Source organism: Euprymna scolopes, chromosome 13, assembly GCF_053919585.1.
Source record: "Euprymna scolopes isolate OS-2025 chromosome 13, ASM5391958v1, whole genome shotgun sequence".
Taxonomy (NCBI): domain Eukaryota; kingdom Metazoa; phylum Mollusca; class Cephalopoda; order Sepiida; family Sepiolidae; genus Euprymna; species Euprymna scolopes.
In genome coordinates, this window is record NC_136494.1 from 47072188 (window position 1) to 47144276 (window position 72089).

At 40.8% G+C, this 72089-nt stretch overlaps 4 protein-coding genes across 4 annotated transcripts in view; all 4 read left to right on the forward strand.

Moving 5' to 3' along the window:
* Positions 1-24751: 24751 nt before the first annotated feature.
* On the forward strand, positions 24752-26047 carry LOC145292245 (uncharacterized). The gene has a single exon (XM_080138567.1). The coding sequence runs from the start codon at positions 24752-24754 to the stop codon at positions 26045-26047; it is 1296 nt and encodes a 431-aa protein (XP_079994693.1).
* Positions 26048-26267: 220 nt separating this feature from the next.
* On the forward strand, positions 26268-28148 carry LOC145292246 (uncharacterized). Its single transcript, XM_080138568.1, has one exon. The coding sequence runs from the start codon at positions 26268-26270 to the stop codon at positions 28146-28148; it is 1881 nt and encodes a 626-aa protein (XP_079994694.1).
* Positions 28149-28997: 849 nt separating this feature from the next.
* LOC145292247 (uncharacterized) lies at positions 28998-29915 on the forward strand. Its single transcript, XM_080138569.1, has one exon. The coding sequence runs from the start codon at positions 28998-29000 to the stop codon at positions 29913-29915; it is 918 nt and encodes a 305-aa protein (XP_079994695.1).
* Positions 29916-54082: 24167 nt separating this feature from the next.
* LOC145292008 (uncharacterized) overlaps positions 54083-72089 on the forward strand; it is a 313669-nt gene continuing 295662 nt past the window's right edge. The window contains exon 1 of the mRNA XM_080137997.1: positions 54083-55126. The gene's annotated coding sequence lies outside the window, so the exon portion shown is untranslated. The remainder of the gene's footprint in view (positions 55127-72089) is intronic.

Here is a 72089-nt window from a genome sequence, read left to right on the forward strand (position 1 = left end):
GTCCGTATTCTCGGCGTTTGGTTTGGACCGGGACTTCAGCTGGAAAAGAATTGGTCGGAAGTACAGTCTAAGGTCAAATCGTCAGTCAAGACTTGGATTGGAAGGAAATTGTCCTTGAAGGGTCGGGCGGAGGCGTGTGCTACATACGTCTTTCCGCTCATCCTTTACCGTTTGTCTGTACTTCCTCTCCCTGCAGAACGCCTAACCCGCTTACAAGGGCGCCTCGATTCACTTTTGTGGAACGAGGGTAAGCACTATGTCTGCAGAGAGGTCTGTGTTCAAAGTCCGAGCGAGGGAGGCCTGGGTCAGCCCAGTCTCTTGTGTCATAGAAACGCCGAGAGATTGGCTTTCCTGGGTCGTTCGCTTGAAGGAGACGCTCCTTGGGTCCCTGTGGCTGAGAACTCTTTTCCCAATCTCAAACCCAACCCTTCGGTAGAAGGTCGTCGTAGACCGAAGGGGGAGTCCAAGTTCTTCTCCGAATGCCGGACCGCTCTTAGAGCTTTGCCGGGGACCAGTGTCCTCGATCAGCCAAGGAAGGAACTGTATCGGGATTTAGTGGAGGGGACCGCGAAGGATCCACTTTGTAGGCGGATGGGATGGTCGATGAAGGTTGTCCGTTCTCAATGGTGTTGGGCGCCGGGACGGGAGATTCTGAATAACTCTGAATTCTCCCTGACTTGGCGACTGGTCCGAAATGCGCTGCCCCTCTTCGACGAACTTTTCCGGTATAAAGAACATACCAGGCGCTTCTGTCCGTGCTGTGACGAACGCGAGCCCGAAACAATCGAGCACGCGTTTTTTAGTATTAGCCGGATACAGCCCCTTTTAAAGTACGTCGAGGGGGTAACAGCTCGCATCGATGCCGAGTGTCCGCTCGATCTCGACGTAGGAACTTTTGTGTACAACATGGAGCCGCCGTTCCCCAGGGAGGAAAGTTTGGTTTTCCTGGCGATCCTGGCAGTAGCGCGCATGGTCATTTGGATCACGCGCCTCAAGTTGGTCCGCGAAGGGACATCTGTTCCGGATCGGGATCTGATTGTTTACTTTAAACATCTGCTTAAAGTAAAGATCAGATGCGATTGGAAGAGGTTGCCTAGAGTGGAGTTTGACAAGAGGTGGGTGCACAGCACTAGTTTGTGCATCCGTCGAGGAGCCAAGTTTCAATACGTGTTCCCTCCTTAGGCATGGCATGGGCGGTGCTGGGTCCTACGGAACCCATCCCGCCTAGGTTAGCATAAGTTCAGTAAAGTAACTCTTGACTGGTGGTACAAATGAGATCCTGTCCCTGATTTTATTTTTTGGTATTAGAGAACCTCTGAGTCTGCCCAACCCCTCTGCTCCTCATGTTTATTTTCTGATGCCCCCGGTCACCCCCCCCCTACTCAGAGGTCACCTTCCTACCCCCTCCATCCGTTGCTTTAATTTCTCCCACCTCTATTAAGGTCATTTCCCCAAACCCATTAGGGATGCCCTGCTTGTTTTCGGTTCCCCGGAAAACAGTGGGAAATCTAACCACATAGAATAGTACAGGGGGGTCTTACTAACAACACATTAGTAGTTTTTTCCCTTATTTTTTGAAATGAACATTTTTAGTAGTTTATTCCCACTCCACGAACATTTTATTCCAAATTAATTCAAGAACTCTTTCTAATGAAATCGAACTTTATTTTCTCACACATGCACATACACAAAAAAAAAAAAAAAAAAAAAAAAAAAAATGCACACACAACACACAGATAAGTTTTTACAAAATTGTACATAAGTTATTTTTTACACTGAACGCTGGGGTATTAGTTAGATTAGGATCCACAGAGTGATTGAGGTATTTTGGTAAATGTTGCCAGTCAAGAGTAAGACTTCAAAGTCTCATCTGTTAGATAGTCAAAAAGACCCTGTACCCTCCCCCTCCCAATTTCTTATAGGGCCTTGTGCCTAATTTTGTTGTTTGATTCTTTTGTTTGTATAATTTTACATTGTATTTTCAAATTTTGACAACAATAAAATAAATAAATAAGATCAAAGTGTAGTATCTGTTCTTAGAATTAAAGCGGTTTCATCCTTCTCCCCCCACCCCCACTAAGAAAATAAGGAGAGAAACAAACGTCAATCGAAAATAAGGAGGGCTTTCTAAATAATAATGTTTTTAGTTCAGCTGTGATTTTTGGAATATGACATCTAAATATAAATTATGCATCTTTTTTTAATAGGAGATAATGCTCGGGAAAAAATTAAGCTGTATAAGACGGTTACTTGGTCTTTTGGCTAAGATCAAAGTGTAGTATCTGTTCTTAGAATTAAAGCGGTTTCTTCCTTCTCCCCCCACCCCCACTAAGAAAATAAGGAGAGAAAAAAACGTCAATCGAAAATAAGGATGGCCTTCTGTGATTTTTGGAATATGACATCTAAATATAAATTATGCATCTTTTTCTAATAGGAGATAATGCTCGGCAGAATTATGTAAGCTGTATAAGACGGTTACTTGGTCTTTTGGCTGAGATCAAAGTGTTATATCTGTTCTCCAGCTACGAAACTTTCGCTCTTGGAAGGGATCCACCACCGGGCTCTCGGGCTAGGTTAAGGTGTTCACTTACTAACCTTCGTTGGCAAGGATCAGACCCCCTCTTTTGGGGAGTCAGGACCTCAAGGACCGACTCCACATTTGTGGGAGCTCGGACCCGAAAACTGATCCCTTCTGGGAGTCTGGAATTTCGGGACCAGCACCACTAGTTGGTAGTTGCGACCTGCTTTTGTTGGTTTTTCCTTTTTGTTATTTCTTTGTTTCGGTATCACCTCTCGAGACTGGGATGGTCTACTCTCTCCACACTTAATTGTCTGAGCAGCACTCTGACCTGCCAGGCCAAAACTTTTGTCTATCTTCGCTGCTCTCCCAGTGGATCGAGCAGACAGGGTTCACTTTCTCGCTTCTGTTGGGTAGCTAGTGGGTAGGGTGACGGCGGGGTAGGGCGGGTGTTTCGTTTTTGCTCCCCTCTGTGGGCAGAAATGTCTATCCTCTCTCTCTCTTAATTGCGACGCGGCACTCTGACCCGCTAGCACCCACTGCGTCTTTCTTATCTGCTCTCCCCCCTCGCGGGGGGATTCGAGCTGCTAACCCGACTTCCCCGTGAGGGGAGGTCAGAACTCTATTCCTTCTGAGCCCGCTCCTCCCCCTCCACCCCCTCCATTCCCCTGGGTTTTCTTTTCTCCCCACTACGCTTTGGTCCGCGCCTGTGGCCATTAGCAACACTACCACGATGCCAGGCAAGAGGTCCATACCGGCCCAAATGCGCAACATCGCCCCCCTTGAGGACTCCCCCAAGAAGGGAGCCAAGAGTCCATCCCAGAAGAAAGTAGAAGACAAGGTAGGGTCACAGCCCGCGGCGACCTTGTGCAAGATCGACGGGGTAGGGCCGCAGCCCGCGGCACCCCCTGTTAAAGAAGCACCGGCATTGACTCCCCACGAGGGCAACGCCACTCGAAAAGGTGTGGCCAGTGCAGCAGAGAGAGTCGAGTCTACGGAATCAGAGCCAGAGACTCCTAGAGACTCGAAATTCAGCTGAGGAACACCGGGACAAGTCTCCCCTGCTCCCCTCAAGGGCGACTCCTCCGTGGAAAGTTCCAGTAAGGAGAACAGCCCCTCGAAGAATAACGAGGAGCAATTTGAGGATGCAATCGCCTCCATCAAAGCTCTTTTCGCGGATGGAGAAAACGACCCTCCCCTTAATAAGATCCAAGAGGGCAGGGAAAAGAATGAAATGGTGAAGTTAGAGAGCAGCAAGGCACCCGAGGCCCAAAAAAGGGAAACATCACCCCTAGCCACAACTTCACCAACTGCCAGAGGAGGTACATCCCCAGGTGGGGAGGCACCACCAACTCCAAAGGAAATCCCCATTCAGCAGCTGCCCAAGAAAAAGAGGGCAAAAGCCCAAGCTGGAGAAAACCTGTCCACGAAGGGAACGGCGGACTGGCCAGCACTGTGCCCAGGCAACAAATCTATGGAGGAGTGGCCAGCCCTAAGCTCATCCAAGAACCCCCACACAGGCCAAAGCTCCACGCCCGTGGAGGGGGAAAGACCCAAATCAGCAGACGATTCGGACAGCAGTCCCCAAGACCAAGAGAAAAGGGCGTGGGCCCCACAGCAGAAGAAACTCACACCGCAGGACTACAGGGACCTATTTGAATCCACATTCAAGGAATACACGGAAGGGAACACAATTAAACCCGGGAGCAGTGGAGGAGCTTCAACATCGCATCATCTCCTTCGTCATGGCGGACACCAGGAGTAAAAGCCTTACCGGGGTCGGCCAGGAAACAAAGATGCAGCTCCTCCAGGATTTGAAGGTCCCTGCAAGCTATATAGTCCGCAGGAGCTATGCAAAATGGGAACTGCTCCTGTCTGACAAGGAAGAAGCGGTGAAGCTGTCCAGGGCCAACATCACCTGGAAGCACTTGGCCCTCAAACCGGAATACCAGGGGAAAAGGCGAACGACAGTGTCGGTACTAGGAGTTCCCTGCTACCTGGATTCAAAGCAACTGGGCGCGGTGCTGAGTCAATACGGAGACGTCGAGGACATATGGCCAGTTAAAGGTCCACGCAACCTCATGACAGGCAACTACAAACTTTCTATGAGTGTGGACCTTGCTAGCTTTGATAAAATCCCCGCGATTCTCAAGTACGGAGAATGGACACTCTCCGTCATAGTGGAGGGCAGGCGGCCGCACTGTTGGCACTGCCTTAAGCAGGGTCACATGGCCAAGGACTGTCCAAAGAGACCAGCAGCAGGACCACCAGCGCAACAGCCATCCCAACAACCAGCAACAGCAGCCGTGCCAGCAAACCAGGAGGACGAGACCGGTTGGAGCAAGGTGGTCAGGAAGAATAGACCAGCTAAGCCGGTGGTCAATAATAACAACATCAACAACACCAAGCAGAACCAAACCCACAAGGAACACACTAACAAACCTACCACATCTGCTAACAACATCAACAAACACAACACAGACACAGGCATCACAAGGAAAAACATTGCAGGCACAAACAACACGAACAAGAAGATTACAGACACAAACACTCAAGAAAACAAAAACACCTCAAGCACCGACACCAACATTGCAAACACAGACAACAAAACAACAGTCACCAACAGTAAACACACAGCAAACAAAAACACCACCGGCAAGAAATCAGACCAACGCAATAAGGTTTCCAAGGTAGAGGAGATGGAAGTACAAGCCTCCTCCGCCAAAAGGAAGCTCCCATTATCTCCGACTGAGTCGGAGGAGGAAGTAGTGTTGTCGGAACGAGAGGCGGGGGACAACAGTTTGGAGAAGCAGTCGAGGAGGAAGGGAAGGAGAAGCAGCAAAAGAAAAAGGGAAGCAATGCAGGCAGAGGAGATTACCACCGTTCAGTCGGCTCCTCAGGACATGCCTAAAGCGGGCCCCTCCCCCAATGACAACAACACCACGCCAACCCCCCCTCCCTCCTCAAGTCTCAGCAACACTCCACCAGCACCAATCAAGTCTCTACCGGTCAGAACAGAGAGGACAAAAAAACTCCCTTTTCTGCCGGGGGACAGGATTTGCGAAGTGGATTCGCACTTGCCAATACCGGACCTTAAAGGACAACAAAAGGTCCGGTATAACAAACTCAGGAGCTTGGTCCACGTCGGCGGTGACAGCATAGCCGACCCAACCAAGTTTAAAGACACTCCCTTGTTGACCACATTTGTTCGGGTTAACAAGGATGCCAGAACAGAAGCCCTCTAGGCAATGATCCATGCAGCGAAGGATGCTATCCCGGGCCAGCAGTTGGTGGATGAGGAGCATCCTTCGCTAAGGAACTTATCTTTTAAGTGTGAGGGTAGAATCCCTCTGTATATACACCCCTCCTTCTACAGGGCACTCAAGCTAACCTTCCCTCTGGACGTGGGAGGCATGGCCAAGGATGGAGTAGCCTTAGCTGATCTACTTACCGGGAGCCGCAGCCAGGCCTACCATGTCCTTACTGCCGAGGATTTCAGACCCGTCTGTGACAGTGCTTAAGGTAAGTGATCATGTCTTTAAACTTGGCTACATTAAATGTGAGAGGCATCAGGTGTCGAAGCAAAGCCGCGCGCATTGTGAGAGACCTGGTGTCCCTTAAGGTAGATATTGCCGCTATCCAGGAGACCCACTTTGTTTGTGACGAGGATTGCCAGGTGCTGGTAAACGATTACGATGTTTACTCAGCATATGGTAATACTTATAGTCGTGGAATCTCCTTGCTAGTGAGTCGCACCCTGTCAGCGTCGGTGAATGTTGTTCACGCAGGCGAGGACGGGCAGCTGGTTGTTGTTGATGTTGCCGTTAATAGCGGTGTCTTTCGGATTGTTGCTGTTTATGCTCCCAATGCTGCTGTAGAGAGGGCAACCTTTTTTCGACGGTTGGAGGGCTTCTTAGTGGATCCGGAACGGTTAGTTTTAATGGGTGATTGGAATGCAATCCTTGATCCCAGTATAGATAAGGTCGGGGGGGCTAGTGGGTCGGTGTGGTGTGACAGCAGTCTGTTCGACCTGATGGCTTCGTGCCATCTCGTCGACAGATTCCGTCTGGATCATCCGGGGCGGGAGATGTGGACGTGGCATTCTGTAGTGCCTTCCCATCCAAGTACTTACTTGGATCGGATGTTAATTAGAAGAGGCGATGTAGACTTTCTATCGTGCCCCACGTTCCCCTTGTTAGGACACTCGGACCATAAACTCGTTATGGCCTGTTTGAACTTAAGTGCTAGACCTAAACTAGCCGGATACTGGAAATTCAACAGCACCTTGTTGGAGCTGGAGGACTACCGGTTGAAGGTTACCGAATTAATTCAGCGGGCTTTAGTGGGGGCGGTTACAGGGAGTAAGTGGTGGGTTAGTCTTAAGGCCAAAATTAGACGCTTCTCTGTCAAGTACAGTACACCGCCTCGCGTTAGATAAGGGTAAGGCAAAGAAGCGTTTAGAGGATAAGATGACCCGGGCGGTGGAGGGGGGGGACTCCCTAGAGATAGCACTAGCTAAACAGGACCTCAGCTGCTTGGCTAGCGATCGGTATGAAGGTCAAGTAGTTAGGGCTAGGTTAATGAAAGTTTTCTAACGAGGCTGTGAATGTTGACGCTGTTGAGTGTAAGGCTGCTCTAAGGCGCAGTTCGGACGGGTACATTCGAAAAGTACATAACCTGGAAGGACACGCCCTAGTATCAACTTGGGAGATTTGCGAGGGGTTTCGGGAGCATCTATCGGAGCGCTTCACCCAACTACCTGGACTCAGGGTCGATGAGCTTGGCAGCTATTTGGTTGACTCGCCCCGCCTCACGGCGGCTCGGGCGGCTAGCTGTGATGGTCTTGTTATGGAACATGAGGTCATTACTGCGTTGAAGCAGGTCGGCTACAACAAATCCCCGGGGCTTGATGGTCTGCCCTATGAGTTCTACTTGAGAATGTCGCCCATGTTGGTCCCTATTCTGAAGGATATGTTCAACCATTGGTTTGCCCAGGGATCCATCCCTGGACATGTGACCAAGGGAGTGATCACATTGCTGAGGAAAGGTAAACGGCATGATGGGGTGGAAACTTTTGACGATTTTAGACCCTTGACTCTGCTAAACACAGAGTTAAAGATTTTGGCAAAGATTCTAGTGAATCGCTTGCAGGTTGTAATCACCAAATTGATCGAACCAGACCAGAGCTATGCTATGAAGGGGAGATCAATTCAGGACAATCTTCATTTGATTCGCTTGATCATAGACGACACCGAAGCCGCGCTGATCAGTTTAGATCAGTCCAAGGCGTTCGATAGGGTCGACCATCGATTCCTGGGATCTGTGCTAGAGGCTGCCGGATTTAATCCGGACTTCCGAAAGTGGATCTTTGTTCTGTATGACAGGCCGACGGTAGCGGTGCAGATCAACGGTAAACTGTCGGAGTCATTCGCCGTCTCCCGGTCGGTGCGTCAGGGTTGTTCGCTGTCGCCTCTTTTGTATGTCCTGGCGTTGGAACCCCTCCTTCGCAAGTTAAGCGACGAGGCGGCTACACCAGTCCTGCGCGGAATTGCTTTACCTGGAGGCACACGAGCCAGGGTTTCCGCGTTCGCCGATGACGTCACCGTGTTCGTGTCTTGCCTCACGGACGTTCAAGCGGTGGTCGAGGCGCTCGCTCGATACGAAAAAGTCACGGGGGCCATCTTCAACCGCAGCAAGTCTGTCGGCCTGCGGTTGGGGGCCTGGACCGGGGTAAACTCGCTTCCAGGTATCTTCAGCTGGACCGATGGACCGGTCCGTATTCTCGTGTCTGGTTTGGACCGGGACTTCAGCTGGAAAAGAATTGGTCAGAAGTACAGATCAAGATCAAATCGTCGGTGAAGACTTGGATTAGAAGGAAATTGTCCTTGAAGGGTCGGGCAGAGGCGTGTGCTACATACGTCTTTCCGCTCATCCTTTACCGATTGTCTGTACTTCCTCTCCCTGCAGAACGCCTAACAAAAGCGCCTCGACTCACTTCTGTGGGACGAGGGTAAGCACTATGTCTGCAGAGAGGTCTGTGTCCAGAGTCCGAGCGAGGGAGGCCTGGGTCAGCCCAGTCTCCTGTGTCACAGAAACGCAGAGAGATTGGCTTTCCTGGGTCGTTTGCTAGAGGAGAACGCTCCTTGGGTCCCTGCGGTTGAGAACTCGTTTCCCAATCTCAAACCCGACCCCTCCATAGAGGGTCGTCGTAGACCGAGAGGGGAGTCCAAGTTTTTCTCCGAATACCGGACCGCTCTTAGAGCTTTGCCGGGGACTAGTGTCCTCGATCAGCCTAGAAAGAAGCTTTATCAGGAACTAGTGGTGGGCACCGCGAAGGATCCCCTTTGTAGGCGATTAGGTTGGTCGATGGAGGTTATCCGCTCTCACTGGAGTTGGGGGCCGGGAAGGGATTTTCTGACTAACTCAGAATTTTCACTGACCTGGCGACTGGTTCGGAAGGCACTGCCCCTCTCCGACGAATTCTGCCTGTACAATGAAGAAACAAGGGCCTTGTGTCTGCGCTGTGGCGAAAGCAGGTTCGAAACAGTCGAGCATGCTTTTTTCCGCTGCAGCCGGATCCAGGCCTTACTGGAGTACGTCGGAGGGGTAGCGGCTTGCATCGATGGCGAGCAGCCGCTCGATCTCGACATTGGTTGTTTTGTTTACAACATGAAGCCGCCGTTCCGCAGGGAGGAAAGTATGGTTTTCCTGGTGATTTGGATCACGCGCCTCAAGTTGGTCCGCGAAGGGACATCTGTTTCTGATCGGGATCTGATCGTTTACTTTAAACATTTGCTTAAAGTAAAGATCAGATGCGATTGGAGGAGGTTGCCTCGAGCAGAGTTTAATAAGAGGTGGGAACACAACACTAGTTTGTGCATCCATCGAGGAGCCAAGTTTGAATACGTGTTCCCTCCTTGAGCATGGCACGGGCAGTGCTGGGTCCTTCGGAACCCATCCCGCCTAGGTTTTAGATTAATCAATTTAAGAAGACTCTTGACTGGTGGTACAAATGAGATTCTGTTCTCGGTTTTATTTTTCGGGTGCTAGAGAACCTCTGAGTCTGCCCTCCCCCCACCACACCATTTGTTTTTTGAACACCCCCGGTCATTCCCTTACTCAGAGGTCACCTCCCAACCCCCTCCTCCCATTGCTTTATTTTTCCCCTACTCGCACTAAGGCTTCTCCCCAACCCCCAATAGGGATCTCCCTGCTTGTTTTCGGCTCCCCGGAAAACTGTGGTGAGGTCTAGTCAAACAGAGTAGCACAGGGGGGCAATACTAACAACCCAATAGTCTTTAGATTTTATTTTTGAAAGAACTTTTTTGCATTAGATTTTTCTCCACTCCACGAACTATTTTACATACTGATTCAAGAACATTTTATTTTACCAATGAAATCTAACCTTTACCATCACACAAATACACATATACGCACTATTTAAAAAAAAAAAAAAAAAAAAAAATGCATACACAGACATACAGACAAGTTTTTTACCAATTGTATATATGTTTTTTATTCTTAACGCTGGGGATATATTAGTTAGATTAGAATCCACAGAGTGAATGAGGTATTGTGGTAAATGTTGCCAGTCAAGAGTGAGACTTCAAAGTCCATTTTTATTAATTGTTAAATAGTCACAAAGACCCTGAACCCTCCCCTCCCCAATTTCTTATAGGGCCTTGTGCCTAATTTTGTTGTTTGTTATTTTTGTTTTTGTAATTTTTTATTATAATTTCATTTTTGACAACAAAAAATAGATAAATAAGATCAAAGTGTAGTATCTGTTCTTCGAATTCAAGTGGTCTCATCTTTCGCCCCAACCCCCACTAAGAAAACTCGAAAATAAGGAGGAGTACATATATCAACCAATTTTTTCCAATCCCAGGCGTCGCCGAGTGATCTTCCAATCCCAGGCCATGCCGGGTAATCAGTTAGTATATATGTCGTGCTAGTGCTATGTCATACTATTACGGGCGACGCTGGGTATTTTTCTCGTACATATGCACCAATTCTGTCCAATACGCATCTTTTTTTTTTTTACTTGGTCTTTTGGCTAAAGTGTAGTATCTGTTCCGGCAGATACTGCAAGCAAAGACCATATGTGGGGGCAACCCCACATATAAGACCTTGGTCAATGTAGGGGCAACCCTTCATACCAATTGTCACCATTCAGCCCCCCTACTCTCCGGGGAGTTGGTCCCCATTTCCCCTTCACTCCTCACTTTAAAAATCGGCCTTGTGCCTAATTTGCTCAGTGGGGGAGCAAATAAATACCTCAAAGTGTAGTATCTGTTCTTTGAAATAAAGTGGTTTCATCTTTTGCCCCCTCCTCCCACTAACTCATAATATGCCTTTCACCTTCCTCAAAAATATATAATACGCATTTTTTTTACTTGTCATAAAAACGCTGAGAGATTGGCTTTCCTGAGTCGTTCGCTAGAGGAGAACGCTCCATGGGTCCCTGTGGTTGAGAACTCGTTTCCCAATCTCAAACCTGACCCCTTGGTAGAAGGTCGTCGTAAACCGAGGGGGGAGCCCAAGTTCTTTGCCGAATGCCGGACCGCACTTAGAGCTTTGCCGGGGACCAGTGTCCTCGAACAGCCTAGAAAGAGCCTTTATCGGGAGTTAGTGGTGGGTACCGCGAAGGATCCTCTTTGTAGGCGGTTAGGTTGGTCGATGGAGGTTATCCGCTCTCAATGGAGTTGGGCGCCGGGTCGGGATTTTTTGACTAACTCGGAATTTTCCCTGACCTGGCGACTGGTCCGAAAAGCACTGCCCCTCTTCGACGAATTCAGCAAGTACAAACAACATACAAGTGCCTGGTGCCCGCGCTGCGACGAACACAGGCTCGAAACCCTCGAGCATGCGTTTTTTAGTTGTAGCCGGATCCAGGCCCTATTGGAATACGTCGAAGGGGTAACGGCCCGCATCGATGCCGAGTGCCCGCTCGAACTCGACGAAGGATATTTCGTTTACAACATGGAGCCGCCATTCCCCAGGGAGGAAAGAATGGTTTTCCTGGCGATCCTAGCAGTGGCGCGCATGGTGATATGGATCACGCGCCTCAAGTTGGTCCGCGAAGGGATATCTGTTCCAGATCGGGATCTGATCGTTTACTTTAAACATCTGCTTAAAGTAAAGATCAGATGCGATTGGAGGAGGTTGCCTCGAGCGGAGTTTAACAAGAGGTGGGTGCACAACACTAGTCTGTGCATCCGTCGAGGAGCCAAGTTCCAATACGTGTTCCCTCCTTAAGCATGGCACGGGCGGTGCTGGGTCCTTCGGAACCCATCCCGCTTAGTTTAGCATAATTAATTAAAGAGACTTTTGACTGGTGGTATAAACGAGATCCCGCTCCTGTTATTATTTTCGGTGCTAGAGAACCTCTGAGTCCACCCGCTCCCCCGTTACCTGCTTTTGTTTTGGATGTAATCCTGGTCTTTCCCCCCAGTACTCAGAGGTCACCAATCAACCCCTCCTCCCATTGATTTCTTTTCTCCTATTAAGGCTTCACCCCAACCCCATATAGGGATCTCCTTGCTTGTTTTCGGTTCCCCGGAAAACAGTGGGGGGTCTAGACGTTAGATTAGTAGGGGGGCCATTACTAACAAACCAAGTAGGCTTTATCTTTTATGTTTAAATTGAACTCTTTTAACTAGCTTGCCCCACTCCACGTGATTTTATTAATTAATTACAAACTGTACATTTTTCAATGAATTTGAACTTTTTTGGACACTTAACAAATGCACTCACACACTATTTTGTTTTATTTTATATATAAAAAAAAAAAAAAAAAAATGCACACACAACACACAGATAAGTTCTTTACAAATTGTAAATATGTTATTTTTACACTGATCGCTGGGGTTATTAGTTAGATTAGGATCCACAGAGTGAATGAGGTATTATGGTAAATGTTGCCAGTCAAGAGTAAGACTCCAAAGTCTGCATTTTCAACAATGTTAGATAGTCACAAAGACCCTGTACCCTCCCCCTCCCAATTTCTTATAGGGCCTTGTGCCTAATTTTGTTTTTTGTAATTGTTGCATGTTTTTTGTGAAATGTATTTTTTATGAAAATAATATGTACTTTTGCCGAAAATAAAATATATAAATAAGATGAAAGTGTAGTATCTGTTCTTCAGCATACGAAACTTCTGCTCTTGCAATTGTCTGAGAAGGGATCTGCCACCGGGCTCTTGAGCCAGGTTCAAGGCATTTTTTCACATCTGCAAGGACCAGACCCCCTCCTTTGGGGAGTTAGGACCTTCAGCTTAGACTAAGTTTTAGTTTTAAGTTTTAGTTATAAGGTTTCTTCTTTTCTCCCTCTCTCTGGGAGGAATGTCTACTTCTCCCTCTTAATTAACTAGCGGCACTCTGACCCGCTAGTCTTTGTCTTCCTTCGCTGCTCTCCCGTTGGATCGAGCAGACCGGGTCTCTTTGTCGCTTCCTGTTGGGGTTGTTTGAGGGAAGGGTTTTGGGGTTCATACCTTCGTTTTTGCCTTCTCTCTGGGCAGAGATGCCTTTCCCTCTCCTTCCTTAATTGCGACGCGGCACTCAGACCCGCTAGCCAACACTTTTGTCTATCTTCTCTGCTCTCCCCCCGCAAGGGGGGATCGAGCTGACTAACCCGACTTCCCCGCAAGGGGAGGTCAAACCTCTGTCTCTCTTCGCCCCTGGCCACCCCCTCCATCCCTTTGTCCCCCATACTGTTTTATTTTTCCTCCCTCCCAGGCCTGGTCTGCGTAAGCGGCCAACGCCCCCACCACGATGCCAAGCAGGCGGGACACACCACCCCAAATGCGTGACATCGCTCCCCCTGCGAAATCCCCGGAAAAGAGAGCCAAATCCCGGCCCCGGGCTAGTGGAGAGATGGAGAACCAAGTGGATGATGGTACCGAGGTAGGGCCGCAGCCCGTGGCGACCCCCAGTGAAGTACCTGCTGCAACTAAGAAGGAGCAGACGGCTCCCCACGAGGGCAACCTGACTGTGAAAGCGGACGCAAGTTCGCCAGTGGGAGAAAAGGAAAAGGGGCACGGACCAACGACACCCCGGAGCTCAAAAGCAATGGTGGCAACACCAGAACAATGCTCCTCCGCTCCCCAAAAGAGGGATCCCCCACCAACCAAAGGGGAAAAGGAAAAGAACAACTCCTCCAAGAATACTGAAGAGGAGCTGTTTTACGCAACCATCGCCTCCTTGCAGTCATTATTCGAGGAGGACATGGTGGACCCGTCACCCTCTAGCATTCCCCAAGAGGGCAACGACCAAATAGAGGCGGCCAATGAAGCCAACAAGATCTCGACCGGCAACAACAAAACACAGACGGAAGAGAAGTCTGAAGCAGCGGCCGCTACCAAGATCACAAATGCCAAGAAGACATCCCCAAGAGCCGAACGTCCTGCATCTGAGGAGAAAGCCGTCCAACCTCAGAAAAAGAGGACGGAGAATGGCCCGGAAAGTCGGGAAAGCCAGCACGCTTCATCATCTGCGGACTGGCCAACCCTGTCTGGAAAAGGTCAGACTCCCAGCTCTACGACCAGTGCGACCTCCAAGAAAAGGAAAGCTCCAGCCAACGCCTCTCCGGTTCCAGGACCCTCGAATACACAAGAGGGAGGAGTTTTAGCATGGGGACAGAGAGAGGAGGAAAAAATGACTCCTCAGGAGTACCGTGACCTCTTTCTCACAACCTATAGAAATGTCACAAAAGGAAACACTGTCCAGCCCCTCCCCGGTCAGGTGGAAAGTCTAGAGAAGAGAGTGCTATCTTTAATCACCTCGGATACTAAGACTAGAAGCCTGACAGGGATCAACAAGGAGACGATGGTAAAAATATTAATGGAGCAGAACATCCCAGCAAACTACATCTGCCGGAAAAGTTATGCCATGTGGGATGTCCTGCTCCCCACCCCAGAAGACGCCGTCAGACTCTCAATTTTCGTCTTTCTCTGATATATATAGAATTTCTTTTACAATTAATTCCTGTTTTAGTCATGTAATATTTTACAGCTAAAGATATATATTTCATTTATAAAACAAAAGAAACTGAAAAATTCTAATGCCAAATTATTTAATCATCTCTACAAAACCAAGGGTAAATAAAGGCATGGGCTGTTCTTGCAGGATGAAAGATATTCGCCCTCTGAACGAGAACTGCATGTTGGATTCTCTGGCATATGAGTTGACTATCACAAGTCAGACAAGCGGCAAGGCCAAAACGTAGATAGGCATGGGCCAATGTACTTTCTAAACCAATCCAAGAACATCAAATTGCACCCGGTTTACCTTAACAAGAAAAGAACTATGGTATCAGTGCTAAACGTCCCCTGCTACATGGGTGCAAAACAGCTGGGAGCTATCCTCAGGCAATATGGGGATGTCGAAGAGGTCACGCCAAGCTGCGGTCAAAGAAATATCATGACCGGAGATTACAAGGTGCAGATGGTGGTGGATAAGGTGGGCTTCTTCGGCATCCCGGCCACAATCCAGTTTGGGGATTGGACGCTCTCCTTAATTGTTGAGGAAAGGAGACCCCACTGCTGGCAATGCCAACAACAGGGCCATATGGCCAAGGACTGCCCGAAACGAAAAACAGCCAGCAAAACGGCGGAGGCGTCCAAGGCCACAGCCATGACAACCGCTCCAGTGAAAACCACAACCCCCCCAGAAGCCAAACAGGGATGGGTGACGGTCGCTAAAAAAGGAAAGACAAACAAACAACCTTCCACTCAAACAGCGATCATAGCCCAAACCGAAGACAAGCCGGGGGATCAGACCATAATGGACACACAGGCACCAGCCTCCTCGAACAAAAGGAAACTACAAGAATCCGAGGAGGAGGTGGTGTCGGAAGAAGAGGAAGAAGCCTCACCAGCAAAAATAGCGCTAAGCGCTACAGAAATAAGAAGAGCGAGGAGGAGGAAGAGTCGGAAAATGAGGGCAGATCACCCAACCCCCACAGAGACTGTCTTACCATCGGAAAACCAGTCTGTGTACCCCGTCTCCTCTTCAGCCCCTCAGCCAAAGCAACAAACATCCCCCTCGCCCTCCATCCCTATCCCGCCTAAAGAAGCTCCGTACCCCGTATCTTGCGACAAGTCCATCAACGTCGCAAGGGAACAAGACACTCCCTCCCCGAAAATCTCTCCCCCTCCTCAGATTCAGGAGGACCCCTCCCCGACAGCAGCAGTGAGAGCAGAGAGAACTAAGAAGCTGCCGTTCCTGCCAGGGGACAGGATATGTGAACCGGACCTTCAGCGAAATATACCAGAACTGAAAGGGAAGCAGAAGGTCCGTTTCAACAAATTACTAAACTTTTTATATGTGGGTGGTGACAGAGTCACAGAACCAGACCGATTTAAAGACGCCCCCTTACTGACAACCTTTGTAAGGGCTAACAAGGACTCAAGAACGAAGGGTCTATGGGCGATGCTGGAGGCAGCCAAGAAGGCAATACCAGGCCAACAGCTTGTCGACATGGACCATCCGTCGCTTAAAAACTTAACTGTAAAATGCGAAGGTCGCACACCCCTGTATGTCCACCCTTCCCTATACAGGGCATTAAAAGTAACTTTTTCCCTGGACGTGGGAGGCGTTGCCAAGGATGGATTACCTTCTGCGGAACTGCTGACCGGAAGCCTTGGGCAAGCCTGCTATGTCCTCGCTGCCGAGGACTTCAGACCCATCTGTGACACTGCCTAAGGTAAGTGAACATGGCTTTAAACTTGGCTACATTTAATGTGAGGGGAATCAGGTGTCGAAGCAAGGCTTCGCGCGTTGTGAGAGACCTGGTTTCCCTTAAGGTAGATATCGCCGCTATACAGGAGACCCACTTTGTTTGTGACGAGGATTGTCAGGTGCTGGTAAACGATTACGATGTCTACTCAGCATATGGCAATACTTATAGTCGTGGAATCTCCTTGCTAGTGAAACGCACCCTGTCAGCGTCGGTGAATGTTGTTCACGCAGACGAGGACGGGCGGGCGCTTGTTGTTGATGTTGCTGTTAATTGTAGTGTTTTTCGGATTGTTGCTGTTTATGCTCCCAATGCTGCTGTAGAGAGGGCAACCTTTTTTCGACGGTTGGAGGGCTTCTTAGTGGATCCGGAACGGTTAGTTTTAATGGGTGATTGGAATGCAATCCTTGATCCCAAAATAGATAAGGTCGGGGGGGCTAGTGGGTCGGTGTGGTGTGATAGCACTCTGTCTGACCTGATGGCTTCGTGCGATCTCGTCGACAGATTTCGTCTTGATCATCCGGGGCGGGAGATGTGGACGTGGCATTCTGTAGTGCCTTCCCATCCATGTACTTACTTGGATCGGATGTTAGTTAGAAGAGGCGACATAGACTTCCTATCTTGCCCCACGTTCTACTTGTTAGGACACTCGGACCATAAACTTGTTATGGCCCGTTTGAACTTAAGTGCTAGGCCTAAACTAGCCGGATACTGGAAGTTCAACAGCACCTTGTTGGAGCTGGAGGACTACCGGTTGAAGGTCACTGAGCTAATTCAGTGGGCTTTAGTGGGGGCGGTTACAGGGAGTAAGTGGTGGGTTAGTCTTAAGGCCAAAATTAGGCGCTTCTCTGTCCAGTATAGCCAACGCCTCGCGTTAGATAAGGCTAAGGCAAAGAAGCGTTTAGAGGATAAGCTGACCCGGGCGGTGGAAGGGGGGGATCCCCTAGAGGTAGCACTAGCTAAACAAGATCTCAACCGCTTGGCTAGCGATCGGTATGAAGTTAGGGCTAGGTTAATGAAAGTTTCTAACGAGGCTGTGAATGTTGACGCCATTGAGCGTAAGACTGCTTTAAGGCGTGGTTCGGATGGGTACATTCGTAAAGTACATAACCTGGAAGGACACGCTTTAGTATCGACTCGGGAGATCTGCGAGGGGTTTCGGGAGCATCTATCGGTGCGCTTCACCCAACTACCCGGACTTGATGAGTTTGGCAGCTATTTAGCTGACTCGCCCCGCCTCACGGCGGCTCGGGCGGCTAGCTGTGATGGTCTTATTATGGAACATGAGGTCATTACTGCGTTGAAGCAGGTTGGCTACAACAAATCCCCGGGGCTTGATGGTTTACCCTAAGAGTTTTACTTGAGGCTGTCGCCCATGTTGGTCCCTATTCTGAAGGATATGTTCAACCATTGGTTTGCCCAGGGCTCCATCCCTGGACAGGTGACCAAGGGTGTGATCACATTGCTGAGGAAAGGTCAACGGCATGGTGGGAGGGAAAACTTTGATGATTTTAGGCCCTTGACTCTGCTAAACACAGAGTTAAAGATTTTGGCAAAGATTCTTGCGAATCGCTTGCAGGTTGTCATCACTGACTTGATCGAACCAGACCAGACTTATGCTGTGAAGGGGAGATCGATTCAAGACAATTTGCACTTGATACGCTCGATCATAGAGGGGACAGAAGACGACGCCGAAGCCGCACTGATCAGTTTGGATCAGTCCAAGGCATTCGATAGGGTCGACCATCGGTTCCTAGGATCTGTGCTAGAGGCCGCCGGATTTAATCCGGACTTCCGAAAGTGGATCTTTGTTCTGTATGACAGGCCGACGGTAGCGGTGCAAATCAACGGTAAGCTGTCGGAGTCATTCGCTGTCTCTCGGTCGGTGCGACAGGGTTGTCCGCTGTCGCCTCTGTTGTATGTCCTGGCGTTGGAACCCCTCCTTCGCAAGTTAAGGGACGAGGCGGCTACACCAGTCCTGCGCGGAATAGCTCTCCCTGGAGGCACACGAGCCAGGGTTTCCGCGTTCGCCGATGACGTCACCGTGTTCGTGTCTTGCCTCACGGACGTTCAAGCGGTGGTCGAGGCGCTCACTCGATACGAAGAAGTAACAGGGGCCATCTTCAACCGTAGCAAGTCTGTTGGCCTGCGGTTGGGGGCCTGGACCGGGGTAAACTCGCTTCCAGGTATTTTCAGCTGGACCGATGGACCGGTCCGCATTCTCGGTGTCTGGTTTGGACCGGGACTTCAGCTGGAAAAGAATTGGTCGGAAGTACAGTCTAAGGTCAAATCGTCAGTAAAGACTTGGATTGGAAGGAAATTGTCCTTGAAGGGTCGGGCGGAGGCGTGTGCTACTTACGTCTTTCCGCTCATCCTTTACCGTTTGTCTGTACTTCCTCTCCCTGCAGAACGACTAACCCGCTTACAAGGGCACCTCGATTCACTTTTGTGGAACGAGGGTAAGCACTATGTCTGCAGAGAGGTCTGTGTTCAAAGTCCGAGCGAGGGAGGCCTGGGTCAGCCCAGTCTCTTGTGTCATAGAAACGCCGAGAGATTGGCTTTCCTGGGTCGTTCGCTTGAAGGAGACGCTCCTTGGGTCCCTGTGGCTGAGAACTCGTTTCCCAATCTCAAACCCAACCCTTCGGTAGAAGGTCGTCGTAGACCGAAGGGGGAGTCCAAGTTCTTCTCCGAATGCCGGACCGCTCTTAGAGCTTTGCCGGGGACCAGTGTCCTCGATCAGCCAAGGAAGAAACTGTATCGGGATTTAGTGGAGGGGACCGCGAAGGATCCACTTTGTAGGCGGATGGGATGGTTGATGGAGGTTGTCCGTTCTCAATGTTGTTGGGCGCCGGGACGGGAGATTCTGAATAACTCTGAATTCTCCCTGACTTGGCGACTGGTCCGAAATGCGCTGCCCCTCTTCGACGAACTTTTCCGGTATAAAGAACATACCAGGCGCTTCTGTCCATGCTGTGACGAACACGAGCCCGAAACAATCGAGCACGCGTTTTTTAGTTGCAGCCGGATACAGCCCCTATTAAAGTACGTCGAGGGGGTAACAGCTCGCATCGATGCCGAGTGTCTGCTCGATCTCGACGTAGGAACTTTTGTGTACAACATGGAGCCGCCGTTCCCCAGGGAGGAAAGTTTGGTTTCCCTGGCGATCCTAGCAGTAGCGCGCATGACCATTTGGATCACGCGCCTCAAGTTGGTCCGCGAAGGGACATCTGTTCCTGATCGGGATCTGATCGTTTACTTTAAACATTTGCTTAAAGTAAAGATCAGATGCGATTGGAAGAGGTTGCCTAGAGTGGAATTTGACAAGAGGTGGGTGCACAGCACTAGTTTGTGCATCCGTCGAGGAGCCAAGTTTCAATACGTGTTCCCTCCTTAGGCATGGCATGGGCGGTGCTGGGTCCTACGGAACCCATCCCGCCTAGGTTAGCATTATAAGTTCAGTAAAGTAACTCTTGACTGGTGGTACAAATGAGATCCTGTTCCTGATTTTATTTTTTGGTATTAGAGAACCTTTGAGTCTGCCCAACCCCTCTGCTCCTCATCTTTATTTTCTGATGCCCCCGGTCACTCCCCTACTCAGAGGTCACCTTCCTACCCCCTCCATCCGTTGCTTTATTTTCTCCCACCTCCATTAAGGCTACTTCCCCAAACCCCATTAGGAATGCTCTGCTTGTTTTCGGTTCCCCGGAAAACAGTGGGGGATCTAGCCACATAGAATAGTACAGGGGGGTCTTACTAACAACACATTAGTAGTTTTTTCCTTATTTTTGAAATGAACATTTTCATTAGCTTTTTCCCACTCCACGAACATTTTATGCCAATTAATTCAAGAACTCTTTCTAATGAAATCGAACTTTATTTTCTCACACATGCATATACACACACAAAAAAAAAAAAAAAAAAAAAAATGCACACACAACACACAGATAAGTTTTTACAAATTGTATATAAGTTATTTTTACACTGAACGCTGGGGTTATTAGTTAGATTAGGATCCACAGAGTGATTGAGGTATTTTGGTAAATGTTGCCAGTCAAGAGTAAGACTTCAAAGTCTCATCTGTTACATAGTCAAAAAGACCCTGTACCCTCCCCCTCCCAATTTCTTATAGGGCCTTGTGCCTAATTTTGTTGAATTGGATTTGTATTGTTTGTATGTTCAATTTTTTCTTGTTCAATAAAATAAATAAATAAGATCAAAGTGTAGTATTCTTGGCCTTCGGGACAAGATCAAAGTGTAGTATCTGTTCCGGCAGATGCTGCACTTAAGATAATTTGTACCAGTCAATGGAGGGGAAACCCTCTATACTGGGACAATTATTATTTTTGGTAACCAGAGTGCCCCCTTTTTGCCTACTTTTAGGGGAGCTGGTTTTTACCTCACATTAAAAACGGCCTTGTGCCTAATTTGCTCAGTGGGGGAGCAAATAAACACCATCTGTCCCGGCAGATACTGCAAGCTATGACTAGCTATGACTAGCTATGACTAGCAAAGACCAGATGTGGGGGCAACCCCACATGCCTGACCTTTAACCAGCTCCCATTTCCCACCTCTCGGGAGCTGGTCCCCTTTTCCCCTTCCCCCTCCCTTCACTCCTCACATTAAAAATTGGCCTTGTGCCTAATTTGCTCGGTGGGGAGCAAATAAATGCCATCTGTTCTGATACCTACATCGTGCGAGGCAGTGCTGTTCTGGCGACACATTCTCGTGCCCGGAACACCTGACAAGCTTTTTGGGTCGCGTTCTGTCCGCACCCCCACTTTGTCTGTCTTTCTCTGCTCTCCACCCTCCCCCATGGGGGGGGGGGGATCCAAGCTGATAATTTACGAGCTTCCCGCGAGGGAGGGTCGGAAACACCTTCTCTCTTCCCTCCACTAACTTCCCACTCCCTCTCTCAGTTCTATCTCCCCTCTTGCCGCCTTTTGGCGCCACCTCTTTTAGGCGCCAAAGTCGGCTCCCCACTTTGGACGCTGATTCCACGTCACTTTTTTCAGTGAATTTTTTAAAAAGAGGGACCCAAAACGGACACCCCCAGCCCGGGGGCCACCAATATGGATACCCTCAGCCAGGGGCCCACCAATATGGATACCCCCAGCCAGGGGGCTACTGCTCCCCAAGAGGACGAATCCCCAACAGGAGAAAAAACAACTGCTGATGGAGGTACGGTCAAAGGTGGAGGCTGCAGTCAATTCGTGGCTTCCTAGGAAACTTTCCTTAAAGGGTAGAGCTGAGGCGTGCGCCACTTACGTCTTTCCTCTCATCCTTTACCGACTGGCCGTACTTCCCCTGCCTGCACAACACCTAAAAGCTCTTGTCGAACTCTTGTCCTCGTTCCTTTGGGACAGAGGAAGACACTGGGTGAGCAGACAGGTCTGTATTCAACGTCCGTGTGAGGGAGGCTTGGGAATGCCGGACTTGAAGTGTCATCGAGATGCTGAGAGGCTGGCCTTCCTGAGCCACTATATGCAAGATGACCAACCGTGGCACCCCGTGGTTACTGCCGCCTTCCCCGACCTCGTTCTCGACCCTTCCATCGAGAGCCGTCGTAGGCTGCGGGGAGAATCTGCCTACATGAAAGTGCCGAGCCGCGCTAAAACGACTACCAAGGTCCAGTGACCTTGTGACTGCTACCCGTAGGGAACTCCACAGGGATCTAGTGAAGGGGGCCGCCGATGACCGGCTATGTGCGTGTTTGGGGTGGCAGTAGAGTGAGATCTGCTCCGCGTGGAGCTGGGCGCCAGGTTCGAGTCATCTGAACAATTCCGAGTTCTCTCTGATCTGGCGATTGGCCCGAAATGCACTTCCACTCAACAACATACAATGCAGTTCCGGGTTTTTGCAGTCACCTGATTGTCCCCGTGGTGGGACAATGGCCGTAGAAACTACTGATCACGCTTTCTTCGATTCCCGCGAACTCCGCCAGTACTGTCAACGTATGTCAGCGAGGTGACGGCTCGCATCGATCCTGAGCATCCTCGCCTAATTACTGTATCCAATGTTGTGGACAACGTGAGGCCGCCGTGGGACCGGAAAAGACAAATGGTCTATGCTACGATCCTGGCCGTGGCGAGAATGGTGATTTGGACGTCGCGTCTGCAAGGTTGCTGGGGGGTGTTGTCTTTTTCTGATCAAGATCTGATCGCTTTCTTTAAACACCAACTATGGGTGGAGATTAGATGTGATAGAAGAAGGCTGCATCGCGCGGCATTTGACAGAAGATGGATACATGTGGCAAGTCTGTGTGTACGAAGAGGAGCCAAATTTGAATACGTGTTCCCCGCCTAGGTGTGGAACGCGCAGTTCTGCAAAGTAGAATTAAACAAGTAGCCTCTCAGCTAGCTGAGTGTGTGTTCCATCCCTCCCCGATTAGGAAGCCTCCAAGATCCCCATCCCCTCTTACCTGCAATTTTTGTTTTCACCCCTTCCTCTAAATTTTACCCATCTTGGAGAGAAAGAAATATAAACTAACCCCCATCCCTTACCCACAAAATTTTCTTTTCTCCATTCACCCCCATCTAGAGGGCATCCCCACCTAGAGACTGACCCGCAGAAGCGAGGTGTCTTTTACAAACCTAGTGGAACGGGCAGGCTATCAACTAGACGGGGTTGGGAGGGTCCTACTAATCACCTTTTGTTTTTTCTTCCCCCGCCCTCGACACAAATGAATTATTGTACCATTTTATTGTTATCTTTTTTGTTTTTACACGTCAATAAAAAATGTTTTAAAAACTGGGAGTTAAGTAGGACGTCCCCCAATATGAAAGGGTGAATGCGGTATTATGGTGAAAGAAGATACTAGCTGGGAGAAACTTTTGATTTTGTTTAGTTCTGGAGTGACAAGGATGACCAACGACCCCCACAATCCCCCCTTTTGAGTTGGCCATGTGCCTAAGTTTTTTGTTCATTGTTGATTTTGACTGTATTTTTAACATGAATAAAAGATTTAATATCTCAAAGTGTAGTATCTGTTCTTAGAATTCAAACTAATATACGAAAAATATATAATACACATGTTTTTTACTTGGTCTTTTTGGCTAAGATCAAAGTGCAGAGTTGGCCGTGTGCCTAAGTTTTTTGTTCATCGTTGATTTTTTTTTCTGTATTTTTTTTTAACATGAATAAAAGATTTAATATCTCAAAGTGTAGTATCTGTTCCTAGAATTCAAGCGGTCTCATCATTTTCGTAGAAACAAACGTTACTCGAAAATAAGGAGGGTATAGGCCTGGGATGTGATCAAATACGATCACTCTTATATGTTTGTTTATTTACATTTTAAAACATTAAAACGAATCTCGTTTCCTGTCTAGACATCTCTCTCTCTTTCTCTCTCTCTCTCTGTCTCTCTCTCTCTTTCACTCTCTCTCTCTGTTTGCGTGTCTCTCTCTCTCTCTCTCTCTCTCACTTCGTCTTCATTATCCTAAAGTGTGTTACTAAAAAGGAAAATGGCGTCTCGCTTTTTTTTTTTTTTTTAGTAAAAACATCGATCGTCAATATTTTTTGTAAGCATATTTTTTCTTTTTACTTCACATTTTTGGCTTGTTATGTTTCGTTTAACTATCGTATCTAATTATTTTTAACGTACTAAAAAAGTTTGTCCAGGGATTATTTTCAATCCGAGAGAGCCATAATAGAGGATTGGCTGGCATCGGTAAATCTGTTAAGTGAACAGATTTGCGACCGCCACTTGGAGGAAGATGGGGACGAGTCTGTCGTTTCTACTGACTATAGTGTTGAAGTTGAGTCTTTTTTTTTTTTTTTTTTACATAGGCATCACCACATTATCAAGGCCAAGAGGCCACTCAAGGATAAGGGTTAAAGAGTGTACAGTAGAAATTGGACAATATAGTAATCATTAGTGATGAAAATTTGGTAAATTTGATAACTTATATGGAACGGCTCATCAAGAACTTATTTACGTTAGACTTGAACACAACCATATTGTAGTCAGCCGGAAAGCAGGAAAACGGAAAACAATTCCACAGGCGTGCAGTTCTAAGAAAGAAGCTTTGTTCATGGAATCTACATTTAGGTTTAGGCACAGATAAAGAGTGGGGGGAATTATTGATAGTGTTTATAGCTAGACGAGTGTTTCTTGTGAAAGTTTGGCGAGGGGGGACCATAGATTGAAGCTCAGTCGAACACTTTCCATGAAAATAACGATACATCAGAGACAAACTCGCAACATCTCTTCTGTGAGATAGAGGTTGCAAGGAAGAGAAAAGGACATCTCCTACGAGGCTACGAAGTCTATTTTGAACTCTATCAAGGCAGGACAAGTCCTTTCTAGCAGCTCCTGCCCAGATGTGGCAACAGTATTCCATCCTTGGACGTACCTGGCTCTTATATAGATAGAGAATAGCATCAGCAGTGAGATATCTACCGGATCGATAGAAAGATCCCACCATTTTTCCAGCGGCCTTGGCAACAGATTTGATGTATGTGTTCCATTTAAGATCAGGAGTACCGCGGGTATCAGAATGGATCTCTTCAGTTTGGCTAGCAGGTTTGACAAGCTTTTTGTCAACCCCCCAGTGAGTGCTAGCAATATTGAAAGGGCACCTATTCACCATGCTTTGGCGCCCAAGTTAAATTGTCCAACCTTTGACGCCAGTTCCTTGGATGCGGATAAATTTGCGTTCAAGAACTTCTTATCCCAGTTTGAAAACTGTATTATGAATGTACTGTCTAAGAGCTTACGGTTCCAAATTCTAAAGAACCATCTCTCTGGTTATGCTTTCCAAATCGTGGAACCCTTAACCATTTCTGAGAACTATCAGGTTGCGTTGGACCTCCTGACTGAGGAGTTTTTGGATCGGGAGTGTATTGTAGATGCAATTTTGGAGCAGATTTTTGGCTCAAAACCCACGTCTGAGGACTTTTCTTCAGTCAAACATTTTTTGACAAAGATGAAGGCGGATCTTCTCGAATTGAAGAATTCGTTTAATATAGATTGTTTTAAGGAGGGTAGTTCCGGCCACAGGGTGATGAGTCATGGGATCTTTGCCAAGTTACCTGGAGTGTTGAGAAGGGAAATGATTCATACTGCAGGATCGAATTATCCTTCTCTGGGACAAATTTTTGCGTCCTATAATAGCATTATTCAGACTTTCCTCTTAACTAAGCCATGGGCAGCCAGTAGCCATGCGCTTGAAAAGCATAAGAAGCCCAATTATTCCTATGGTGGGAGAGCTGTAGGCAAGACCCTCAAAAAAGATTCCCTTAATAGAAAACCTACAACCTTGGAAAATTTCAAGGTTGAGTCAAAGGTGGTTCGATACAAATGCAATTTTTGTATGACCAATGAGCATATTTCTTTCCTTTGTAGGAAATATGTTTCCTTGGAGGAGAGACTTGCACGCTGCAAAACAGCTAATTTATGCACTTTGTGTACCAGTCGCATACACCCTACTTCCCATTGTCCTGGCAAGACTGATAGTCTTGCCTTCCAATGTTGGCAGTGTAATAGTAGAAGTCACTCTGGTGCCCTTTGCCCAGTGATTAAGAAAGCTGATGTAACAGCCAATGTGTGTTATCAAAGTAGAGACCAGCATCAGGATCTCCTCCTACCCATCATGAGTATTAGGGTCATTAAAGGAGGTAAGGAGCAATGCTTTAATTGTTTGTTGGACACTGGGAGTCAGCGATCCTACCTGTCGAGTGGGTTGTTAAACCAGATAGGGTACAAGGAAGGGATAAGCGATTCAAAAGTGTATGATGTCAATACCTTTCTTGGTTCTGTCCGTAAGAGTATGAGAGAGGTTGGTACTATCTGAGGGTACCCATGAGATACCCTTCTTGATAGATGATGATATAGACATGAAATTCACTGTTCCTGGATTGTAATCAGCAGTCAGGAATTTCTCTCAGAATCTGTTAGGTTAGCTGTGGATTTTTCGAGTGTCAGGAATGATACGATTCACGTTCATGGGTTGGTTGGTGTGGACCTGTTGCAGTACTCGCACTCTATGAAATTAATCAAGTTCTTGAATGGATATGCATGGGAGGTCCCTCAAGGCATTATCCCCTTTGGAAATGTTGAACATTTTCAGCTCTTGGAGACGAGCTGCTCGTGACTGCATGCAAGTGAACAGTTATCAAAGCATTATCTCCCAGTATTCTGCATGTCCTGTCACACATGTTAATTCTGTAATGAATCCCAAGGCTGACTATCTGGATCCTTGTCAGACATTTGAAGAGTCGAGCGTGGAGCAGAAGCTGGACATGATGTTCAGTTTAGAATCATTGGGGTTAAAGGATGATAATCCTATAAGCAGCTTTGATAAGTCCAAGATTAATGCTTTCCGTGACTCCATAGTTTATGAGAATGATACTTATTACGTGGAGCTGCCTTGGGAAGAGGACAAGATCAAGTCTGTCCCTTCTAACTATAATGTGGCATTGGAAGTCCTCGACCGAGTAGTCGCGAATCTGACAAAGAAACAGCCCTATGAGGACTACTGTAAAGTTTTCCTTGAACAAGAGAAGGAAGGCTTCATTGAAAGGTGCCATATTGAGCCGGCACAGTATAAAAATTATATTTGGATCCCGCATAGGCCTGTGTTTAAGAATGACTGTCAAAGTACCACTAAAATATGGCCTGTGTTTAATTGCTCTCTCAAGACGGGTGACTGTCCTTCTCTTAATGAAGTGGCCTACCCAGGCATAAATCTGTTCACTGATATGTTGAACCTGTTGCTTAAATTTAGGACAGATAGGTATGTGTTACTCGCTGACGTCAGGAAAGCCTTTCTTATGATCAAGCTAAAGAAGGACTCAGATAAAAATAAATTCTGTTTCTTCTTGAAGTTAGGCCAGGAGTTAGTTTGCTTCCGATACAATACACTTATCTTTGGATTTGTTGCCAGTCCTTTCATTTTAAATTATGTGCTTAAACATCACTTAAGCAAGTATGAAGAGAATGCCTGTATAAAGATGCTTAGCAGTCATTTCTATGTGGACAACTTAGTTAAAACCCATAATAACCCTGATGAATTGTTGTCCCTTTACCAGGAAGCTGGCAAAATAATGTTAGAAGGTAATTTTCTACTAAGGTCCTGCAACTCTAATAATGAACTGTTGAGATCTGAAATGGAAAAAGATGGGAGTTTGGTAGTTCACAATTCCTGTTTTGAGAAGGTACTAGGGTATTTATATGATCCTAACGCCGATAAGATTAGCGTTTCCTGCAGTGCCCTCCGTACTGGTGCAAGTACTAAGCGAGAGATACTTTCACAAAACTCTAGTGTTTTTGATCCTTTGTCGTTTTGTCTCCCAATTACAATTAAGGGGAGACTGCTCTTACGAGAGCTGTGGAAATTGAAGTTGGGCTGGGATGCCCAGATTCTGGCTGAATATCTGTCTGCATGGAATATTTTATTTGAAGACTTTACGCAACTGAACTCTCTGGAATTTCCTAGATACGTGGTGGATAGTTCGGCTCCTGCTCAACTGGTGGTGTTCTGTGATGCCTCTCAGAAGGCCTATGGGTTTGCAGCTTATATGGTGCAGGGGTCCTCTCAGAATTTGATATTTGCCAAGTCAAAGGTGGCTCATTTAGCAAGTAGAACTTTGCCGACCTTGGAGTTGTTGTCGGTTTATTTGGCTCTAAAGTGCCTCCCTAGCTTACTAGAGTCTTATCCGGGTATGGTGTTCTCAGACATCTCTCTAGCGGTTGATGCACAGATTGTTTTGTCTTGGGTGTTGTCCGATACCCTCAAGACTAAAAACCAGTTTGTAAAAAACAGGTTAAAAGATATTAAGCAAAATGTGAGTGTGATAAGAGAAAAATATCTTGTGGACATTAGATTTAGATACGTCCCCACATCGGATAACCCTGCTGACGATCACGAGAGGTATTGCTCGGAAGAAATTTAAGACCCAGCTCGGATTCTGGCTTTATGGACCTGCCTGTGTTAATTGGCCCATTAGTGAGCTGAATTGATTGAGTGCTGACAACCGCATGGTTGTTCTGTCTAATGCCATTCAAAAGGTGGGGCTAGCCCCTAAAGAAGGAGACTTAATTGGTTTGGAGAGATATTCTTCGCTCTCTAAACTAATGAGGGTGGCTACTTATTTGTTTAGATTTGTAAATCGGTTGAAGAAGCGTGATAGGGACCCTGCACTGTGTGCTAAGTTATATTTGTTCAAGTATGTGCAGTTTTTCGCAGTCAAAGTAAAAGCAGTTTTTGTTGAATCCGCAAGGCAAACAGGTGCCTCATTTAGTTGCGGATCTAAACTTGTTCATAGATGCTGAGGGTTTGATTAGAACCCGAGGAAGGATGGGTAAAACCGAGTTTTATGATTATGAGGTTTTGTACCCTATACTGCTGCCGAGAAATTCACACCTTACATACCTTATAATCTTAAACAGCCATTCAGATTGTAAACATCTGGGTATTGCTGCCACACTTAACAAATTCCATTTATCTGGTTTCTGGGTGCCCAGGGCAAGGCAAGCAATTAAAACTGCAATTTCCTCATGTAGTTTGTGTGGGAAATATAACTATTTCCTTTAGATACCCTAAGGTGACAAATTTACCTAAACATAGGGTTAATTTGATTCGACCTTTCCTGCATACAGGAGTGGATTTTACGGGTCATTTATGGATACGGACCGAGAGTGGAGATAAGAAGGTCTACCTCCTGTTGTTTACATGTTTAAGTGTTCGAGCTGTCCACCTGGAACTCATCGATGATATGAGTACGCATTCGTTTGTGTCAACTATGATTAGGTTTGTCAACATTTATGGTATTCCTATGCATTTGTATTCGGACAATGCTAGATCCTTTGTAGCGGGTAGTAGTCTGTTTGAGAAGATGTATACCTCCGATGAGTTCTCCGATCGATTGGGAAAGTACAACATTAAACATTTGACGATACCCATGTATTCCCCCTGGTTTGGCAGTGTCTGGGAGAGATTGATCAAGACTGTTAAACTGTGCCTATACAAGTCTATAGGTTGGGGTAGAGTTGATTACTTCGATTTGTTAACTGAGATGTCTGATATACAAAATGCTGTAAATTCTAGACCTCTCACATATAGATGTTCAGGTGATTCTGGTTTGGAAGTCATTACCCCCAATAGTTTCATTCGCCCAAATTATAATGGTGAGGTCTTCCTTAGAACAGACAAAGATGTGTTCATGGATGAACCCCCTGCAAGAACGAGCCTTGTGGAAGCATTGGATTCGTGGGACCTACTATTGAAGGATTTTCGCAGAGTCTGGCACCAAGAATACCTACTCAGTTTGCGCGAACAGAGTAAGGACTTGTACCAGAATAACTTTCATAATATTATTCAGGTTGATGACGTTGTTCTGGTGAAGAATCCTGCTAAATCTCGGCCTTATTGGTACTTGGGTAGGGTATTGGAACTCGTGGGAGGAGATGATGAAAATGTAAGATCTGTTAAATTGAGGAGGTCAGATGGTGGAATTCATAGCCATTCGCTAAAGCACCTGTACCCTCTGGAGTTGAGCTTGACTCATTCTCACCGGGCAGCTAATCCTCCTAATGAGAACGCTAATGAAGCAGTTACCCCTGTCGATCAACCTACGGACCAAGGTGTTAGATATGGAAGACCTCAAAGACGCAGGAGGAGGAGGAGGTCTGATAATGAACATGATTTTTTGTGGTATTAGACCGAGCTAGTCGTCGTTGTTGTTTTGATTTTTTTTTATCTGAACATGTCCCAACTGTACATCGTGTGGTATTGTGAAAATTTTCGTATTGTAAATTTTACAGGTGTCATCCAACTGTAGGTTGACTGCCATTTCCTGTTGGGGGAGAATGTTGGAATTTTTTCTGTTTTTACACCAACAATTGTATACTCCCCCCCCCCCTGTGTATATACTTATATTTTTTATGCTGGTTCATGATTTATATTTATATATATTGTTTTATTGGATTGGGTTTCGTGTCCTTTTTTTTGTACGAAACTACCACGATTTTGAATAAAACCCTGCTAGCTCTGTTGTGCTGAGGTCCAAGAAAAGAGGCCTTCCTTTTCGAATTCACCAGCTAGGCAGGAGGACGTGCATCCCATCAGCTGAGCGTGAATCCTAAAGCCTTTCCCTCCAAGGAGAAGAACTGTACAACGCAGTAGACGTGACGAGGCGGTTCTCCTTTCAACTTCTATTGGCACTGCTACGGAGAGAGTGTTTTCAGGGAAAGAAACTCAAATTCAAAGAAGTGATACAAGCTTCACAGACCCTTTCCACAGACTTGGAGCAAGCAGCGAGCCTTTAATTCAACAAATTTAAAAGGTGCTTGAACTTTGAACATTATTTTTGTGAGTACGTTCTTTTATTTAAGGCTTTATTTCGGAAGTACTTTTACTTTTTAACATTTTCTGTGGTAGTCGGGTTGACAAACGACCCTTCCGTTAAAACATTGTTTTATATAGAAGAACCAGCATTTTTTGTTTTGTTTCTGTAATATTGCGAGCGTGTTTTGTCTTCGTTATTTTGGCGTTTCTTGTTAATGCCAGCAAAGGGAAACAATTTGCAACTGTTTTCTGTAAAATTTTCATTTCAAACAAGACCTGTGTTAACTTCTTTACCCCCATTTCTTTCTTAATTTTATCCTCTTATTTTTTTTTTTGCTGGCTTTGTTCACGCGTCGAATTTATCTGGAAGCAAGATAAATTTCGACACTTTTTAAAGTGAGTTGTTTATTTTCTATATGGAATATACTTTCAAAATAAACTATTAAAGTTGTTTGAAAAATAATGGAAATATTATTTTTTATTTAAAAAAAAAACAGTGTTTACAAAATGTTTACAAAATGCCGGTGTGCCTTCATGCAGCCATTTGTTTTTACGTAATAAAATCAATAGAATTTTATGAGTATAATATTTTTCAATTTTTAAACTTTAAAAATCTATCAAAATTTTTCTATTTGTTCAATTTTTACGATATTTTCAGGGTCAATGTGAAATTTTATGCTCTTTCCAATAAACCAAATATAATATTTTAGACAAACGTTTTTTTTTTCAAATTCACACCCCCATTTTAAAATGTTTATTAAAATTTTAATAATTAATTTGTGTCAAAGTTTTATATATCACAAATTGAAGATAAAAGATCAATAAAGAAAATATTCCAATTTAAAACAAAAAAAAGAATAGTTTTTTTAAAATTTACCTGTAAAGTCCAAAGTGTAAAACCTTTTTTTTTTTTTAAAACATGTTGATTCTTTTTTTTTTAATGAAAGCTCATGTTATGCTTATATCGTCAAGTAAATACTAGACGCTGACGGCAAATTTTTCTATCTCATTGAATGCTTTCTTTTTTTTAGATATTAAAAAAAAAAAAATTAGTCGATGAAGAAGTATTAAAATATATCAATCAAAAACTCGTGTATTTCATTAAAAGAATTTTTTAAAAATCGATGAAGCGGATTTTTTGTTCTAGGGGAAAAACTTATAAGTGAATGTGCGTTTCTTTTTTAACCACGGAGGATGAAAAATACTAATTTTGATTAACACACGCAATAAAAGGAGACATTATTTATGCCCTTAGACGAAACCATACTTCATAAATTTCATTTTAGCAGCAGCGGCTATTTAACGCTTTGCGCAAAACATGTTACAAAAATGCGATTTTCTAGGACCCTCGCTTTAAAAAAATCGTTTTATTTAAAAAATACATGGAATTTAAAATATAAATATGGATAAATTCTTAACAATGAAGAATGGAACTACTCATTTAATAATATTTTTTTAGGTAAGTGATTTTTTGGCATTTATATATATACATATATTTATAAGCAAGTCAAAATATGTTGATGTTCTTTATATTTTTTTTAAAAGAAAACCGCTTTAAAGAAACAAATATAGCATAATTTGCTATAAAACCTGTTATTTTTTTAAAATTTGGTCTTTGCTCCTTTAATTGAAAAAAAAAAATTAGGGTTTGAATTATATTTTCAAGTAGTTATAAGCTTCAAAAAAATAGTAGGTTGAATTATTAAGGTTCTGATCATCATTTTTAATGGTCACTTTCTGATACACCTATAGAACCTCTCCCAAACATACTGGCAATAATTTGGTTTCGTCCTTCCTTTCAGTGTTTCCAATAAGGGGGATTGATTTACTAGGATTTGTATTAGGAGTTGGGCACTTATTAAAATTATTTAATTGTTGAATTTTTTGCATTTTGGTTAAATTTGTTAGTTTGCTAGCGCTAAAAGCCCACACAAAAAATTGAACAAAAGACAAAATTAAAAAGAATGGTACTCATGCAGAATGTACCCCCCCCTCCCTGCCCGGATTCCAATTAGTTTACGGTTCGACCGGCAATCACCAGATTCAGCTGAGTGTTGTTCAAATGTTGAAACACTAAACCAACATTTCATTTATTTTTTTGCAGAATTAATTAATGATGGGAGTATTTTTTCCGTTTATTTTCTATTGGCAAAAAAATTTGTACATTTTCTTGAAAAAAAAATCTAACTTTTCTCTACTTTCACCTAACTATTTACAGTGTTCATATAAAACATTCATCTTTTCTTTTTATAATAAAAATTCTGTTTTCAAAAAGAAATGTTTACTGCCAACTTTCTTTTAAAAAAAAAGTGCAAGTTTTCCTGAAAACAAAACAAAAAACTTTCACCTAACAATTTATGGTAACAATTCACCTTTTCTTGGGGAAAACCCCCAACTTTTATTGATAAAAAAATTGCAAAAATAATAAAATAAATAAACAATATAAAATGCAATTTTTTATGAGGAATGTGTTCTATTTTAACAAACTGAGCCACAGCAACGCGTGACCGGGTGCAGCTAGTATATATATATATATATATATATATATATATATATATATATATATATATATATATATATAAAACAAAAAAACATCATATATATATGATGTTTTATTTGTTTTTGTTAGCGATACTTTTTTGAATGAATTCAATTATTTATACGAAAGTGCATTCTAACCTAAATGCGAGTTGGGAATAATTTTCCCTTTGACCAATTTGGTACCCCCTAAATGGGGAGTGGCATTTTAAATATAATTATCCACTGACATGTGTTTCGTCGTCTATGACTCATAAAAAAATAATATATTCATCTATAAAATTTACAACAGAACACCAACCTCTTGTTGATTCTCCTTTGGTATTTAAGTAGTGAGAAAAAAAATTAAAATGAAAATTACTCATTTATAATGCGTCCCGATTGAAGAATAGATTTGAATTTTTTTATAAATTTATATAATTCATCACTATAAATATCTGTACTGATTCAGTCAATTTCAATTAATATGCAACAGTTGTTTTTATTATCATACAACATGTAAAAGCATGTGCAATACCCTACTCTCATCAGTTGTCAACCACAGTGAAACACAGTTTCAGTGGTTCAAGACAGTACTGACACCATTGTTGACAACCAATTCATAACAGAGGAAATTGCTACAATGTTGAGAAAAGGCATAACAGAACCCTCTTTGTCACCAGAGGTTAGAAGTCACCAGAACTTGAGCTTGCCAAGTCTCGTACAAGTGGATGCTTGTCTTTCTTGGTAGTTGACTGACTGCTTCTCACCTCTATTTTGTCATCTCGACTGTTGTTATCGATCCACCTCCCGACTGATGGGTCTAATTCCGTTTTGAAATCTAGAGGTGACTCTGATGTACTCGGTGTGACATGAAATGGACCATCCATGATAGGGTACATAATCTGAAGGAATCGACAGTTGCGTAGTGTTAGCCGACTGCTACCATCCACTCGTACCCGATATTGTCAGTTACTTCCAGTTTTGTATCCTCCGACAGTGATGTTTACCCTCCTGATTAGGACAAAGTCTTTGACCTGAAGTTTACTGAGTGCTGATAATAGAACTGTTCATTCCATGTATGCCTTTTAGCCATCGCTAGCTCTCTTCCATTGCCTTCGTGTTCGCCACACGTCCTTTAAGAGAAGGAGATGATCCTTAATGACTCGATGGTCTACCATCATTCCAGCATTATGGCTGGGGACATGTCATGGAGTGTTATGATCATGTGCTGACAATGTACGTTTTCATATACCCCAGCCAGTCTTTAAGAAAGGAGTTGTATTCTTGTGATTTGAATGAAGGTCCTCCATCTGAGGATATTTCATCAGGTATGTGCAGAATTAAGTTCTTAGCATGTCACAAACAGGGTTGCGGAGTCGGAGTCGGAAGGAGTTGGAGATTTTAGCTGAAGTCGGAGTTAGAATCGGATTTCTAAAAGTACTAGGAGTCAGAGTCGGAGTCAGAATTTTTTATCCGACTCCAACCCTTCAAGTCCAATCATCAATTTATTTTTTTTACATAGTTTTCCTCTTTGGTTTTACCAGTTTTTTGTTTTGTTTTGTTTTATTACATTTTTGTCCCAAAGAAGGCATATTGTCACTTTGATGTACTGGGCTACTATCAGGGACCCAAGTTGTAGAGAGTTTAGCAGCAAAATGTCTGTTCACATTACACTTGAACTTCTGCATGTCAGTATAGTTGGGGAAGCAGGAAGCCGGAAGAGAATTCCAAAATTTAGCAGTTCTGGGGAAGAAACTATTGGAGTAGAAGGCTTTCTTACATCTAGGGATCTCTATTGTGTAGGGGTGGGACTTAGCTGCTTATTGGGTTTGTCGTGAGTATGTTTGTAGTTTGTCAGAGCGTCCATCATTAAAATACTTATAAAACAGGCAGAGGGATGCAACATTTCATCGATGTTCAGGACCTATCAGGTTGGTGACTCTCTTTTGAACTCTGTCCAAAAGCGAGAGACTAGTAGCAGATGCACCAGCCCAAATATGACAGCAGTACTCCATACATGGGTGAATGGTGGCTTTCTAGAGATACAGGATACTTTCAGGTAGAAGTAACTTTCTAGCACGGAAGAGAGAGCCCACCTTCTTTGCAGCAGCCTTGGCAATGATCTTGATATATTTATTCCAACTCATGTTCCCTGTGAACGTTAAGCCGAGGAGTTTGAAGAAAGAACTTTCAGGTAATGTATCTTTAATCATAGCTATTAGTGGTTAGTAAGGTTTCATGTAATTATTAAAGGAAACAAGCTTTGTCTTAGCAGCGTTGAACGTTATCATCGATTTTTGACACCATTTTACTACAGACTAAAGGTCTTCTAGGGATTCTGCCATTATCTTAGATATGTGCTCATTAGTTTTCCCTATGTGCCTGGTATAAAGCGGGATGTAGTTGGCAAATATACCCATGTCAGAGACAATTTTATCAAGTAAGTCATTTATGAATATCAGAAATAATAAAGGACCAAGGATCGATCCCTGAGGTACACTCACATTTATACCATATTGTTTGGATGTACGCCTGGATTCGTCTCTCATTTAAGAAGGATTTATGTTAAGCATTCGTCCAGTAATACCATAGGATTTTATTTTCATGAGAAGACTATTGTGCCATACTCTGTCAAAAGCCTTAGATATATCTAGGGCTACTGCCCCCACTTCCTCTGCCTTATCCAGTGCTTGGTGTATACGTTCAGAGATTACAGTTTGAATATCTGAAGTAGAATGGGCTTGTTTAAATCCATATTGAGTGTCAGACAGGAGTTTAGCAGCTGTAAGGTGGTGGACTAGAGCTTGATTAATTATGGACTAAAATATTTTGGCGAAAGGAGAGAGGAGCCTAATTGGGTGAACATTTAATGGGTCATTTCTTTCACCAGAGTTTTCGTAAACTGGTACCACAGAAGCAGTTTTCCAGCAGGCAGGAAAGCAACATTTGTTAAGGCATTTTTGAAAGAGTTTAAAGAGAACTAGAACAACCTCAGCGGAGCATTTTTTTAATAGCACAGCCGGGATGAGATCAAGTCCACATGCTTTTGAGGTGTCTACTTTTTATGATATCATGTACTTGAGAAGGGGTGATTTTCAGACCATCTTGTATGGTTTCTATCTGCCAAGGAAAATCAGGGAGGGAATGATTTGCTGGGTCCAAGGTAGAGTTTGAGGCAAACTGATGGGCAAGCATGTTAGCTTTCTAATCAGGCCAAGATCAAAGTGTAGTATCTGTTCTTCAGATGCTGCACTTCATTTTCTTGTTCGCTTTCGGTGGAGGAGAAATCCTTCACGACTGAGACCATTTTTATTTTTGTACCTTTTCTCCACGTTAAAAAAGGACCCTGGTGTCTAACTCTGTCCGATGGGGAGGCATAGTAAATAGGTACAATATTATAGATTTTCCAGAAATCACGAGTTCCTAATTTTTGTGCTTCAATGCATTTACTAGTGGTTTCAGTATATTCATTTTCAGATGTTGCTATTTCATTCTTACAATTACTTCTAGCTTCTATATACTTTTGTCTGTTTGTACAGGATTTATGCCAGATAAATCTATTGTATGCGTATTGCTTCTGAGCAATGGCAGTTGCCCAAGCAGAAGTAAACCATTGGGGAAAGTGGGGTTTGCTATAGAACTTCCGTGTAGGAACATGTGCTTCAATTGCTGCTTTGAACCATTCAGTAGTCTCATTTACGCACTGTTCTGCAGGAAGAGAAAAGACATTTCCCCATGGGGCAGCTCTGATGTGATCTCTAATAGCATCCCAGTCAGTCTTATTGTAGTACTTTGTTGTTTTGAGCAATGGCTCTTCAACTTGGGAGTCGAGAGTTTAGAGTGATGTCTATCATTATCACTGCATGATCAACATTCCTGAGTCAGAAATGAGTGTTATGCAATCCTCAGGAACTATTGTCAGAAATAGATCCAAAAGTGAGGCTTGCTTGCTCTGACGATCTGGGAGACAGGTCGGGAGTGTAGTAACACTGTGTCTGTGTCAAGGAATGGGATATAGCAAAGTTATGGATGATGCTAGCAGTGTAGTTAGAGAAGGCAATTTCTGTGGTGGGCGTTAAAGTCATCAAATACATGTATTTGGCGCTAGTGTTGAGAGAGTGTTACAACTATACTGTCAGAGACATGATTGATTATAGCACAGTCCTGGATTGATGGAGAGCGATAAAGAAAATACAGGTAGCTAACGTTATGTTGTAAAGTTTGTTTAAAGCATATGAAGGCCTAGTCATCTGATTCTGGTTTAGGGGAGCGTGTTATGAATATAGACTCCAAGTCTGTGCATGTGTCTGTCAGAATCCTTACGACAAAGTGGAAGATAACCAGACATGTTAGATAGGATAGAGGAGTGCAAGTTAGTTTCCCTTAGTGCTAAGATATCCGGGGAGTTTGTTAGGTGAAATGATTTGACATCATCTACGTTAGCTCTAAGTCAAAGGAGGCGAATTCTTTGAGTGTGTGTCTGGTTTGAACGTTTTTTTGTTTTTTTTGATTGAGCTGTTATTTCCTTTTGTAGTTTCAGATCAAGGGTCAGGTGATAGGCAAAAAGGATGTGCATAGCAACCACCATGCAACACAAGTAGACCATCAGCCGGCACATGAATGTGGCCTCGGGAATGCCCACCAGAAATGAGTGCAAGGCCTCTTTCCATGCGCAACATTGCACTACAAACATCCCGATATAATACAGCTGATGATAGAGCAGCCGCTCTAAGCACTACCAAAGATTTAGGGTTCCTGTACTGTCTATCGGAACCAGCAACTGTCAAACTGCTACCCTCAAACCTGTCTGACACCAGTCCAATCATGTTAGCATATATGGTAAAAAAGCACCCCCAAGATGCCCAGCTATAAGGGAAGAGAATGAGGTAAATGTGGCGGATGGCATTCATTGCCCTAGTCAGGAAACAAGTGGCCACATCTCTGCTCCTGGTTAATAGGTAAAGAAGGAGTATGGAAGCTAGGCGATAGGCAGAGTATATCTACTCCTTAACCAGTTTAAGTTTGCAAACTGGTGATTTGATCAAGTCACCAGCTCTAGGGAGGTTGTCATCAAGGACTGAGGAGGCCTCCATCCCCCGTTTGGTACCAAAACGTATGAGGTCAGTGGCACAGGTTTACAAATCAGAGTTTTCCTTCTAGATGGATGACCTGACCATCAGCACCAAAAGGGTTTTCCCCGTGCCTGGTTTCAAAGCCAGGTATTTCTATGTCCCTGAAGTGATAGTTTGGATTAATAGAGTTAGTATCCAAGAATTAGTATCTGCTTTGAAGTTACACTCCTTAGAATAGGATTAAAATTGGAAGATGTAGTTACGTTTTAAAAGGAGATATCTATGAGTATGGGGGGTGTAGATTTAAGGTTAATATCTACTAGGGTTAAGAAAAGATCAAATATTTTGTGGATTAGTGACTAATTGAAAATAATAGTAGAAAGGTTAGGGTATGTTTCGAAATGTGCTTTAAGTGTTAGCTTTCATGTAAATATAATCAGCAGTACTTTATCCCATCTAAATGAAAGAAAGATATAGTTGCTAGTTAATATAGATCACTTAATAATCTGGGCACAAACTGTGGCTAATAGTTATCTATTTTATAGATATTCTATAGAGTATAAATATAGGTTAAGCTAATGCATGCCTTTGCAATAGAAATCTATAGATGTTTAGTATTTATTGATTTTTAAAGGGTTAGCCTACTAAAGTTTAGGACCGGAAGCTAAACCCTTCTCCCAAGGTATATGCAAAGTATGTGATTTTATATCAGCTTGGGGAGAAGAGCAATTGGATTTTTGTACAGTTGGAACAGGAGAGATGATATACTTACAAAAATACAGCCTTAATATACAATAAAGATATACAGGAATTTGGGGAGGATTTAGGAGTATAAGTATTTTCAATGTTTATCATGCAAAACAGACAGGTACGTGTCTTGGAGGCAACATATTATCACTTCAAAGCAGCAATTTGGAAATAACATTTGTGTCAGTTATTTTAGTAACATACATCAGTAACAATATACATGTGGCCAGTATAGGTCTTATATTTAAACATTACACTCAGTCATAGAATGATAAATTATGATCTCCAAAAAGTCATAGAATGATAAATTATGATTTCCAAAAAGAGGGAAGCAGGAAGTAAATAAGAGCATGAAAGCAGGTTTGGTAAATAAGTAATAACTTAATTGCTTCCTAAGCAGTGGTTTGCAAAATTTATCTGTTTTTTTTATGATTTTGCCTTTACTTTTGGAGATATATCATATTACTGTAATGCTTCTAGTACATCAAGATATTTTGGTCTATTGGATAACTGCAAATCTTGTCTGGACAGCTGTTTTCATTTTGGTTGTGACATCACACAAGATCAATGAAAATTCTGTCTTTGAGTAGGATCACTGTGGATTACATTGGATAACAATCATATTGTAATCTGATAGTTATCCAGTTCACGAATCTACTAGAATTTGGCAATTTGATTAGTTCGAGATCCATCCGGAATTACAATCTTATCCCCCCCACCCCCCAAAAACGGGCATAAATCAATAAGAAGCAACCCACAAAACTATAGCCCTTGATAGCTTTTCTTTCCTTTTTTTACATAGGAGTCACCACTTATCAAGGCTCGGAGGTCGCTCGAGGATAAGTGTTAATGAGTGCACAGAAGTCAATGGGTAAATTTCATAGTAATCGTTATAAGTGGAAATTTGTAAAATTGGATTACTTAAGGGGAATGGTTCATCAAGAATTTGTTTATGTTGGACTTGAATATGACCAAATTGTAGTCAGCTGGAAAGCAGGCAAATGGAAGAGAGTTCCACAGGTGTGCAGTTCTAAGAAAGAAGCTTTGTTCATGGAATCCACATTTAGGTTTAGGCATTGATAAAGAATGGGGGAAAATTGATAGTTTTCAGCTAGACGAGCGTTTTTCGTGAAAGTTTGGCGAGGGGAGATCATAGATGCCCAAACGAGCATCTGTCATGAAAATAGTGATAAAGCAGAGACAGGCTCGCAGTGTTTCTTCTGTGAGAGAGAGGTTGCAGGGAAGAGAAAAGGACATCCCTCCACCAGGCTACAAAGTCTATTTTGAACTCTGTCAAGGCAGGATAAAATCTTTCTAGCAGCTCCGGCCAAGATGTGGCAACAGTATTCCATCTTTGAATGTACCTGGCTCTTAAATAGATAGAGAATTGCATCAGCAGTGAAATATCTACTATTTTTTCAGCTGCCTTGGCAATGGATTTGATGTACGTGTTCTATTTCAGATCAGGAGTAAAGGTCAAGCTCAGAAGCTTGTCAAAACATAGAGCTTCCCTAAGACAAGAGCCATTCATTTCAGTTGATGCTAGATAGGGGATCAGAGTGTCGATGATGTAAAGATAGAAGCTTGGTTTTAGATGCATTAAAATTAACCAGCCACTTCTTTCCCCATTGCACCACATGCTCCAGATCAGAGGAGAGAAAATCAGAGAGAACTTGGACATTTACGGCCTCTGATGTGCTGCCATAGATGGTAGTGTTATCATCATAAATGTCTATGAATGATCTTAGGATGTGATTTGGAAGATCATTGATGTAGATCAGGGAGAGAGTTGGACCCAGGATGAGCCTCTGAGGAACTCCGGAATTAATGCTGTGAGCTTCTGATTTCTGCCCATCAACAACTACTCTTATTAACCTCAGAGAGAAATGATTTAATAATTGAGAAAACTTTCCACATATACTGTAGCTGGAGATTTTGAGAAGTCGGCTTTTATGCTATACCTTATAAAAGGTCTTTGATATGTCAAGAGCAATTGCCCTGGAAACATGGATTCCAGCAACTTACTCATGACGCACAGGAGACTTATTGGATTCTTAAATACAGGGCATACTGATGAAGTTTTCCGGGATGTTGGGAAGCAATTCTCCTTAAGACAATGCTTAAACAGCCTTGTAAGTAGGGGAACTTGTTCTGGTTGAAGCTTTTTCAACAATATAATTTGAGTGCCATTGGACTGGAATCATATGATCTAATTTTCCTTAGAAGACCATTGTGCCATACCCTGTCATCGTGGATTACCGCTGTACCCTCCCTGTTTTGTCCAGCGAATGGTATATATGTTCAGAGATTACAGTTAGGATATCTGATGTGGAATGAGCTTGCCTAAATCCATATTGATTGTTAGTCAGGAGTTTAGCAGCTGTAAGTTGATGGACTAGAGCTTGATTAATTATGGACTCAAATATTTTGGCGAAAAGCGGGAGGAGGCTAATGGGGCGATAATTAATGGGTCAGTTCTCTTACCAGAATTCTTGAAAACTGGTACCACATAAGTAGTTGTCCGGCAGTCAGGAAAGCAAGATTTGTTAAGGCATTTTTTCAATAGCACAGCCGAGATACAATCAGGTCCACATGCTTTTAGGGTGTCTAGGTTTTTTATGATACCATGTACCTGAGAAGGGGTGATTTTCAGATCATCTAGTGTGGTGTCTGTCCACAAAGGGAAGTCAGGGCGGAGTAGTGTGCCGGATCCAATGTGGAGTTTGAGGCAAACCGACTGGCAAGCAGGTTAGCCTTCTCAGTTGAATCTGTGGTATGCATGCTGCCTTTGAGCAATGGCAGCTGCACAAGTAAAAGTAAACCATTGCAGAGAGTGGGGCTTGCTATAGAATTTCCGTGTGGGAACATGTGCTTCAATTGTAGTTCTGAACCATTCAGTGGTCTCGTTTGCGCACCATTCAGCTGGAAGAGAAAAGATATTTCCCCATGGGGCATTTCTGATGAAATCCCTGATGGCTTCCCAGTCAGATTTTCTGTAATACCTTGTTGTTTTGAGCAATGGGTCTTCAGTTTTTGGTCGAGAATTTAGAGCAATTTCTACCAGTAGATAGGCTGTGTCTATCGCCGGTTTTCACACCTTTTCTCTGTCTATTAGCCAGACCAGAGGTACAATACCAGGAACTCACCAGAGCCACCTTGGCCTTGTTTTCTAACTAGGACATTGAATGCCATTCCCCTATTCCCTATTTTAAATTTCACTCTTTCTCTCAGAAACTGAGAAAATTGGGTTTGCTTGCATGCCACTTGTGCTCACATGACTTATTTGGGCCGGACTTGTCTGAGAGGTTGGGGTTAACTAATTGACAGTTTTTCTAGCTGCTGCTTTCGACTGACAGTACAGGGCCCTAACTCTTTGGTAATCAACTGCTCTGTCATCAGTTGTATAATATCAGGATAGTTGTAGTGCCATATTGCGCATAGAAAGGGACCCTGCTGCTATATCTGGTGGACTTTCACGAGACCACAACTTCTAGACAGAACTCGGCTAATGGGCCACTATGTGTATACTTGGTTTCAAAACCAGCCAACTTTGCTCAATACTCTTCCCCTAACCTGACATTAAACAAAAACGTAATTAAATGACAACCCAAACAAATATCATGATAAAACCAGACAACCCCCCAAACAAAACCAATTCACCTCTGACCTTGAGACTCGCTTTCACAAATATCCATGGGCTTAGAGGTAATATAGATGATGTAGAGTCTTACCTTTTAGTAAACTTCCCGGATATCTTAGCATTAAGTGAAACAAACTTACACTCTTCAATCCACTCTAACTACTTAAACATGACAGGATACCCCCCTCTTTGCTGTAAGGACTTGGATTGATATATGCATGGGCTTGAAGTCTATATCTGTAGCACCCTCCCTTAAATTACAGAGAAAAATCTTGAATCAGATGACCAGGCTTTTATGTGCTTTCGACTAACATTTCATCACTGCGTTAGTTACTTATATTTTCTCTACTTTTTTTCCTCGTCAGGATTGTACTCTAATCGATCATGCTTCTGATAGTATAGATGTAGCACTCCCCTTGGATAGTAACGCCAAAATACATGCGTTTTGTGACTTTAATGTCCACCATAAAAATTAGCTTAGTTTTTCAGATTATGCAGATGCAGCTGGACACTCTACTTATAGCTTCTCTATAGCCCTCACACAGACAGCAATGTTTCTAGCCTACCAGATCATGAACCTCAGCAAGCTTCACTTCTCGACCACAGCACCTGAGGATTTTGTGACTAATGCCCACAGTCCACTTGGAAACACAGACCAACTAGTTGACATTAGTTGACATCACATTTAAATCCCAACCTCAAGGTGAGAAATCATTGCTCAAAACAACAAGGTACTACAACAGGGCTGACTGGAGAACCATTAGAGAACACATCCGAGATGCTCCATGGACTGATATCTTCTCGCTTCCTGCTGAACAGTGTGCTAATGAGAAAACTGAATGGTGCAAAGCGGGCATTGAAGCACATGTTCCTACACAGAAGCATTATAGCAAGCCCCACTCATTCCCATGGCTCACTACAGATTATGCAGCTGCCTTTGCACAAAGACAGCATGCATTCCGCTGGTTTGTACATCATAAGTCAAACACAAATAGGCAAAAATTCATAGATACTAGAAATCATTGTAAGAGAGAAATAGCGACAGTCAAACGATAGCATGCTGAAATAATCAGGGAACGCATAGAATGGCAAAAGATAATAACATGTGATTTCTGAAAAATCTATAATAGTGTAGTGAATAAAGGGCAATCAGTAATTCCTTCACTGAGCAACAACCAGAAGGTTGCATGCACGGCAATAGAGAAGGTGGAACTGCTTGCCTGGCGATTCGCCTCCAACTCCACCTTAGAGCCAACAAACAACTCCCTCCCAAATTTTCCTATGCAAACTGAAGCCACATTAAATGATGTAAAACTCACCTCTTCTCATGTCCGCAATATCATAAAAAACTTAGATGCCTCAAAGGCTTGATCTCACCCCTGCAATAGTAATTAAGAAATGTTCAGCTGAGCTAGCCTCTATACTTTCCAAGCTCTACAATAAATACCTTGCTGAATGTTGCTTCCTTGATAGCTGGAAAATGGCCTCTGTGGTACCAGTGTACAGGAATTCTGGTGAAAGAACAGACCCTCTCAATTATCGCCCCATTAGTTTCTTCCCCTTCTTTGCTAAAATCTTTGAGACCTTAATTAATCAAGCACTAGTTCACCACCTCACAAAAGCAAATCTCTCTGACAAACAGTATGGATTAACATTCATATTTGAACGCATTTATCATGTACTGGATAAGGTGGGCGAATCCATAGCTGTAGCCCTTGATGTGTCCAAGGCCTTTGATTAAGTCTGGCACAAAGGGCTGCTAATGAAAATAAAATCATACATTATAACTGGACGTATACTAAATATAATTACATCCATCTTAGACAATAGAAGCATACAGGTTGTCATTGACGGATGTGCATCCGAGCAGCATAACTTTAATGCAGGAGTGTCGCGGGGAACCATTATTATATTAATGCAGGAGTGCCTCCTTGGACCATTATTATTCCTGATATTCATAAACGACCTCCCTGATAATATTGTGTCTGAGATGGGTATATTTGTTGATGATACAATGCTCTATAACATGCATGAGGGAAGAACAGATGTACATAAATCTAAGACAATGGCAGAATCGTTAAAAATTGACCTCAAGACCATTATGGAATGGGGCTGCAAATGGATGGTAACATTTGATGCTAGTAAAACTAAGCTGCTCTCCTTTAACAATTACAAGATGCCTCTCCAACCACCTATATCGATGACAAATAACACCCTACCTGAGAAGTCTACCTTCAAACTCCTCGGCCTAAAATTTGCAGGCAATATAAATTGGAACAAATACATAGAGGACATTGCAAAGACTGCTGCAAAGAAGATGGGTTCCCTCTATCGAGCTAGAAGATTATTCAAACCTGATAGTATTCGTGTACCTGTACAAGGCCACGATTCGCCCATGCATGGAGTATTGTTGTCACATGATAAAGTCCAAAAAAGAATTGTCAATCTAATCGTCCCACTTTATCAACTAAGCTCCAGCCCTTGTCCCATCGCCGCAATGTTGCATCACTGTGACAAATATTTTAATGGAATGTGTTCTGATGAACTCATTGCACTTGCACCCCCTAGACTTTGGAAGTCTCTTCCTGCTACCTGCTTCACTGGTTGTACTGATATGCAGATGTTAAAATGCTACATAAACCAACATAATGTTAATCTTTCCTAGATATGGTCCCAAACAGTAGCCTTTTACGCCCAAGTGGTGATATGCTTTGTTAGGAGTTAACGTGAGTAAAAAAAATAAATAAATACAGCTGATTGAGTGTATATGTGAGTATATTTATTATACAAGTGAATGTTAAATATAAAAAATGATATACATGAAAAGTAATTATAAAATGCTGAATAGATGTGGGAGGCTGGTATATGGATCTGCAGAATAGATTTTCACATAGGAGTCAAGGAGTCAGAGTCGGAGTCGGGAGTCGGAGTCGGCATCCTAGGAATTCTAGGAGTCGGACTTTTACTATCCAACTCTGCAACCCTGATCACAAACACTTCTAGCTTTCCCTTTGCATAAATTTTCCAGGAAGGTGCTTTATCTTAAAGGTATCATAGACACTTTGTCAACTGGGGAAGATTTGGGCGTGCTTCCCTTATGGTGGCATTGTTCAGTTTCTGTCTACCTCAGGGAAGGATCTTTCTTCAGTGCCACAATAATCTGTGAATCCACCTTCAGTACTTTGATTCCTCCTTAGGCAAAACCGAACCAAATATATATCAGAAATCACATTGGAGTTACAGAAGAATCAAGCGTACTACTGTAGGCTTGATTCTCCTGTAACTCCATCTAAGTTGTAAGATACCAATTCTATGCTCATATACGAATACCTTCTGATGATGAAACTACTGTCAATGTGCTCCTAACTGAATGAAGAAGACTTTCATAATGAAAATAACCCATCCTCTAAAAACGCCTTCCTCCTCTACCTACTGATAGAAGCCAATGAGGAGAAAAGGAATCCTTACTCGCCCATGAAGAAATCAACACCTCCCATAAAGTTGATACAATAATCTGTAATATAATTCTTGCAACTTTTTATATACTCCCTAGATAATAATACCTCCAATTTACAAAAGGAGGTCATGTCTATCTTTTATTTGAGTGACTTTTACACATTATTTTTGTGCTATTTTTTCCTCTCTGCATGTTTCTTTGTCTTTTTTGTATAAAAGTGAAACTGATTTGAAAAAAAAAAAATCGAGTCGCTGGCCTTCATGGCCAGCAGGTGTTGAAGGCAATCAGCTTGGATCACTGTGGGGAATACCCCTTCATATCAGACAATTGCTATTCATTAAGACACTGCCAGAGCTCCCCCTTCTTGGGGGAGCTGATTTCCCTCACCACTGCAGAAAGAACTGGCTTCCAGCCAAACTTAAGTGCATGATTCTGCTGTGTTAACTCTTTCACTTTCTGCATGTCAACGGCCGTGCATGTTTTTGTATGTCTTGCAGAGGCTTTTGTCGCCAGCGTTCTCGGAGGGGGGGGTACTATATTTTAGAACTTTTTATATACTTCCTAGATTGTAATCTATGATTTGCAAATTGTTGTTGTCTCTACATTTATTTTGAGCGAGTTTTTAAAAATAAAACGGGTTTCCAGTGTTTGTTTGTCTTTTTCTTATAAATAAGCAAAGCTGAATTGAATCAAATCAGCTTGCTGGCCTTCTTGCCAAGATATACATTCTTGTGCCCGGAAAACTCTGAGCGTTTTTTTTGGGTAGCGTTCTGTCTGCACTCTCACTTTGTCTGTCTTTCTCTGCTCTCCCCCCTCGCAGGGGCATTCAAGCTGATAATTTATGATCTTCCCGCGAGAGGGTCGGAAACACTTTCTCTCTTCCCTCCACCAACTTCCCACTCTCTCTCTCAGTTCTATCTCCACTTCTTTTTGGCGCCAAAGTCGGCTCTCCATTTTGGATGCTGTCCCCACGTCAGTAAACAGTGATTTTTCGGGTTTTTACCATACACCTTAACTGACCATGGAAAACACAGATACAGGAAGAGAGAAAAAAGAGACCCCCCCCCCTTTCAAGGAGATGATAACTCTCCCAAAGGATGACTCCCCAAATGGGGAAGCAACACTTAAAACCGAAGGGGCATACCGCCCGGAAAATATAGAAAGCAGAAGCAGCAGCCCCAAAAGACTGTTGGTGGTGGCTGGTGGGGATCTCCTAGAGATAGCATTAGTTAAGGGGGACCTTAATCGCTTGGCTAGCGAGCGTTATGAAGGTCAAGTAGTTAGGACTAGGTTAAAAAGAGTCTCTGATGAAGCCGTGAACGTTGACGCTGTTGAGCGTAAGGGCATTTTAAGACGCAGCTCGGATGGGTACATTCGGAAAGTGAAAAACGTGGAAGGCCGTACTCTTGCATTACTCAAGAGATTTGCAATGGGTTTCGGCAACATTTGGAGGAGCGCTTCATTCAACTACCTAGACTTCACGGCTAGGAGTTTGGCAGCTACTTAGCCAGCTCACCCCGCCTTACTGCAGCCCGAGCAGCTAACTGTGAGTGTGAGGTCATTACTGCATTGAAGCAGGTAGGCTATAACAAATCTCCAGGGCTCGATGGTCTGCCCTACGAATTGTATTCAAGGCTGTCGCCCATGTTTGTTCCTCTTCTAACGGATGTGTTTAATCTGTGGGCGAGTTACCAAAGGAGTGGTTACACTACTGAAGAAAAGAGAGCGGCATAGTGGGGAGGAAATAGATGATTATAGGCCCATCACTTTGCTAAACACAGAGTTGAAGATTTTGTCCCGCATTCTTGCAAACCGAACTGGATCAGAACTATGCTGTGAAGGGTTGATCAATTCAAAACAACTTGCACTTGGTGAACACAATTATAGAGGGTTTAGAAGATGACAAAGGAGCCATGCTGATCAATTTAGATCAGTCCAAAGCGTTCGATAGGGTCGACTATGGTTTCTTGGAATCTATTATAGAGACCCCCGGCTTTGGTTCGGACTTCCGCAAGTGAATTTCTGTTCTGTATTATAATCTTGCGGTAGCAGTGCAAGTAAACGGTAGGTTGTCAGAGTTCTTTGGGGTCTCATGGTCGGTGCACCATGGTTGTCCGCTGTTGTCTCTGTTATCTGTCCTGGCGTTGGAGCCCTTCCTTCGCAAGTTAAGGGACAAGGCAGCTAGACTAGTCCTGAGTGGCATAGCTCTACCTGGTGGCAAATGTGCCAGGGTGTCTGTGTATGCTTATAGAGTTGAATGTAATAATCAAAGAAAAAAGTGCCTGCGTGTGTGTGTATTGTGCGGTTATACAACTTACCTTCGGATTGGATCTAAGAGAGAAAGAAATTAAAGATGGCAGCAATGGATTTATAAGGTGTAGTCTCATGGAATCTCACGAGATCTCATCTTCCACTGCACATATATGCAAATGGAATAGAGTCAGTTTTCTAATAACATGCCTGTTGGCAGAGGCAGTGGTGAGAACACATGCTGGAAGTTGAGAGAGAAAGTTGACAGTGATGAATTCTAGCTGAACTTTTGCTTCTTGTATTTATTTTATTTTGTTTTGCTGTTTACCAGCCCATTTAACTGCAAGCTATTTTGGCATAATGGGGGACAAGTATGACCTTAAATTAATACCGGAATTTGGCGGCTCGACCCCGGTACTTGACTACCAAAATAAGACCTGTTTTTAGTTGTTCTTCAAAGGCTGGAGGTGGTTATTCTCTTAATGAGTCATGTTACCCGGATGTTAATATGTTGAGTAATATGCTTGAACTTTTACTTTTATTCATCACTGATAAATATGTTCTGCTAGGTGACATAAGAAAAGCCTTTCTTATGATAAGACTCAAGTCTGATGAAGATAAAAATAGATTTTGTTGTTTTGTGAAAGATGAAAATAAGTTGATTTGTTATCGTTATTGCACATTGATATTTGGCTTCAGTGCAAGCCCCTTTATATTAAATTATGTCCTGCAGCATCACATAACTTTCCAAATGACACATGTGCTAAGACGTTGAAAAGTCGATTTTATGTTGACAACCTATGTATGACAAGCAATTCTTCAGAGGAGATAATCAGCCTTTATAAAAATGCAGTGCATTGACTGCAAAAGGGAAATTTCCAGCTGAGGTCGTGTAATTCCAATTATAGAGTCCTACGATAAATCGTGATTGAGGATGGTAGTATTGTGCAACATAACTGTGAGTATGAAAAGGTTCTTGGGTATAAATACTACCCTGAATCAGATACTATCAGCATCTCTGACACTTCAATTCAGGAAAATATACTCTCTAAAAGGGATATTTTGGCACAGACAGCAAAAATATTTGATCCTTTATCACTCTGTGCTCCTGTAACAGTTAAAGCGAAAATCCTTCTCAGAAAATTATGGTTGCTCAAATTGAGTTGGGATCAAAAGGTACCAACAGACATAATGATAATCTGGTCAAATTTAGCTGAGGATCTCTCTGGTTTGAAGAATCTGTCCTTCTCACGACAGGCTGTAGACAGTGACAGTCCACTGAAGTTGTATAACTTCTGTGATGCTTCACCACTGGCATATGGGTTTGTTATTTATGGGGTGCAAAATGGGAAATCCCATATAATATATAAAGTAGTACCAATGAAAGCAAAAAATTTGCCAATGATGGAATTGCTTGCTGTATACATTGCATTCAAAGCTTTAAGCATGTTGCTAAGAACATACTCTAATATTAAAATTGAGAGCAATTGTTAACTTGGGATATTTCTTGAGAGTTTCTGTGGATGCGCAAGTCGTTTTGTCATGGCTTCTCTCAGACAATGTGAAGGCAAAAAGCCTATATATCAGGAATAGAATAAGAGACATTCATGATATGAAAGAGAATTTTACTAAAGAATTTGGAGTGGACATTCACTACAAATATGTCCCCTCTGCGAAAAACCTGGCAGATCTGCTTTCTTGCGGTGTCAGCCTGGAAAAATTTAAAGAGAAACTGAACTTATGGACTTATGGACCTGCATGGCTAGTTCAGGAACCATAGAATTGGCCTACAAGTACCTTGAGCTGCCTGTGTCCGGAAAACCAGCGACACGTGGAAAATGTTTTTCATAGTACAATAGGTGAAGCTATTTGTAAACCGCTAATTCCCTTTGACAGGTTCTCGAGTTTTGACAAGTTATGCCATGCCACTGCCTTTGTATTCAAATTTGTGAATAAATGTAAATGAGTGAAGAAACAATCTAATCCAAAACAGACTGCTAGAATTTACTTGATTAAAGTGATGCAATCACAAGCCTTTGACGCCGAGATTGCTCATCTGAAGAACCCTCTTGATAAGAAGATTCCCTTGCTGGTTAAGAATCTTAATCCGACGGGATCTTAAGAGTGGATGGCAGAATTGCCAATTCAAGATATGACTATAATTTAGTCTTTCCAATTTTGATTGCCAAACAACATCCACTAACGAAATTAATAATTTTGGATAGCCATCATCGGTGCAGACATTTGGGCATAGGCATGACAATAACAAAATTAAGGTTGTCTGGATATTGGCTTCCCCAAGCAAGGCAGTCGGTGAAGTCTGTAATCTCGAGCTGCTATACTTGTAAAGAATTCAATAGCTTGGCTTTTAAATACCCCAAGTTAACAAATCTGCTGAAACACAGAGTTAGGCTAATAAATCCCTTTCAACATACCGATATTGATTACACGGGTCACATCTTAGTACAAAGAGAAGGAAAGTCTACAAAAATGTATCTGTTGATTTTCACATGTATGAATGTGAGAGCTATTCACATTGAGCTTGTGCCGGATATGAGCACTCAAGCTTTCATTCTCGCATTAATTTGTTTTTCTAATATTTATGGAGTACACACTCATATATACAGTGATAATGCACGTTCCTTTAATGCTGCTTTAGGTGGCAACCTAATTAAACATCACATCAAGAACTATGACTTCAATAATGCATTTACCAGCTCTGCTATCATGCACATAAACATACCTCTTTACTCCCCTTGTATTGGTAGTACTTGGGAGAGAATAATCAGGGTAATAAAATCATGATTGTTTAAAACATTAGGTCGATCCAAAATCGGTTATTTTAAACTCTTAACCCTTCTATCAGACGTCCAAAGGGCAGTGAACTCCAGACCTCTGACCTACAGATTTATTTTAACTGTTTTATTCATCCTAAAATAAACTCTGAACTTTCCTTTCAAGCTGACAACCCCAGTTTAGTTGAAACAGAACCAGTCACAAGATCTCTACTTGTAAGTACCTTGGAAAACAGAGAAGAATTGACTTATAAATTCAAAGACCTGTGGCATGAGGAATATTTGCTGAGTCTAAGGGAAAGTTGCAAGGATTAGCATGAAATTGAGTTCCACAATAAAATCAAGGAAAATGATGTGATTCTCATAAAGAATCCTGCCAAGCCTAGACCTTTCTGGAAACTGGGCAGAGTTATTGAACTGTTTAGTGGGAGCAATGGCAAAGTTCATTCCGCTTGAATAAAAAGAGGTGATTGTGCAGTGGAAATACATAGCCTCAAGCATTTGTTTCCCAAGACAACTCAGCTCATAACTATTTTCCTGACACTCCAGCTGAAGTAGAATCTGATGAAAGCGTGCTCTCTTCTACTGAAGTCAGTAAGAATCCTAACATGGGACCAGCAGATGTTTCAGAAGAATTTGTTACTTACAAATCAAGAAACCTAATCCAGAATATCTGTATGATTAAAAAAAAAAAAAAAAATTCTGTATTAAAACTGTGTAATCAGGCTATAGTAATCATAGTAATCAGGCCTGAGAGAAAAAAAAAAATTTTTTATTAAAAACTACATATACATTCTTGTAATCGGGCCATAATAATGCCCAAAATTTTATTTAAGCAAGCTATTAGCTCTTGTTAAGCATTTATGTTTAAATATTAAGTCCTAAAGGGACATGACATTCATTCGTCGCATTTTTTGTTATTGTTGGGAGAATATAAAAAACACTAGAGTTACCTCCCATTTCATCTTATTTCCCTTTCCTTACAATTTAAATAAGGCCCTGTCTCATTGGCCAAAGGTGCCGCTCATCGACCAATCACAGCAACCTATTTATTAAGCGGGACTAAAGACTCTTTTTAAACGCCCTCTTTCGTACGAACATCAGTGGAGAAAAGACGTGTTATTCCATCTCTTTACTTCTTAACTTGAAAGGACCTCAAGACGTTAAAATCAATAATCTCAAGACGTTAAAATAACTGTTTTTTGACTTCTTAAAAAGCCGCAAACGCAATTGTTTTGCAACTTACTTATTTTACGTTTGTATTTTACGTTTGTGTTAAATACTCTTTTATTGTTCTCCAACTTGTATTTTTTGTGTTTCTTTTTCATGTGAGTCCAAAGTGTCGGGTCAAAATACAACAAGATTTGAATGTAATAATCAAAGAAGAAAGTGCCCGCACGTGTGTGTCTTGTGCGGTTATACAACTTACCTTCGGATAGGATCTGAGAGAGAGAGAAGTTAAAGATGGCAGCAATGGATTTATAAGGTGTAGTCTCGTGGAATCTCACGAGATCTCATCTTCCACTGCACACATATGCAAATGAAATAGAGTCAGTTTTCTAATAACATGCCTGTTGGCAGAGGCGGTGGTGAGAACATGTGCTGGAAGTTGAGAGAGAAAGTTGACAGTGATGAATTCTAGCTGAACTTTTGCTTCTTGTATTTATTTTATTTTGTTTTGCTGTTTACCAGCCCATTTAACTGCAATGCTGAAGATGTCATCTTGTTTGTTGCACGATGTATCGATATTAAAGTGGTGATGGAGGCGATCGGCGAGTATGAAGAAGCTACCGGGGCCATTGTCAATCGCAGCAAGTCCGTTGACCTGCAGTTGGGAGCCTGGTCAGGAATCAACACCCTTCCTGGCGATTTTGTCTGGACTGATGGCCCGGTACAGATTCTCGGAGTATGGTTTGGACCAGGCTTCCAGCTGGATAAGAATTGGTTGGAGGTAAAGGCAAAGGTCGAATCGTCGGTTGGGACTTGGATTCGCAGAGAATTTTCTCTGAAGGATCGTGCAGAGGCGTGTGCAACTGACGTCTTTCCTTTGATTCTTTACCAAATGACTGTACTTCCTCTACCTACAGATCGCTGTAAGGCTTTATAGCGACTCCTTTTCAAACTTCTTTGGAAAGGGGGAAAGTCGTACCTGTTGCGAAAAATATTATAATATATATATATATATATATATATATATATATATATATATACACACACAGTAATGTGATTGATAATTTAAAATTCAAATTAGAATTAAATTAAAAATCCGTTTCACAAGAAGGAACAACAACAAAATCAATAATTTGTACGATTGTTTCGGAAAACAATGTTTTTATTGCGGTAGACATTAAGCCACGGACAATAATTTTTACATATAGTGTTTTTAACAAACAAATTTCCTCATCAGCAAAGTATTGGGAAGGGTTTTTAATATATGTAAAAGACACCATAAGTAAACCTAGCATTAAAAGTAAGGCAGATGTATCTTTTAATTCTTCGCCTTTTGAAATCAGCAAAGTTCAAAGCCTTCATATGGATGTTTATTATAGCTTTTCAACTTAAGTTGCAACCAAATATTAAATCAATGTATCCAATACTTTTTGCGTTTGCTAATTTATATTTTTCCTTAAATACAAACTTTCTAGACTTTGATTTTGTAATTACTACCCAAATATAAGTAAAAAAAAAGTAATAGGAATATACTGACCAAATTGCCATTAGGTAAAATCTTGAACCCTATGAAAAAAAATGTAATGTATCCAATATTTTTGCATTGCACTCTCTCTCTCTCTCTCTCTCTCTCTCTCTCTCTCTCTCTATATATATATATATATATATATATATATATATATATATATATATGTGTGTGTGTGTGTTGTGAGGCTGAGAAGTTTGTTTTAGGCCGCGGGTTTTAATCCGGGCTTTCACAGATGTATCCACATTTTGTATACTTGTCCGACACCATTATTTTGTAGTAAATTATAAATTATAAAATATAAATAAACATGAAAGATTCATTCGGAAAGTCACGGACGACGACGACGATGACGTCTTTTACCTGAAGACGCCACTGGCCACTGGAGAGGAGAAAAAGACTTCTGCTCAACAAAGAAACAAGGCAAATTAATTGGTGAAATAAAGACTTCCAATCATATCATGGTAAAATAGAATTGTTTATCACTGATTTTATGTATACAAAAAAAAAAAAAAAAAAAAAAAAAAAAAAAGTGATTTTAAAATTAGTACACTTCTTTACGTTTGTCACGACGACATCGATGCTGCTCGCTGCTGTGATCTAGGAATGGGTTATTTTCAGTGTACACACAATCACAACAATTAATGGCATTGTCACACCACAGACTTTCAAGCATCAGGAAAACTCATACATACTTGTTATTTTATTTTATTTCCAAAGATACATACTTGCTATTTTATTTCCCTAAATCACTGCTTTCAAGCAGTGATTAGCAAGACGAATGACAACGGCAACAAATGTTTCTCAATGAAAAATCGATTTTCATAATTGATAAGACATTTGAAGCTCCAGTTTTAGCTTTTCCTTAAAAAAACTTTTTTTTTTAAAATGTTTTTTGAATAATTAATTTTAAAAAGATTTTATACTTCAAAATAAACTTTACTACTAAAAACGATTACTACTACTACTACTACTAGTAGTAATTTAGGACGGAAAGACAACAACAATAAGATCGACATTATCGACCTATTTCTCTTCCTACATCAATTAGTGACATTATTGTCGCTGCACATTGCCTGATCATTATAAAAAAGATGAAGATTTTCTTCCCTCATCACCGTGGCAATAATACGTTCTGTATGAAAAAAGCAAAGTATTAACAACAGCCGAACGAGAAGAATTTTGTTTAAATGTTCAGGAAAAAGCGCTTTCCCAACCTCGCCATCAAATTCAGTTATTCTAATCAGCTGGTGGAGTCGTGTCAAACTGCAACAATTTTTACTACTAAATATAATACACGGAGATCTAAATCAGATCAGCCACCATATTGTCGCTGTGACCAACATTGTGTAGGAACTTCTTGTACTGGACAGGGCTTTTTATTGGTGGACTATTGTTACGACTACTTGGTATGTAAATACTAAATGCTTCATGCTTTTTTTTTCTTCCATTCTCTTTCATTCATTCCTCTTTAATCACTTTTGTTAATTTACAGACTGTCGAACAAGTATTTTAATTGAAAATTCAAATAATGCACGGAAAGATTCATGTCATTACTTCACGCACAATTTTATAGTCGCATGTGAAAAGAATAATCAAAACTGAGCTGGCATTTCGACATGCTTTCCGTACTACTTCTTCCTCTTCCGTTGTGATCGTCGGGATGTTTTGAAAATTATACTGAAAATGTCATTTGCCGGATTTGCATGACGAGATTTCTTTTTTGGTAGGGCTCTTCATTAAATTTGTTTAGCAATCACTACTAGAAGGAAAACCTAAAACAAATGTTGCTGAAAATTCAAAAATTTCATGTTTTGGTTCTTCTTTAGAGAAATCCGATGTTTGAAAAATAGAGTCTTCATTAAAAACAAACGAACAATAAGAAGTTATTATTTATTATATTATATATATATATATATATATATATTTTTAGGTCAATTTCAATTAAAAGCAATGTTATCTACTTAATTGTCATGTTGCAATTATTTAAATATTCTTGCAAATAGAACGTATTTTCATGATTCATGGAAAAAAGTGATCGTAAACAAGAGAAGTAACTCGGTATCTTGAAGTATACAAAGTTTTTTTGTTTTTTAATTAATTTTTCATCGGATTATTATCGATTAGACGCTAATGTACCAGGTTATAAAATATTTATTTATAAAATATTTTTTTAAAATAAAAAATGTCAATATTTACATTTTTGTAGGGGGGAGGTGATCAACAGAATTTGGGGGGATTTTTGACACCTCTCACGAAGCTGCGAATAAAATATAAAAAAATATTTAAAAAAAAACTCTTAAAACTGGGTTTCTTTATGGAATATATTTCCAAAATAAACTATTAAAGTTGTTTGAAAAATAATAGAAATATTTTTTTTTATTTAAAAAAAAAACAGTGTTTACAAAGTGCCGGACGCGCCTTCATGCAGCCATTTTTTTTTTTTTTTTTTACGTAATAAAATAATTGAATTTTACGAGTGAAATTTTTTTTCAATTTTTACACTTGAAAAATATATAAAAATTTTTTTATATATTTTTCAAGTGTAAAAATTGAAAAAAAATTTCACTCGTAAAATTCAATTATTTTATTGGTTAAATTTTTACGATATTTTCAGGGTCAATGTGATATTTTATGCTCTTTCCAATAAACTGAATATAATATTTTAAACAAACGTTTTATTTTAAATTCACCCCCCCCCATTTTGAAATGTATATTAAAATTTTAATAATTAATTTATGTACCAAAGTTTTACATATCACATATTGAAGATAAGATCAATAAATATGTTCAAATTTAAAACAACAAAAAAAGAATAGTTTTGTGCAAATTTACCAGTAAAGTCAAAAGTTTAAAACTTTTCCTTTTTTTTTTTAACCACGTTGGTTTTTTTTGGGTTTTTTTTTTTTTTGTTTTAGATATTTAAAAAAAAAAATTCACTTCATAAAGTGATATTTAAATATATTCAAAAACTCGTATTTCTTTGAGAAAAGAAAAAAAAATTCAACTTTTTTTTTTTTTAAAGGCAAAAAATTATAAGTAAAATGTGACTAGTTTTCAGATATGGAGGCACAAATTTTTTACGCGCAAGGCTAGACGGCTAATGCAAACGTGTAGTTTTTACTTCCTTCTGTCCACCCGTAGTTCAAGCCAAAAAAAAAAAAAAACTACTTCCGGTTTTGATAAAAACGTAAAATTTTTGCGTCATGGCGGGATTTTCAAATAGGCGTTTAAAATATTCTTTTATTCAAAAAAATAAATGGATTTTATAATATAAATATGGATAAATAAAGAATGGAACTAAACATTCAATAGTATTTTTTATAGGTAAGTGATTTTTAGAATTTATATCGATTTTTTTTATAATCGACGTAAGTTAAATTTCGTTTTTCTTCAAATCTTTTTAAAGAAAACCGATTAAAAAAAACAAAAACAAATATTGCATACTTTGCTATTAAACCTGTTATTTTTTTTTTTAAATTTGGTCTTTGCTCTTTTAATTGAAAAAAAAAATTAGCGTTTGATTTCTATTTTTCAAGTAGTTATAAGCTTCGGTAAGTTGAATTATTAGTTCTTACACGTCATTTTTTAATGACCGCTTCTGATACACCTAGTGATCAATTTCTAATGCAACATTCTAGTAGATTGAATTTAGAAACACTTGACGGTTTTTAAGCCAAATTTCGCGAATTTAGCCTTTTAACAATTTAAGCAGGCCTTTTTCGTATTTGGCTTGGAATTTGCCGACTTCTGATTATGAGATTTATATAATAATATAAATTTCACCTATCTGTTTAAATGTATGTATGTATGTATATCTGCCTAAAAGAGGCGACGGATTTTCATGAGGTTGGTATCGTTTTGAAGCAGAACCCTTCGGACGACAAATATCGAAAAATTGGGTAAAAACATTTTGGGTTTGTATTACTGTACACATAGATTGGAAAAAGTTGTCAAAAAACAAATATATAACAAATAAATGTTATCAAAGGCAAGATAAGTTACTTTTCTACCAAACTGGATATAATTTTCGTGTTTTTATTCAATTTAACATGTTTATTCAGCTCAAAAAACATGCAGTGTTTACCGATGTATTGGAAAATTCAAGATAGCGGCCGATTCTCTCGTTAACACGGTAAGTTCAGGAAAAGGTGTTATAAATAATAAACTAGACAAAATACTATTAAAAACCACCGAATATATGTCAAGTTATGTCACGGTGTAACATATATTGAGCGAATTTCTAACAGTATTTTGTCTAGTTTATTATTTATTACACCTTTTTCCAAACTTACCGTGTTAAAGAGAGAATCGGCTGCCATTTTGAATTTTCCAATACATCGCTAAACACTGTATGGTTTTCGAGCTGAATAAACATGTTAAATTGAATAAAAACACGAAAATTATATCCAGTTTGGTAGAAAAGTAACTTATCTTGCCTTTGATGACATTTATTTGTTATATATTTGTTTTTTGACAACTTTTTCGAATCTGTGTACAGTAATACAAACCCAAGACGTCACTTTTTTTTTTTTTTTTTTTTTTTTTTTGCGTTCTTTTTCCTCCTTCGCAGTACAGGTTCGAGCCTGCCTGCCACCCCTTTTTTTTTTTTTTTTTTGCTCAACACACACCTCCAAACACCCAGGCAACACGGCAAAGATACTTGTACGAGCCTTTTTCAAGTCTAACACAAAAACACATTCATATTTCAAGCTGTCATATATATACGCGCACACAAACATACGCGCCCACGTCCACACATGTACACATATTCACGTTCGCGTACATACACTCACATTCACGTATATATACACACACGCTTACGTATACACATGTACTCACACACACGAACACACACATGGACGACGTCACTTCCGCTTTCTAAGGAAATACACATGCGCAAAAGACACTCCAGAAGCGAGTATAAAACATGGAGATAAGCTGTTTCTAATCCTCTTTTTAGGACTAGTAGCTCTCGGCTTGAGAGGTTGGGCTAACCAACCGCCTCCCCTTTAGGAGGCGCACGCTCGCGCGTCGTCAACACCCCTGTGACTATGTATGGGGCACGAGCTAAAGACTGTATGTATACATTCTCACTCTTTCTCTCTCCATCTACTACTGGTCACTAAGAACACCTTCGCGTAGCTGACTACTAACTGATGACAACTCTAATATCCTCTTCCTTGCCTACACGCTGGATTCTCAATTTTCCTACAACATTTATTTCTCTTCCCACGCGCGAACAAACAATAGTGACCCAAACTTGAGATGAAAACACATTTCCTTTTCTTGCTACAACACCAGTCCTGCAACGGACATTGGTTACATACGCGCGGACATGTTATAACTAAAATGTTCATTTCTTTCAACAGCAAATAAACAACGTTTATCTTATCCATTACTTGAGTCTTTGTTTCCTTCAATTCCCATTCGTTTCATTATTCTTTTGTAACAGGATTGGGGTATTTATATATCCTAGTCCCCTACATACTTGACCGTGAAAAATAGTATGCACCATCCTTAGATCGGAGACCATCATCATGTCAGGTTCGGTCATGTTCAGTACAGTGACAGTGGTGTAGCTGTAAGAGAGTATATATACATAGGCTATGACCTTGATCTTCACCTTTACTATGTACGTGCAAAATGAATGCCGATGCTCAAAATGTATAAACATTTTGACCCCTCCCTTTACTTAAAAATTCACCAAAAATCAGAAATATTTAACTTTAATGAAATTTTCAGTATTTATAAAGTAATGATCACGGAATATAATGAACCCATTATTTTTATTTAAATCCTAGTGGAAATGTATTATTTTGTTTAAATAAAAATACCTTTACTAAAGTTATGATTTTCTGTAGTAAAAAAAATGAATGTATTTGATTTTGCTTTTTTTATTTTTTTATGAAAATAAAGTATCGTAGATTATAGCAATTTTTAAAAAAATATTTAATTTTTACAGGAACATTACGAAAAAAGCTCCTCAAGTCAAGTTATTAATGAATTCGATATAACTCGAAGAAAAATTAATTTCTCAAACTACCATTGAATTAAGCAGTGTTTATTCAATATTTTCACACAAAAATATTTCTACTTTTTTTTTTTTTTTTTTTTTTTTAATTACAGGTTTCGCATAATTTTTATATGCAAGATTTTAATAATTTCCTTGCTCACATGAATGTGAAACTTTCGGCGTAACATAATTTTTATATAATCTTGAACCATAATTTAAAAAAAAATTAATTTAAAAACAGGAATATAAACAAATAATTAAATGAAAAAAATGATAAAAATGATACAATGTTCAGGATAGGAATGTATGGATGCACGTCTGGGGGAAAAAAGGAAAACTGGCACCCCTCCCTCCTTTTAATATTATGACTTCATTTTGAAACAGCGTTTCGATTAGCTGTAATTTTGGGCTTCCGTATAATCATGTTTACAAAACTTTATTTGTTGCGTTTTGGCGAACAGCAGAATTACTTGCTTTTTTGGGGGGCTAATTAAGCTATTTTTTTTACAAACAAGGTGTTTTTTTTAATATTATTTAATTCAATATTTTAGGACTTTACTTTACTAATTATCTTTGAAATAGACTCAGAAAACTAATATTTATTTTTAAAAGGATTTTTGCAATGAATTTATTTAACTTCAAAATTTAGCTGAATTGGTTAGCTCATCATTAAAACATCTTTCATAGCTTTTTTTTTTCACATGTACAAATATTTTTTCCTTTAGGAAATTAACTTTAGTCTTTAATCTTTCAAATACAATCAAAAAGTAGTTGGAAACCTACAAAAAAAAAAAAAAAAATGATAAATCAGCTTTCAACACTAGGACCCCCCTCCCTATCTTTATTTGTTCATTTTTTTGCCCATACCTAACCTTTACCTTTAAAAATGGTTTGTATCATCGCTAGGTAGGGAACCATCATCATGCCAGGTTTGGTCATAATTGGTCCGCTGGTGTGGGCTGTAGAAGAGTGTATATATATATATATATATATATATATATATATATATATATATATATAGAGAGAGAGAGAGAGAGGCTATGACCTTAACCGTTACCTTGGAAAATGGTGTGCACCGTCTCTAGGTGGGTGACCATCATCATTCCGGGTTTGGTTATGATCGATCCACTGGTGTGGGCTGTAAGAGTATATATACATAGGCTATTACCTTGACCTTTGATCTTGACCTTGAAAAATGGTGTACACCATCCCTAGGTTGGGATCATCATGATACCAGGTTTGGTCATGATGTGGGCTCTAGGTGAGTTGTACACATACACACTCACGAACGCTACTACTTTATTTTTTTTATGGTTATCTTCAAGTTTTGTCACCTGACATTTACAAAGGTTTTGCCTGGACGAATTTTTTTTTTTTTTTTTTTTTTTTTTTTTTTCAATACAGAGTTTTGTCACTTGACATTTACAATTTTTGAATTAACAGGAAAACTTCTTTGATATACTTGGGTATGTGCACAGTTTCTAATACAATAAATCGATCCACCATATTGGAACCACCCGACAAGACCTTGCACACCCCCTTTTATATAAATGATTTTTCATTTATCAGTCAATCTAAGGACAATAATTAGTGGTCAATATGCGCTAGAGTAACAGCCAATGACTTACGTTTAAAGAGTTGAGGCACTTATGCACTTTTGTTACCGTGCTACAATAACATTAATATTTAGAAAGCCATTCTTAACATGAGGAGAGGAGGGTGTTTTCTAACTATTCTCTACTTTCACTTAACAATTTAATATATAAGATATCCTAAAACTTGAATTTAACTTGAAAATAGTCCTTAAAAAAAAATAGCGTGGTAACAAAAGTGCATAAGCACCAAAGTTAATTTTTAGGGATAATTCACATCTGTTTTCAAGGAATATCACATGTAAAATTGTCACCGACAAGTAGTTTTCATAATATTAAGACCTTTATTATCCAATGTATTCCGTATTGTTTTCACTGCTCGCCATGTTTGTTTTTGACTGCATATTCAATTTTTGCTGTTTTTCTATGTACACATTTTCTTTAATTTATTGCCCGTAGGGGTGTTAGGTTTTGTTGCATGAGCAAACTAGTGTATTCAGAGTTCATTTGGGCATCGTTTCTAGCAGTAGTGGGGGCAAAGATATGATTAGAGCACATATATTAAAGAGGACGAGTGTTTCCAAATCAAGCACACCCACATACACAAATACTTTCATGTAGTATAAAAAAATGATGATTGGCAATTATAAAAAAGCAAATTCAACTCCAATTTAAAAGTATTTTAATTGTTAAAATAATTTCGGGGTGGGGGGGTCAACTTAATTTTAGCATCTATTTTCAAAAAAATGTACGGCGGTTTCTAATTAATAAAATTAACAGAAACTATGCCAAAAAAAAAAAAAAAAAACTGCATCCCTGATAAAGCAACTAGGGCCTTCCGTAAACGGTAAACACAATTACATGTAGACACAAAATGATGATGTGGCTGATAGTGCATAAAATGTTGGCGATTTTACACAAAAAATTGCACATCCCTAAAATACTACTAATTAATTCACTACTTTACAAAAACTGTTGAGCAAATATCACTTGTACACTGTTCTGTACAAGTATTGGAAGTGTAGAAATGAAATGAAAAGGTGCTTATTCAGATTGGACTTTGTGGCGATAAACAAAAATGAAGAAAAAAAAATGGCAATCTTGACTAAAAGTAGTTCGCAAGATAGTGAACAGATGAAAAAAAAAAATGGAACGGGGCACAAATTTTAATGAAATGAAATTACAGCCAAGCAAGAAAAAAAGATAACAACAACCTGACTGCTGATAACAACAACTAATAATAAGCATATTTGAATTTTTAACTACTCTGTACTTGTTATGAATATGTTAATAATGAAATAAAATAACTAAGAAATGTTTTTTTGTTTCAATTAGACTGTAGTTTCACATAACATTTTAACAAACAAAAGATACCATAAAAATTGAATTTCATCATCCTTTCTATGCATAATTACCAAACAAAGTGATGAAATGAAAAAACTAAGAAACATTTTTTTTTTTTTTTTTTTCAAATAGGACTGTAGTTTCACATTACAATTTCATAAACAAAAGATACAATAAAAGTTAAATTTCATGTTCCTGTCTCTGCATAATTAACAAAACAATGAAATGAAATAACTAAAAAAATCATGTTATCTTCCCAAATAGCAAACAAAGCAATTTTAATCTCCTTTTTTTATCGGAGCCTTAGGAAGGGACTGAAAGTGCTTGAAGATATAGAACAAAGGATGCTGAAATTGATTATTTTTAATTTTCTGGAATCTGACACCCCTGACAAGGACACCCAAGCTGTCCAAGAAATGATCAAGAAAGAATTAAAATTGACAGTAAAGATAAACAAGGGTACTCGCCTAGGATCTTTCAACAGGGGAAATAGTAGACTACTAAAAGTTGAGCTGGATTCTCTTAATGAAAACAAATATTAGCTAGGGCCAAAGAATTATATAACAGCACCAACAAGATCCACAGCAGAGTCTATATAAGACCTGACCTCATTAAGAAACAGCAGATTGCCTAAAAAAAACTTGCAGGCTCAGATCCTGAAAGTCTGGAAAGAAGACCCCACCAAAAATTGGATCATCAAATGGAGCAGAATCTCAAACTGCAGAATGGAAGAACCACAAAGACCAATTTTCCTACTGAGCCAGTGACTCAACTCCCATATTTTTCATGTGAACTACTAGTACTACTTGACCTTCAACAGAAGAGGATCAAAATCTTAACTTATGGTGTTAATAATGACCTATACTTATATACTTTTTTGACTTAAGAATAAAAGTAGTGTGAAAAAATGTAAATAAATGAATAAAAACACTTATCTAGTTAGGTAAAAAAAGTAACTTAGCTTGCCTTTGGTAACATTTGTTTATTGTTTCACCCATTTTTTAAATTTTATTTTGCATCGTTTGTTATTCTGAGATTACCAAAAATAAACGTGAAAGTATTGTGTAATTATTTAAAGAAACTATTTATTGTTGTTGTTTTTCTTTTTTTCTTGCTAGGCTATACAATCGACTTGCTGATTTCATTTCAATAAAATTTGCGTTCCGTTTCATTTTTTTCATCAATTTGTGGCCGCCATCTTGTGGACAATAGTCAAAATTGCCAAAACACTTTATCGTATACCTACTTGTCACAGAATGAAGATGGTATATTCTATATAGGACTGGCATTCACCAATTCCTAGTCAGAATCCTTTGATTGATGTTGCAGGTTCAGGGATATCTATAAGTCAAAAATGGTAGAGTATCACTGGGGCCATTAAAGATAAATTTAGCGAGATCTCTGATATACAGAAGGGTCATACCAAGTCACATCTACATTCACATAAATTTAAAAAGCATGAATGACTTCGGAAAAATAACAACACTCGAATAAGAACTAAAGATCGCTGTACTGGAATAAAATAACATTTATTAGCCTGTTTAAGAAAAAGTAATTCAAATTATTTCAACGTCAAGGTTTTTGTAACAAGACAGTCTTTGCTTATGTGTGTCTCGAAGAAAAGGCAAAAAGTTCATAATAATGAATTTTCATGTTAAGAGGGAACCAATGTGGTTATTTTCTCGAGGCAAAATAAAATCATTACATCTTTAAGTGATATGCGTGTGTGTGTGTGTGTGTGTGTGTTTAATACATATAAAAATAAGTTTGCAATAATAGGGTTACCAAGAAAAATAAATCTCCTTAGATATGATAATTTTTCCATATTGATGCATTAAGATGCATAATATGCGGGAAGTCCTGTTGTGTTAGCATCCAGCATGGGCAGCTCCTGGTTGTACTGCTGAAGAAATTTGAAGAGTAACTATTAATTAATTAAACGTCTTAAGAAGTGCTTCCCATCACCCTGGAAAATCTCATCAGTATGTCCTGTATTTAAGAATTCAGGTGATCGTTCATTCCCCTCTCAGTACAGGCCAATAAGTCTCCTGTGCGTCATGAGTAAGTCGCTGGAATCTGTATTAAATAGAGAAGTAATCAACCATCTCAGCAAAAATAACCTTTGTGACACACAATATGGTTTCTGTTTTGCTAGATCTACAGCAGATGTGCTTACAATTATATCTCATAGGATTAGCAAATCTCTTGATAGAGGCAACCTTTCTAAGGCAATTGCTCTTGACATATCAAAGGCCTTTGATAGGGTATGGCATAAAGGTTTACTTCACAAGATCTCCAGCTATGGAATAGCTGGAAATGTCTTCTCAATTATTAAATCATTTCTCTCTGATAGGTTCATAAGAGTTGTTGTTGATGGGCAAAAATCAGAAACACAGTATTAATGCTGGAGTCCCTCAGGGGTCCATCCTAGGCCCAACTCTTTTCCTGATTTACATTAATGATCTTCCAAATCACATCCTTACATCATTCGTAGATATTTTTGCTGACAACACTACCATCTATGGTAGCACATCTAAGACAGTAAACGACCAAGTTCTCTCCGATTCTCTCTCCTCTGATCTTGATCACGTTGTACAATGGGGAAAGGAGTAGCTGGTTACTTTTAATGCATCTAAAACCAAGCTTCTATCTTTACATCATCAACATTCTGATCCCCATCTGGCATCAATTAAAATGAATGGCTCTTGTCTTGGGGAGGCCTCAAGTTTTGACAGGCTTCTGGGCTTGACCTTTACTCCTGATCTTAAATGAAATATGTACATCAAATCTGTTGCCAAGGTCGCTGGAAAAATGGTCGGATCCTTCTATCAATCCAGTAGATATCTCACTGCTGATGCAATTCTCTATCTATATAAGAGCCAGATACGTCCAAGGATGGAATACTGTTGCCACATATGGGCAGGAGCTGCTAGAAAAGACTTGTCCTGCCTTGATAGAGATCAAAATAGACTTCGTGGCCTGGTGGGAGATGTCGTTTTCTCTTTGCTGCAACCTCTATCTCACAGAAGAGATGTTGTGAGTTTGTCTCTGCTTTATCGTTATTTTCATGAAAAGTGTTCGACTGAGCTTCAGTCTATGGTCCCCCCTCGCCAAACTTTCACAAGAAACATTCATCTAGCTGAAAACACTATCAATAATTCCCCCCACTCTTTATCTGTGCCTAAACCTAAACGTAGATTCCATGAACAAAGCTTTCTTAGAACTGCACGCCTGTGGAAGTGTCTTCCGTTTTCCTGTTTTCCAGCTGACTACAAGTTCTTGATGAGCCGTTCCACTTAAGTTAACAAATTTACCGAATTTCTATTACTAACGATTATTATATTGTCCAATTGACTACTGTACACTCTTAACCCTTATCCTCGAGTGGTCTTTGTGCCTTGATAAGTGGTTATGTCTTTGTAAAAAAAAAAAAAAAAAAAATCCAAAAGCTATATGAAAAATTTTCTTCGATTTATTTCTGGGATTAATTCATAGCTACTCAATTTTTTTTTCTTTGAGAGGAGTAGTAAATACCGGCCATGAATGCTCTTTAGGCATTCAATGGCTACACCCCAGATTAAGCTCTTTTTTGGTGAGGAAGCAAGAAAATGCCTGCTCTCAATAAAGCTATATTTAAATACCACTATAATACTTAGTTTTGTTCATGAATAGACACCCACCATATGATCCCAGGCACCAGTAAAAAAAAAAAAAAAAAAAAAAATTGAAATTTGTACATCTTCTATAAATATAAAAGCGAAAATGTATGTATGTATGTGTGTTCACTTTTTTCTGTACAAAAGGCTTCTTTCAGAGAAGCGGTCACTCGCTTCACAACTTTTTAAAACTTTTTATATCACATATAAATCGTAATATCTCACAGTTAACAACGAAGCTCGCCTGTTTTTTAATTTGCTCGATTTCGGGAAGATAAATATTCAACATTTGTCGCTCGCCGCATGTGGGTTAGTCTTTTTCCTATAACATCTTGGGAAAATAAAAATCCCGCAGTTAAACTTGACCTCATTAACTCATTACAACGTGCGACGTTAACCATTGCCCCACCGCGAGATGCTAACGGAAACCCGTTTGAATTTATTCAATTATTTGGATTCATCCAAGTAATTAAATAAATTGAAACGTGTTTCCGTTAGCATCTCGCGGTGGGGCAATGGTTAACGTCGCACGTTTTTTTTGTTTTTTTTTTCACACTTTAATTTACAACTTTCCCTCAACGGTTCGGGTTTGATCCTCATACTTACTTTTTTTTTTACCCCCCCCCTCCTGCGCACACACACACACACACCTCCAAACACCCGGGCAATGCCGGGTACCCCTCGCTAGTATAATATAAATCTCACTTGTTTGTTTAAATGTATGTATGCATGTTTGTATGTCTGCCTAAAACTTTCGAAAGAGGTGACGGATTTTCACGAGATCGGTATTGTTTTGAAGTTCGACCATTCGGATGACAAATATTGAAAAATTGGCTAAAAAACATTCATTCCTCCACTCTCAGCTGAGCACTTTTCTACAAAGAGGGGTCGGTTTTTTTTTCGCTGATATTTTCGAAAGTCATCATCTCTTTTCGATGTATTAGCCTTGATTTAAACCATTGCCACTTCCGGTTTGGTAATGGACGCAACAGCATAGACGATGCGTTTTTTTCACGTTCTTTTCCTCCTTCGCGATACGGGTTCGAGTCGGCCTGCCTACTACCACTTTTTTTGCTCAACACACACCTCCAAACACCCGGGAAATGCTGGGCATCCAGGCTAGTAATTTATAATTCATGGCTTATGGTAAAGAGATACATCAGATTTGACTGCATAATCAGAAAGATCACACAATTTTACATAAGAGTGCCAAGTTTCATGACAATATCTTGAAAAATAAATAAATGGTGATGAAATTACCGAATTTCTTGAAATGCTGAGGTCTGTAATTTAGCCCACTTTTTCTAAAGAAAAATGTCCACGGAAAAGCCTAAATTTTGGCACTTAAAATTCTTTTGACCTCCTAATGGTATTTGCATAATTCAAATGGTTTTAAGCATCTTTTACATAGTCTTTCCATGCAAGTTGATAAAATAGCAATTATCTAAAAAGAAAAAAAAAAAAAATCGTAATGCTAGTGGTAGACATGTAATTGGTCTGTAATTGCTGGCAGCTGTTCCCTTTGCAGGATCCTTCCAAATAAGTATTGTCTTTCCCTTAACAAGCAATCAGGATATCTCCCAACTCTATGACACTTTGCAGGGTAGCAGCTATAGATGAATAAAGGCATTGGAACTGTTTGAACGAATAATGACAATAATAATAGTAGTAATAATAATTCTGATTTTGCTTATGAACGTCTATCTGGAAAGGGATGGGATTCATTTCCAGAGGATTTCCCTTAATCCTGGCTTCAAACCAGGAGCTTCAAAGATGAAGGGTTTTCCTATATTTGCAGAGGTTTGAAGGATGCCTAAAACATCAGGAATTTGTAGTTTTTTTCAATTGTCCTTCAAGATGACTTGATACTACTCCTAGTGTACCAACTACGAACGGGATTATTTGTGTTTTAACTCCGTGTATATGGCTTATCTCCCAGGCCAATGGAGCATAATTGCTCCACTTCTCATTCTCCTTTTCTCTCACATTCCTGTCCCAGGGTACTGAGAAGTCTACAATCTGCCAGTTTTTTAAAGATTTTTTCAATGATGACCAAATCCGGATGATTATGTTCCAATTGCTTGGTCATTATGACACTTTTGTCCCACCATACCTCTACATTGCCATCCTCACTTCATCAGGCACCTCCTCAAACCATTTTCCAGCACACTTCACCCCAACCCTCTTACAGATCTTCCAATATATCCGGAGTCCCATGCGATCGTGTCTTTTGCGGTACTCTCTCTGGGCCAATGCGCTACACTCTGCTGCAAGGTCTTACCGCAAATCCGGCATTCTGCAGCAATTTCCTCTCCTAGAAACACTTTTTTGAACAATCGTGTTCCTAATACCTGCTCTTGTGCTGCACAAACAAAAGCTTCTGTACTCTTAGCCAGATACCCAGCTCTAAGCCATTGCCATGATCTTTCATCAGCCACTTCTGCTATATCCTGGAAGAACTTTCCATGCATTTTCTTCCTAGCCAATTCCTCTGCCTTTTCTCTATCCATACGTTTCACATAATCAGCCTTGGTCTCACATACCTCCACTTCATTGGCCACAACCTTAAGCGTCCACTCTCCACTTTTAACCACATGCGCCTTCAACGACATCTTCTCGGTTCTAACACAATCTTTTACACTTTTCAATCCTCTCCCACCATCTTTCTTCTTTTGATGCAGCCTTGCTATGCTACTTCGAATGTGAAATATACCAAACATTGCTAAAACTTTTCTTGTTTTGATATCCATGGCATACAAATCCTTGTCAGACCATTTTAAAATTCCCGCACTGTATCTCAAAACACTGACTGCACATGCATTTACCGCTTTCATTATATTTCCTCCATACAGTTTCGACTTTGCAATTAGTTTCACTCTTCTAAGATACTCCTTCCTGACTTTTTCTTTCATTTCTCTGTTCATGATGCCTATACCCTCCAGCACTCCTAAATACTTATATCCTGTATCTTCTATTTCTTTCATGATTTCTCCATTTGGCAGCACTATTCCATTCGAATGAACCTTTACTCCTCTTTTCATCACCAGCACCACACATTTACTAATCCCAAACTTCATCCCAATGTCTTCTGAGTATGTCCCCACAAGTTCTACCAGCCTCTCCATTTCGTTTTCATTTCTACCGAATATTTTCAAATCATCCATAAACAGTAGATGGTTGAGGGGTCTGTCACCAGATCCAAAGTTATACCCCAGTTTTTCTCTCTTCAAGAGGATGCTCAGTGGCATCGTTATCATTACAAAAAGAAGTGGCGATAACGAGTCTCCTTGAAATATCCCATAATAATAATGGTGTAGTAATAATAATAATAATAATAATAATGGTGGTGGGAGGGGCTAAAAGTCACAAATAACTAAAATAATGACAGGGCAGGGGCAGACTAAACTTTTCCCAAGGTAAAAAAATTGCAAATTAGTAATGAGAAGTGGAGCAATTATGCTCCATTGGCCTGGGTGATAAGCCGTATACACGGAGTTAAAACACAAATAATCCCAGTTGTAGTTGGTACGCTAGGAGTAGTATCAAGTCGTTTGGAAGGATAATTGAAAAAACTACGTATTCCCGATGTTTTAGGTGGCTTTCAGACCAACATCCTTAGAAAAACCCTTGATCTTTGCTCCTGGTTGGGATCTGGGATTGAGGGAACTCCTCTGGAAATGAATCCCATCTCTATTCAGGGAGACACTGATAAATGAAATCAGAATTGTTATTATAATGGCTACTGCATTAGAACACCCAAGATTTGATTGATTAAAAAATATTTTCAAGGATTCGGCTGTACAATATTGTCAAGCCAAAAAATTAATTGTCCAAAACAAGTTTTGTTGATGTGGGCATCGTATGTCCATGCAGGCTTAATCAAAAGCCAAATTAGATAAAGTTTGCTGGAGATGTTGTAAGTGTAAAAAAACAACTTTCAATAAAAAATGGGACCTTCTTTGAAGGGTCACACCTTAGTTTATCAGTGTTATTATCGTTAATTTTTGGATTTTGTCTATCAACTACCTGTGACATGTGATATGTCATGTATAATGCTAAGCAAGCCCACCTGTTCTAGTTGGTGTCGGTTTATAAATATGAGCTATCTGCTCATATGCAAATTATACTTAATTTGCATATCACTACATCTCCCTATAACGGAGTGGCTTTATGCCGTGAGTACTTCTTCTACTTCTTCTGTAACCCTCCTGAATATCTTCCTTTATCTCTCTCCTTTTCCTTGGAGATCTTGATCTACCACGTCTTTCCCTATGATCGAACTGTTCCTCTTACATACACTGATCTTCCTCTTCAGATTTATCTCATTCTACTTCTTCCTCTTCTAACTTGTCCCTCTCTACTTCTTCATCCACAGTCTCATTCTGCATTAACTCTTCTGTTATGTTAATAGTGAGCAGCTCTGAAGGCATTTTCTCATCCAATTGTTCTCCTTGGGATCTTATTTGGTCAGCATGAGCTAGAACACTATTCCCATTTTCTTTATTTAATATTGCAGTATTATGTTCTTTCAGTATAATAAATTCTGCTGTCACAGCTTCCATATTCCTATTTCTTTTGTACCACAGCTTTTGATTTGTGGCATATGATATAGTCAAAGGGGATCTTAATTGTCTGCCCATTAAGGCAGATGGACTTTCTGGCCTACCTGCATCTGGAATTGTTCTATAACTTAGTAATAGTCTTGATAGGAAAGCATTGATTTTCTCCTTCTGTTGCAAGTATGCTTTTATGCCCTTCTGGACCATCCTTTCCGCTATCCCATTACTTTGAGGGTGGTAGGGAGGGGTCTTGTAAGGTCTGCATCCTAGTTTTCTTAGCTATTCATGCAAATCAGCATCTGCAAATTCTGGTGTGTTATCAGATACTAATGTTCTCGGTATCCCATTTCTCGAAAATATTACTCTTAATATTTGTTTTACGGTGGTACTTTTTTATCAGGTACTCTCACCATTTCAGGCCAACCTGAATATTAGTTCTATCCCATTAACATAGGCATTATCCATGTGTACTCTGCTCCATGGTTCTGATTCTCGGGGTCACACATGTATTTTCTTTTGCTTGAAATTCCTGAGTTCTGTGCATTTATTGCATCTTTTTACGTAGTCTTCTACATCTCTTGAGTACCCCGGCCACCATGCTTCCAATTTTAATCTTCTTTGTATAGCTGCCACTCCACAATGTACATCATCGTGTACACTTTTTATAACCTGTATCCTCTGTGTTTCTGGGGGAACTACCAAGTCTCCATTACATATTACCCTGTTTTCTATAGTCAGTTTATGTCTTATTTCTTTGAATGGTCTTTCAGCCATTGAACAATTTCCCCAGCAATTCTCTTTTATCCTCAACACTACTCTGATTAACACTGGGTCATTTGTAGTTTCAGTAGCCATTTTATCTACAGATATTACATTGGTTTCTACAAGGTGCAGGAATATGTCTTCAAATTCCTCGTTGTTTTTGTCCTCATCCTCTCTATAAAACCACAATCTAAATAAAGCATCAACGTGTGGTATCATATTCCCTTTAACATGCTCAATATCAAAGTCGAATGCCAGTCTAATCGCCCAACATAATATTCTCGATGTTGTAACTTTCAGTAGTTCTTTTCTTGGTTTGAAAATAAATTCCAGTGGTCTCTGATCACTTTTCAACAAGAATTTTTGGTACTCATGCAGAGAGTAATCCATGCTGAAATAATAACGTTATTATTTAAAAAGCTATTTGACGTAGAATGAGGGGG

What these genes read in the sequence shown, in the direction of transcription:
- LOC145292247 (XM_080138569.1), top strand. Translation starts at nt 28,998, where the DNA reads ATGATTAGGTTTGTCAACATTTATGGTATTCCTATGCATTTGTATTCG.
- LOC145292246 (XM_080138568.1), top strand. Translation starts at nt 26,268, where the DNA reads ATGCATGGGAGGTCCCTCAAGGCATTATCCCCTTTGGAAATGTTGAAC.
- LOC145292245 (XM_080138567.1), top strand. Translation starts at nt 24,752, where the DNA reads ATGGATCTCTTCAGTTTGGCTAGCAGGTTTGACAAGCTTTTTGTCAAC.